Genomic DNA, 68,640 nt, shown 5'->3' on the forward strand with positions numbered 1-68,640 from the left:
AATTTAATAAATTTTATGTAGTATTTAAATCAGTGGACTAAACATGATAAAATATATATTCTCTAGATAAAGGGACACAACATACATTTCAAACCTCTTTGACCATCATCATATGTCTGTTAAGGATGCAACTATGCAATAAAAAAAATTTCTTAATTTTTGAATTTTTTTCAAAATCTGCAGGTTAACCCTTACAAAATTGAGTTTTTTCGATAAATGCTCCATATAATGAAGTTTACATTCTTTAGTGTTGTTCAAAAATTTCTAACTACTTTCTACATTTGTAATAACGTATGTTAAACTCTCTTTCATGGTACATAGACATCACTATAGTTTATAAAATTTTAATTAATAAATTTTTGTACTACTTAAATCAGTAGACAAAACATCATAAAATATATATTCTCTAGAGAAACGGACACAACATACATTTCAAACCTTTTTGACCATCATCATATGTCTTTTAAGAATGCAACTATACAATAAAAAAAGGTTGTCAATTTTTTTGAATTTTTTTCAAAATCTGAAGGTTAACCCCTACAAAATTGAGTTTTTCGATAAATGCTCTATATAATGAAGTTTATACTCTTTACTGTTGTTTAAAAATTTCTAAGCACACTAAAATTTGTATTAATGTATGCTAAACTCTCTTTCATGGTACATAGAAATCACTATAGTTCTTAAAAATTTAATTTAATAAATTTTGTATACTACTTAAATCAGTGGACTAAAACACTATAAAATATATATTCTCTAGAGAAACAGACACAACATACATTTCAAACCTCTTTGACCATCATCATTTGTCTGTTAAGGATGTAATTATGCAATAAAAAAAGATTGTATTATTTTTCATTTTTTCTCAAAATCTGAAGGTTAACCCCTACAAAATTGAGTTTTTCGGTAATTGCAATGTATATTGAAGTTTACATTCTTTAGTGTTGTTAAAAAATTTCTATCCACATTCTACGTTTGTATTAATGTATATTAAACTCTCTTTCATGGTACATAGACATCTCTATAGTTTTTAAAAATTTAATTTAATAAATTTTATATACTACTTAAATCAGTGGACTAAACACTATAAAATATATATTCTCAAGAGAAACGGACGCAACATACATTTCAAACCTATTTAACTGTCATCATATGTATGTTAAGGATGCAACTATGCAATAAAAAATGATTGTCATATTTTTTGAATTTTGTTTCAAAATCTGAAGGTTAACCCCTACAAAATTGAGTTTTTCGGTAATTGCAATATATATTGAAGTTTACATTCTTTAGTGTTGTTCAAAAATTTCTAACTACTTTCTACATTTGTAATAACGTATGTTAAACTCTCTTTCATGGTACATAGACATCACTAAAGATTTTTAAAAATTAATTTAATAAATTTTATGTAGTATTTAAATCAGTGGACTAAACATGATAAAATATATATTCTCTAGATAAAGGGACACAACATACATTTCAAACCTCTTTGACCATCATCATTTGTCTGTTAAGGATGTAATTATGCAATAAAAATAGATTGTATTATTTTTCATTTTTTCTCAAAATCTGAAGGTTAACCCCTACAAAATTGAGTTTTTCGATAAATGCTCTATATAATGAAGTTTACACTCTATAATGTTGTTTAGAAATTTCTAACCACATTAAAAATTTGTATTAATGTATGCTAAACTCTCTTTCATGGTACATAGACATCACTATAGTTCTTAAAAATTTAATTTAATAAATTTTGTATTCTACTTAAATCAGTGGACTAAAACACTATAAAATATATATTCTCTAGAGAAATAGACACAACATTCATTTCAAACATCTTTGACCATCATAATTTGTCTGTTAAGGATGCAACTATGCAATAAAAAAAGATTGTATTATTTTTCAATTTTTTCTCAAAATCTGAAGGTTAACCCCTACAAAATTGAGTTTTTCGGTAATTGCAATATATATTGAAGTTTACATTCTTTAGTGTTGTTAAAAAATTTCTATCCACATTCTAAGTTTGTATTAAATTATGTTAAACTCTCCTTCATGGTACATAGACATCACTATAGTTTTTAAAATTTTAATTTAATAAATTTTATATACTACTTAAATCAGTGGACTAAACACTATAAAATATATATTCTCAAGAGAAACGGACGCAACATACATTTCAAACCTATTTAACCGTCATCATATGTATGTTAAGGATGCAACTACGCAATAAAAAATGATTGTAAATTTTTTTGAATTTTGTTTCAAAATCTGAAGGTCCCTACAAAATTGAGTTTTTCGATAAATGCTCTATATAATGAAGTTAACACTCGTTAATGTTGTTTAAAAATTTGTAAGCACATTATAATTTGTATTAATGTATGATAAACTCTATTTCATGGTACATTGACAATACTATAGTTTTTAAAAATTTAATTTAAAAAATTTTAAATACTACTTAAATCAGTGGACTAAACACTATAAAATAAATATTCTCTAGAGAAACGGACATTACATACATTTCAAAACTCTTAGACCATCATCATATGTCTGTTAAAAATGCAACTATGGAATAAAAAAAGATTGTTGAATTTTTTTATTTTTTTTAAATCTGAAAGTTAACCCCTACAAAACTGAGTTTTTTCGATAAATGCTCTATATAATGAATGCTCTATATAATGAAATTTACATTCTTTAGTGTTGTTCAAAAATTTCTAAACACATTCTACATTTGAATTAATGTATGCTAAGCTCTATTTCATGGTACATAGACATCACTATAGTTTTTAAAAAATTATTTAATAAATTTTCATATATTCTCTAGAGAAACGAACACTACATACATTTCAAACCTCTTAGACCATCATCATAAGTCTGTTAAGAATGCAACTATGGAATAAAGAAAGATTGTCGAATTTTTTGAATTTTTTTCAAAATCTTAAGGTTAACCCCTACAAAATTGATTTTTTTGAATAAATGCTCTATAATGAAGTTTACATTCTTTAGTGTTGTTCAAAAATTTCTAACCACATTCCACATTTGTACTAATATATGCTAAATTCTCTTTCATGGTACATAGACATCACTATAAATTTTTAAAAATTAATTTAATAAAATTTTGTACTACTTAAATCAGTAGAGTAAACACTATAAAATATATATTCTCTAGAGAAACGAACACTACATACATTTCAAACCTCTTAGACCATCATCATAAGTCTGTTAAGAATGCAACTATGGAATAAAGAAAGATTGTCGAATTTTTTGAATTTTTTTCAAAATCTGAAGGTTAACCCCTACAAAATTGAGTTTTTCGATAAATGCTCTATATAATAAAATTTACATTCTTTAGTGTTGTTCAAAAATTTCTAACCACATTCCACATTTGTACTAATATATGCTAAATTCTCTTTCATGGTACATAGACATCACTATAAATTTTTAAAAATTAATTTAATAAAATTTTGTACTACTTAAATCAGTAGAGTAAACACTATAAAATATATATTCTCTAGAGAAACGGACACAACATACATTTCAAAACTCTTTGACCATCATCATAGGTCTGTTAAGGATACAACTATGCAATAAAAAAAGATTGTCAAATTTTTTGAATTTTTTTCAAAATCTTAAGGTTAACCCCTACAAAATTGATTTTTTTGAATAAATGCTCTATAATGAAGTTTACATTCTTTAGTGTTGTTCAAAAATTTCTAACTATATTCTATATTTGTATTAATGTATACTAAACACTCTTTCATGATACATAGACATCACTATATTTTTTAAAAATTTAACTTAATAAATTTTATATATATCAGTGGACTAAAGACTATAAAATATATATTCTCTAGAGAAACGGACACAACTTACATTTCAAAACTCTTTGATCATCATCATATGTATGTTAAGGATGCAACTACGCAATTAAAAAAAATTCAAATTTTTTGATTTTTTTTTCAAAATATGAAGGTTACCCCCACAAAATTGAGGTTTTCGGTAAATGTTCTATACACTGAAGTTTGCACCCTTTAATGTTGTTGAAAAATTTCTAACCACATTATACATTTGTATTAATGTATGCTAGACTCTCTTTCAGGATACATAGACATCACAATAGTTTTTAAAAATTTAATTTAATAAATTTAATTTACTACTTGAATCAGTGGACTAAGCAATATAAAATATATATTCTCAAGAGAAACGGACACAACATACATTTAAAACCTCTTCGATCATCATCATATGTCTGTTAAGGATGCAACTATGCAATAAAAAAATATTGTCATATTTTTCAAATTTTTCTCAAAATCTGAAGGTTAACCCCTACAAAATTTAGTTTTTCGATTAATTCTCTGTATAATGAGTTTACACTCTTTAATGTTGTTTAAAAATTTCTAACCACATTATAATTTGTATTAATGTATGCTAAACTCTCTTTCATGGTACATAGACAACACTATAGTTTTTAAAAATTTAATTTAAAAATTTTTATATACTAATTAAATCAGTGGACTAAACACTATAGAATATATATTCTCTAGAGAAACGGACACTACATACATTTCAAACTTCTTAGACCATCATTATATGTCTGTTAAGAATGCAACTATGAAATAAAGAAATATTGTCAAATTGTTTGAATTTTTTTCAAAATTTGAAGGTTAACCCCTACAAAATTGAGTTTTTTTCGATAAATGCTCTATATAATGAAGTCTACATTTGTATGTCTATTAAGGATGCAACCCTACAAACATACAAATTTCTAACCACATACAAATTTAATGACCATCATCGTATGTCTGTTAAGGATGCAACCCTACAAAATTGAGTTTTTCGATAAATGATCTATATAATGAAGTTTACACTCTTTAATGTTGTTTAAAAATTTGTAACCACATTATAAATTTGAATTAATGTATGCTAAACTCTCTTTCATGGTACATAGACATCACTATAGTTTTTAAAAATTTAATTTAATAAATTTTATATACTACTTAAATTAGTGGACTAAACACTATAGAATATATATTCTCTAGAGAAACGGACACAACATACATGTCAAACCTCTTTGACCATCATCATATGTCTGTTAAAGATGCAACTATGCGGTAAAAAAAGATTGTCTTATTTTTCATTTTTTTTTCAAAATCTAAAGGTGTTACCCTATAAAATTGAATTTTTCGGTAATTGCAATATTATTGAAGTTTACATTCTTTAGTGTTGTTTAAAAATTTCTAACCACATTCTAAATTTGTATTAATGTATGCTAAACTCTCTTTCATGGTACATAGACATCACTATAGTTTTTTAAAGTTTGATTTAATAAATTTTATGTACTACTTAAATCAGTAGACTACACACTATAAAATATATATTCTCTAGAGAAACGGACACAACATACAATTCAAAACTCTTTGGCCATTACCATATGTATGTTAAGGATGCAAGTATGGAATAAAAAAAGATTGTCCAATTTTTTGAATTTTTTTCAAAATCTGAAGGTTAACCCCTACAAAATTTAGTTTTTCGATAAATGCTCTATATAATGAAATTTACACTCTTTAATGTTGTTTAAAAATTTCTAACCATATTATAATTTGTATTAATGTATGCTAAACTCTCTTTCATGGTACATAGACATCACTATAGTTTTTGAAAATTTAATTTAAAAAATTTTATATACTAATTAAATCAGCGGACTAAACACTATAAAATATATATTCTCTAGAGAAACGGACACAACATACATTTCAAACCTCTTTGACCATCATCATATGTCTGTTAAGGATGCAACTATGCAATAAAAAATATTGTCAAATTTTTTGAATTTTTTTCAAAATCTGAAGGTTAACCCCTACAAAATTGAGGTTTTCGGTAATTGAAATATATATTGAAGTTTACATTCTTTAGTGTTGTTTACAAATATCTAACCACATTATACATTTGTATTAATGTATGCTAATCTCTCTTTGAGGATACAGACATCACAATAGTTTTTAAAAATTTAATTTAATAAATTTTATATACTACTTGAATCAGTGGACTAAACACTGTAAAATATATATTCTCTATAGAAACGGACACAACATACGTTTAAAACCTCTTTGACAATCATCATATGTCTGTTAAGGATGCAACTATGCAATAAAAAAAGATTGTCATATTTTTTAAATATTTTTCAAAATCAGAAGGTTAACCCCTACAAAATTTAGTTTTTCGATAAATGCTATATATAATGAAGTTTACACTCTTTAATGTTGTTTAAAAATTTCTAAACACATTATAAATTTTTATTAATGTATGGTAAACTCTCTTTCATGGTACATAGACATCAGCATAGTTTTTAAAAATTTAATTTAATAAATTCTTCATACTACTATAAAATATATATTCTCAAGAGAAACGAACACAACATACATTTCAAACCTCTTTGACCATCATCATATGTATGTTAAGGATGCAAGTATAGAATAAAAAAGATTGTCCAATTTTTTGCATTTGTTTTCAAAATCTGAAGGTTAACCCCTACAAAATTGAGTTTTTCGATAGATGCTCTATATAATGAAATTTACACTCTTTAATGTTGTTTAAAAATTTCAAACCACATTATAATTTGTATTAATGCATGCTAAACTCTCTTTCATGGTACGTAGACATCACTATAGTTTTTAAAAATTTAATTTAATAAAAAATTTATACTACTTGAATAAGTGGACTAATCAATAAAAATATATATTCTTTAGAGAAACGGACACAACATAGATTTCAAAATTCTTTGACCATCATCATATGTCTGTTAAGGATGTAACTATGCAATAAAAAAAGATTGTCAAATTTTTTGAATTTTTTTTCAAAATCTTAAGGTTAACCCCTACAAAATTAAGTTTTTCGGTAAATGCTCTATACAATGAAGTTTACACCCTTTAATGTTGTTTAAAAATTTCTAACCAGATTATACATTAATGCTAAACTCTCTTTCATGGTACATAGACATCACTATAGTTTTTAAAAAATTAATTTAATAAATTTTATATACTACTTAAATAGTGGACTAAACACTATAAAATATATATTCTCTAGAGAAACGGACACAACATACATTTCAAAACTCTTTGACCATCATCATATGTATGTTAAGGATGCAACTATGCAATAAAAAAGGATTTTTGAATTTTTTGAATTTTTTTTAAAATATGAAGGTTAACCCCCACAAAATTGAGGTTTTCGATAAATGTTCTATATAATGAAGTTTACACTCTTTAATGTTGTTTAAAAATTTCTAACCACATTATAATTTGTATTAATATATGCTAAACTCTCTTTCATGGTACATAAACATCACTATAGTTTTTAAAATTTTAATTTAATAAATTTTATATACTACTTAAATCGGTGGATTAAACACTATAAAATATATATTTTTCTAGAGAAATGGACACAACATACATTTCAAACCTCTTTGACCATCATCATATGTTTGTTAAGGATGCAACTATGCAATAAAAAAAAATTGTCAAATTTTTTGATTTTTTTTCAAAATCTGAAGGTTTACCCCTACAAAATGGATTTTTTCGGTAAATTCTCTATACAATGAAGTTTACACCCTTTAATGTTGTTTAAAATTTTTTAACCACATTTATATATTTTTATTAATGTATGCTAAACTCTCTTTCATAGTACATAGACATCACTATAGTTTTTAAAAAATTAATTTAATAAATTTTATATACTACTTAAATCAGTGGACTAAACTCTATAAAATATATATTCTCTAGAGAAACGAACACAACATCCATTTTAAACCTCTTTGACCATCATATGTCTGTTAAGGATGCAACTATGCAATAAAAAAATTGTCAAATTTTTTGAATTTTTTTCAAAATCTGAAGGTTTAACCCCCTACAAAATTGAGTTTTTCGATAAATGCTCTATATAATGAAGTTTACACTCTTTAATGTTGTTTAAAAATTTCTAACCATATTATAAATTTGTATTAATGTATGCTAAACTCTCTTTCATGATATATAGATATCACTATAGTTTTTAAAAAATTTAATTTAATAAATTTTATATACTATTTAAATCAGTGGATTAAACACTATAAAATATATATTCTCTAGAGAAACGGACACAACATACATGTCAAACCTCGTTGACTATCATCATGTGTGTTAAGAATGCAACTATGCAATAAAACCACTAATCACACCAACCGGTATGCACCACGAGAACAACACTTCACATCGGTTTGTATACATTATCTTCGGTTTAGGATACGGTTCGGTTGGTGTCTGGTAGTTACTTTACACTAACGTTGAGGCAAAAAGAAGATATTTGGGTTTTACAGGTGACGTGCTGTCTCGTGCATCATGTGGATTCATTCCACGACGTCAAGCTGATTCAACCGGCTGGGGTTGGTGGCTGACTGGTAGTTTATAATGCAAACAAAAAAACAGGATAGAAACTGGTAAATGTCATTCTCTATCACCAACTACCACAAATCTCAACCGTTGAGCTAATGCATCAAACAACTGTGATTAAAAAGAACGTGTTACTTATCCTCACAAAAATAATTAGTGTGTCTAGTATTTATATAACTTTAGGAAGAATTACATGTTCAGAGTAAAATGTAGCTGATAGAGTTCTATGTACATATATAGTTTTGTAAAATTCTAAAATTAAAACATGCCTTAAATTACTTATATTTTATTGGTTTCAAAAATTAAATTAGTAAATACAATTATTGGAATACCTTTTATTTACTACAAAAGTAAACAGAAAATAGTAAATAAACAGTAGTATATATTATCTGTAAGAGAATCCAACTTACCATTAATATCATTATTTGTATGTTTTCTTAATAGGAAATGAATAAATGCAATTTCCACAAGAAAATATCCGACCGATTGACCCAGTAACCAGTTACTGAAAGTTAAAAAGAATGAAGTGTGTATAAAAAGAACGTGCAGCGGCGTGAAGGGTTGTGTACTTGTGTCCAGTGGCTTTGGTCGGTGTCGGCTGCTTCTCTGCTTAGATTTGCTCTTCCTCTCTCTCTCTACACAGGTTTCTCTTTAATAGACAAACTCTCTACCTATTCTCTGACTCTTTTCTTGTTATAAACAAGGGTTTGATTCTCCTGTCTTCACAGATCTGTGCCAATCATTTGCTGTTTTGTTTGCTTTGGATAGGGAAAATATTACTCTTCGGTTTGACCTTTCTACTAATCACTTAATAATGATTGTGTGTTCATTGATCAATATAGACTTTAGTCTCTGTTTCCAGTTTACTGATCTTGATTTTAACCGTTACACTTAATAATAATAATCTGTATCAGGATTTATTTTTCTACTATTAATAACTAGTCTTCCAAGTCACTAATCTTTGTCTTACTGTATTTAGGCTATGGAGTCGTTTCTGTTTACATCAGAGTCAGTGAACGAGGGACACCCAGACAAACTCTGCGACCAAGTCTCCGACGCAGTCCTAGACGCTTGCCTCGAGCAAGACCCTGAAAGTAAAGTCGCATGCGAGACTTGCACCAAGACCAACATGGTCATGGTCTTTGGCGAAATCACCACCAAGGCCAAAGTTGACTACGAGAAAATCGTCCGTGACACATGTCGCGCCATCGGCTTCGTCTCAGCGGACGTCGGCCTAGACGCTGACACCTGCAAAGTCTTGGTCAACATCGAGGAGCAGAGCCCCGACATAGCTCAAGGAGTTCACGGTCATTTCACAAAACGCCCTGAGGAGATCGGAGCTGGTGACCAAGGTCACATGTTTGGGTACGCAACGGACGAGACTCCTGAGCTTATGCCGTTGAGCCATGTCTTGGCCACGAAGCTCGGTGCGCGTCTCACTGAGGTTAGGAAGAACGGGACTTGCCCATGGGTTAGACCTGACGGGAAGACTCAAGTCACCGTTGAGTACTACAACGAGAACGGTGCTATGGTCCCTGTCCGTGTGCACACCGTTCTTATCTCAACTCAACACGATGAGACTGTAACCAACGATGAGATCGCACGTGACCTCAAAGAGCACGTGATCAAGCCGGTGATCCCCGCCAAGTACCTAGACGAGAAAACCATCTTCCACCTAAACCCATCAGGGAGATTTGTCATCGGTGGTCCACACGGTGACGCTGGTCTAACCGGACGCAAGATCATCATCGACACGTACGGTGGCTGGGGAGCTCACGGTGGTGGTGCATTCTCGGGCAAAGACCCATCTAAAGTGGATAGAAGCGGGGCGTACATAGCTAGACAAGCGGCTAAGAGCGTTGTGGCTAGTGATCTAGCACGCAGGGCTCTTGTTCAGGTCTCTTACGCCATTGGTGTCCCCGAGCCGTTGTCTGTTTTTGTTGATACTTATGGAACAGGGAAGATTCCAGACAAGGAGATTCTCAAGATTGTGAAGGAGAACTTTGATTTTAGGCCGGGGATGATGACTATTAACCTTGACCTCACGAGAGGTGGGAATGGGAGGTTCTTGAAGACTGCTGCGTATGGACACTTTGGTAGGGAGGATCCTGACTTTACCTGGGAGGTTGTTAAGCCTCTCAAGGCAGAGAAGGCTTAAGAAGAGTCAGCTTATTGTTTTAACTACGTTTATGTTTGTTTGAAACTCTTTTAAATCTCTTTTGTGGCTTTCAGTCTGTCTTGTTTGTTTTTTTATTTATTTTACAAGTGTGATGTTTTGTGCTCTTTGGTTTGGTACTTTGGTATGATGTTACGTACTCCTTGATGGTTTTATTGGAGATTAGTGTTGTGGCAGAGCAAGACTTTTACTTAAGAAGACACTCAGCTTTCAAGTGCAAGTCTCCAGTATTCAAGACCAAAACCATAAGTTCACTGAAGAAAATGGATATACAGTTTTACTTGTACCATCAATACTATTAAAAGGATTATTGTTTCTACCAATGTTCAAAAAATCGGTATCGATCCTTTTTAAAGGATTATTGTTTAGGTAGTCGCTTAGACCGATTTTTATAAAACTTGCACCCATTTATTAAAAAAGTTGTTCTGAAAAATCCTATAGATTTGATTTTTAGAACACTGATCAAGGGAATCAGGGGAAGCAACAGAAGAAAATTAACTATAGTACAAACATCATCTCCATTGTTAAAATTACAAAAATATAATCATGTCAACAAAAGAAAAAATACTAATCAGAGTTACAGAAAGAGAATCCTCAGGTTCCAGAGAGAAAAGAGAGCTTTTACACACAACAACCTTCTAAACACATGTCTCTATATCTTTATATATTACAATATAGAAATCACACATTTATATAAAGTAACATTTATTTTATTTATAACTTAGAAGATTTTTCAACATAGACTTACACACTCATCTTGTTCCATAGTCCAACAACTCCCACCTGAACGGTTGAAACACATAAAGCACTTCTGGGCAACTCTTGAATAGAAGTGCCACACAGACGCAAACCGCAGCAATCGCCACCATTGACAGCATAGCTGGTCTGTATGCTACAGACCGGCGTGCTGTCCCATACACCAGCTTATGGTCACAGAGCTTGCACTGAAGCTTGTGGTTTCCATGTGTGATCTCCAACGCTGAAGAACCTGATTTTGTTTCTTTCTGCTCTCGGTCTGAGATAGAGGACGCAGGGATATTGACCACAACATGATCTTCAGTTGCTGACTTTTTATTGATCTTGCGTTGGATCAAGTGGATGTATGAGAAGTGACCGCGTAAGCGCGCGTAGTCTTCCGGTGTAAAGCCTGTGGTGTCTCTAGATGTTCTCCATGCTTCAATCCCCACCTGAACCAAATACAAAATAAGATAAGTTTTTTTTTTCGTTCTGAGAATCAAATTCAAAGTGAAAGAGATCAAATCACCATTGAGGGATCTTCTGTTAGAGCGTCCAACACATCTTCTGAACCATCTTTACCAGCTGCAATGTGAAGAGGTGTTAAACCTGCTGGACCAGCAGAGTCAGGTCTAAACAAGCTGTGTATTCTTTGCTGGTTAGGAACGACGTATCTCAAGAGCATTTCCACCATAGGCTTAGAGTTTTTCCTGACGGCTCTGTGAAGAAGGCACAGTTCTGATAGCGCGGCGGCATCAGAGGAAGTGTCACCAACAGCTCCTTCAAAGAGCATGTTCAGTAGCTTTCTGATCACAGCGCACCACTCTCGGTCCATTGAGAACTCGATGAGCCACTTGAAACGTGCTAATGAGAACACACCGAGCTTACTTCTGCGAAGAAGCCAACCGAGTTCATGAATGAACTCCATAGCTAGCTTAGCGGAATCAGTATCAGTGAACTCTAATGTGGTTTCGAGTATACGGATCTCAGAACAAACGTCATCTTCTTCAACCACTATGAAAGGGAAGAAACTGCTGCTGAGTCCTCCTTGGTCTTCAATCTGAAAATAGTTTGAGTCATATGAATAAACAAGTGACAGAGGCCATTAAATAAAAACCTCTCTCACCTCCATGAATCCTCGACCGCTTGTAATAGGCAAATCACAAGAGAAACTGACACACTCATTACTCTCCTTGAGATCATCATTCTCCTGAATCAAGTATTTTCCTTCTACAGCACAAAGTAACCTGAACAAAGACTGTTAGATATCAAAAGGAAGAAGAAGAAGATAAGGAAGGGGAAAGACTTCAAAGGGACATAGAACCTTGTGCCAGGTCGACGGAGATTGATGCCTTTTACTGTGAACTGAGCCTTTCCTGTTGCAGCAGCTACAGCGAGCGGTCTAACACTAATAATGTGGCTGTAATCATGACTTCTTAGCGGTAAAGAAGAGTCAACAACAACCTGACCTGTAAACCCCCCAAAATTCACAATTAAAATTACTTGCAAATATTATATTCAACTGATGAAAGTAATCTCGAAACTAACTAACCGTCGAATACAAATGCGTATTGGTTTTGCATCCTAACATAAATCCATCCACTTGTCCATAGAGGATCATCTGAGAGATCTAGAAGCTTGCTCAAGCTAAAGCCCATGTCATCAGAAAGCTGCAAAGCAAAAAAAAACAAAGTTGATAAGTTTGGAAATTTTAATCAAGATAAAAAGAAGAAATGTCAAAGTAAGCTTACTTCTTCCCAAGCAGTTTCAGCTTGACGAAGATAAATGGTCAATACGATGCAACCAGGTCTAATGTAGCTCTCAATGTCAGTTGGAGTATGAGATAGCCAGTCAAGAATCTGAATTATCAAAGAGAAGAGAAGATTAATATTAACACATCAGTATAAAAAACAAAGTTTCAAGTTGAGAAAATGGTACCTGTCCACGCAAGACAGGAGGAAAGTCATTTGGCTCTTTCCCAAATAGTTTGAACACAATCCTCCCTGTGCGCATCTGAAGAAGATGAAGGAGGTTATTATCAGCTATAGAGCAAATGGAATGGATGAGGTAAGAGATTCATTCATATATACCTGAGCATCTTCGCTGGAGCTTGATGGTGACTGGTCAGATGCTGAATCTGAGTTCCTACTAGTCTGATGTATCCAGGAAGGATAATCAGGAGAGCTTGTTGCTGGATTCGTAGTAGTGGTAGGAGGAGAAGATCTTTCGAGATCTGTGCCGCCATCATCAGAGTCTATGTAGATGTCATTCAGATCAAAATCATTTACTTTGGTTTGTAGTTTCTCTGATCTGTTCCCACTGGCATACAGTTCCTGCCGAGGAAGCTCAGGAGCTTGCTTCGAATCCTCTTGAGGAGCTGCAAGCAAACCCGATCCTCCTTGTAGAAGAAGTTCGACCAAGTTCTTCCCTAGCTGTTCACCAGCATGGCTGACAAGGCTCTTGAGAAGATGAGGCATCAAATCTTGATCACCTGATGATCCATTGGCTGCAACAACAGAACACAACACAAAGTTAAATAACACTAAATAAAACTAGAATGTCTGATGAGAGAGGTTTAAGTAAGTAACATACAGTGCATATTGGAGAGTATCTTCAAGAGACAAATCAACAGATAATTGCTTGATTGATTATCATCACTCAGGGGATTCCCATTGGCGGCAGGTTCAGGATTTGTCTTCCTCCTACGTTTGTTATGTCCAGCCAAACGTCTACGGCAGCTCCTCTTTCCTTCATCAAACTCCTCAAGAACATGGAACCTGGAACACAGAACAATCAAAAGTTAATTCCTTTTTTTTTTTTTTAATATTAACTTCATTCATCATCAGGCATACCTACTACATTGCTGACAAAACCGCTGCATGATTCCACCGACGAGTGCACTAGTAGCCTTAGAATGCATCTCACACACCTTATGGCGTCTATGATAGTCCTTAACTTTGCTAAGATCAGCTTCACAGCTCTCCACCTGACAAACCGAGCGATGATTTGTCCCACTTCCTCCTCCGAGTTTCGTCTTCTTCCCTTCTCTTTCACCATTAAGATCATAACCATTCTCTCCCAGCTTCAAACTAAGCCCACCACCACCACCATCTTCCCCTGTAGCAGCAGCTCTTCTTCTCTTCTCAACTTCTCTTGTATTATCATTCCCTTCATCAGAGCAAGAAGAAGAGGTATTTGACGAGTTCCCTAGTGGGAAAAACTGACGCCCCATGGTTTGGCTAACACCAGGATTCAACGGTGTTGCTATGAAGAGATCACCATCCCACTTCCAATCATTCAGATCCCACTCCACGCTCCTTTTGCCAACATCCATGGCTCTGTATCCATAGAAATGTTGACCCTCACCTTCAATTCTAGCTTCCATCACAAACAACTTCGATCCCAAATTGATCTTTGCAGATCAGAGGGAAAAGATAAAAAAAACAGAACTTTAAGGCTTCTTCTTATCAATCAATCAAGATTCTTCCCAAGAGATCTACAAATGAACAGATCCATGGTTCCAATTAGCCCCACACACACTTCTCAATACACAGATAAATCAAAAGACCTTTCAACGTATAAAACACTTTCAAACAAGACAACAACAAGAAGAGAAAACTGACCTGTCTCAATACTAAACAATCAAAGTAACAGCTGGAGAGACCTTCGAGAGGAGCCACTGGTGATGGAGAGGCGATGAAGATGCGTTTGTGGCGTGATGGAGATGAGAGTATGTGTATGGTAATGGTTAATTGGGGTAGTACAAAAGGTTTGGGGGAGAGAAAGAGTGAGAGAGAGAAAACCAAAATTAGTACATATCAAAAATATATAATTTTAATTTTAATTTTTTTTTAGGCAAAACAAAATAGTGGTGGACCACTTCTACACTGATAATATTTATATTAAAAATCTATATAAGATAAAAAGACATAAAATTAATTCTTTTGTGACTTTTGTCTACCTTTTTTATTGTCTTCTCCCATGTGGAGTAGTGTACTAATGGAGGTTAATAATCGACTGCTTCGCGGAGCATGGGGCGGTTTCGTGCACTTAGAGGTGCTATTGTCTGTGGAGCGGTGCACGTTAATGCGTTTTTTAGACTTTTAGTTAGTTGTGAGTTCGTTGAGAGGTAAAAAATCGAGTGTTTAGTAGTGAAGAACCGTAGTAATCGCTGATCGATAAAGAAAGTGTCGGTGTGTCTACTAGTAACTGAGTGAACGCGGTTTGACTTTGACTTGAGGAACCCGACTGGGCCAACTTTCTGTCTCGATGTGGTCAAAGTGGTCTGGGCTTTACTGGCCCACTTACTACTAACCCACCTAAATTAAATATTTATATTATAGATTTTGTTTTGTTGTTAATCTCGTTTTGTGTTTTGTTTTCATTCTTGTGATACATCTAATCATTTAATTAAGGTAGAATATTGGAAAAAAAATAATCGAATTTTTGTTAGTGAGAGTACAAAAAGAGACCAGTCACATGAGAAATATAAGGGAGAATCCAATGCGCTGCGTCGGATGATATATTCTTCCATGTTCCTCGTCATGATAAGCTTTAGAATCTCCAAAGGATCTCATTCCGTAATTATTATGTAATTTCATAGTCCTAAAGTATGATGTTCCTCACTTATTATAACCTAATGCTGTGATGCTGATAGTTATTGATTGTATGTGAGATTCCTTTCTAACTCGATTCATTTTCAAAAACAAAAAGAAGTAAATTGAGTTTTTTTTTTTTTTGTTAAAGAATAAGTAAATTGAGTTAGGAGCCGAATAAATGCATTATGTTATTATGATTTGAGAAAAGCACTACCAACCGCAGCGGCCAGGTTTCGGCAAATAATTCCCATAAACCTAAAAAGCAAAGAAAAACTTGAAACGGCTAATATGATCATTATATGGTTAGAGAAGGTGGAAGATTAATTAAATTGTGTTAAAATAATGGAGATGGTGGTCACACCAAAAGAAAACCATGATGATTCATCTCGAACATGCCCATATTTTGTTCACATGCAAAGATAACGACTTCATCTAGATACGACCCACAACTCACCAACCCACATTTATACATTTATTTATAAAGTTTTGTTGGCTGTTTCTTGTGGAAAGAAACGCATTATAAAAAGATAACGCGGAAACATGATACGTAACATAGGAAAGCTAACTAGTTAAGGCTGTATATATGCATACGTAGTTTTATAACTAAAATGGTCTTAGGAACGAGTATCTAAAAGAAGGCACTATAAAGGAAACTATATAGAATTTGCGGTTTTTAATAAATATTGTATAGTTGCAATGAAGATAAGCGACTCATCTCTATCAATATCAATGCATTTTGTTAACGTTAAAGAAAATAATAAAATATCTTAAGAATACAACATGGTTTAGAGGAAACCAGTAGATTTGGTCGGAAAACATAAATATTATTGTAATGAAATCAAAATTGGCATTTATATTGAATAATTCTACATAATACAGAAAACAAAAGGAAAATAATCCCAACATACCAACGGCCACACAAAAAAAACATGGTCGTTGAATGACGGCCGGCGGCGGAAGTCACGCCGTTGATATGTAACGATAATTCCGGTCATTTTTCAATTTAATTCGATAAATAAATAATCCAAATTAAAAATGAGGTGGCAATCTGGTCCGTTGGCTCTTGAGTTTCGTCAAACTAATCCAACGGCGACACCGCTGTCAAGTGACAGCGTTGAAATCCAGTCAAGGTAATTAAATTAATACACTAGTAGAAAAAACTATTATTTAAAATACAAAAATACAAAAAAAAAGGTTTGCGCGTTATGTAATTTAATCTTCAAGTCCTATAATTTTCAAAAGATCGCCACTGTTATCGAAAACTCAGATCTCCAAAAGAAGAAACTCGCTCTCACTTACCTACTACGCATCCTCTCGAGGTACAAAGTTCATCTAGATTTCGCTCTTTGTTGCTCTGATCCTCGATTCGAACCTGTAATCGATTATTTCTCGCTATTTATAGTAACGTTTCGAGTTCATTTGGTTCCGTTACGCTTCCTAGATAGTTGAATTTCATTATCAGATTCAGATCTCTCGTTTGATCTGGTTAATGTAGATTATATTATCTATTTGCAGATAGAATAAAATAAAAATGAGCTGCTTCGGGTGTTGCGAGGAAGATGATATGCACAAAGGTGCTGCTGATCACGGTGGCCACAATACAGCTAAACACTTTGGAGGTAATTTTTTTTTTTTTTGAATAAAGCAAGTTTTTGTTTTACTTATTGTTTGATTATTTGGTGTAGGGAATGATGGGAGGCACAATGCCTCTGAAGCTGCACAAAAGGGCGCTCCAGCTGTGAAGGTGCAGCCTATTGAAGTACCTACTATCCCTGTTAACGAACTCAAGGAAGCTACCGAGGATTTTGGATCGAGTTCTCTCATCGGTGAAGGCTCCTACGGAAGAGTTTATTACGGGATGCTAACTAACCAGCAGCCTGCAGCTATTAAAAAGCTTGATTCTAACAAGCAGCCTGACAATGAGTTCCTTGCCCAGGTTTGCTTCCTTTCTATAAATAGAGTTACTAGTATTAATGTTTCCTATATTAGCTAAACTTGGGAACTGTCGCTGCTTGCTCAGGTTTCCATGGTGTCGAGGCTGAAGCATGACAACTTTGTTCAACTGCTTGGCTACTGTGTTGACGGGAACTCGAGGATACTTGCCTATGAGTTTGCCAAGAATGGATCTCTTCATGACATTCTTCATGGTACAGTTTTAAATATATCTATTTTTGTGGGCATTACTTTACTTTAACATCTGTCTTTATTATTCCACAGGGAGAAAAGGAGTGAAAGGAGCTCAGCCAGGACCTGTCTTGTCGTGGTACCAACGAGTGAAAATTGCGGTTGGAGCTGCGAGAGGGCTTGAGTATTTGCATGAGAAGGCAAACCCTCACATCATTCACCGTGATATCAAATCAAGCAATGTCCTACTCTTTGAAGATGATGTTGCCAAGATTGCTGACTTTGATCTCTCTAATCAAGCTCCTGATATGGCAGCTCGCCTTCATTCGACCCGTGTTCTTGGAACTTTCGGTTACCATGCCCCTGAGTAAGTTGACACATAGCTTCTTCTTGTGAACAAAAAATGTAATAGTGTGAGCTCCTCTCAAGTCTCAAATGCTCTTGTTATTTTTTTATCTTGACAGATATGCGATGACCGGTCAGTTAAATGCCAAGAGTGATGTGTACAGCTTCGGGGTTGTCTTACTGGAGCTCCTTACAGGTCGAAAACCTGTTGATCATAGATTACCCAGAGGCCAGCAAAGTCTAGTCACATGGGTACTGATTCCTCTCAGTTTTTAACATCTTCTGTCTTCATTTATCTCAGTCTTATAAAAATCCATATTAACGGTTACCTATGCTTCAGGCTACACCTAAACTGAGTGAAGACAAGGTCAAACAGTGCGTTGATGCAAGACTTGGTGGCGATTACCCTCCAAAAGCTGTTGCCAAGGTATTTAAAACATTATATGTCTTTGGACTTTTGAAAACGTAAACGCTCAGGTGATTCTCTCTGCTTATCTCATATGTGATGTTGGTTGATGAAACGCAGTTAGCGGCGGTTGCAGCGTTGTGCGTGCAGTATGAAGCAGATTTTAGGCCGAATATGAGTATTGTTGTGAAAGCTCTACAACCTTTGTTGAACGCTCGAGCCGCTGCTCCAGGGGATGGATTACATTAGCCAACACCGGAATATTTGATATCTCCGCCGTCTTCCTGAATATTTGATTTCCACATATACAGTAATCAAAACTTATAGTGTGCATAGAAAATCTATTTTTTTTGTTACAAAATTAAATCCGTCACCGTTATTTGGATTCTTGCTTTTCTACTAAACTGCTATCTCTCCCATACAATTTCTGACTGCCTAATATTATTATTTTCATTGAAGTTGTGGTAAAAAAAACAGAATCATAGAGATACTTCTGGTTAATTTTTCTGTTATCAACTTATCAAATTTGTGTGTATATAGTACTTATAGTATACAGCTTCTCTGTTACTAGCTAATTAGCTATATGTATATTTCTTAAATATGTTTATAAGACAAATTTTATAACTGACTCATAAAATAAGGAGGAGGCTTCTGTTTGAGGACAAGAAAGGTATACGTACTTCAACTACTACAACTACTACTCAAGCTAAGTATTTGGTGACCCCAAAACAAGTGATTTTTCTACCTCTACCTCAACTACTTCCAGGAGTTACTTCTACTGCCATACTTTGAGATATTGTCCAACCTCACGCATCTTACCACGTATGATCTTGCGGGAGGGTATTGGGAGATATAGAAGATCGACCCAAATCCAAGATCAAGATAAACATGAATATATTAGAATAGGAAACTTATCATTATCTATATTGTAATATTCCATATTAGTGTAGGAATTAGGTTTAGTCATCTCATCATACGCATATTGTAATCTATTCTGGATGAGAGTCAATTATACTTCTTCCAATTCTATACTCTCATCAATCTTTTACATGGTATCAGAGCGATAAGATCCTTTGACCTAATTTACTACACCTACTACTACTATACCGATGTTGGGCCCACATCGTCCACGCTTCAGACCTAGATGTCTGAGCGTGAGGGAGGGTATTGATGAGAAACATCCCACATCGGAAATATAAGAATTAATCTACTACTATATAAAGGGTTAGGGCCAATCCACTCATCACCAATTGGTTTTAAGTTGGAAACTCACAATAAACCTGAATCTAACAACAAGATCATGGCATGTCCGATTAAAAAAGCCACAATTCACGCATTACCATCAGTTTATCTTTGAAGAAATAGTAAAAAAAAAATCTAAATATAGCAAAACCATATAAACATCTATATATACACGTAACCTTCCTTTTTCCTTACTCTAATCCTTTCCAATCCACGTTGAAGTTAACAAAAAAAAAACCAAAAAAAATGAACACTCCTATAAAACTCGCCTTTCTCATTCTATGCATCGCCCTAACCGCAACCGCAATCATAGTCCCAGCCAAACGTGACGCCGTTACACCCGAACACGAGAAAGCCGTCGCAGGAATATGCAGCGTTGTCCAAGACAAACGTCTCTGTAGCATAACCTTGAAAACCGTCCCAAGCAATGATCCAGCCGTTCTGGTCCGTCACTTAGCCACTGGTGCAGAAACCTCAGTTAAAAAGGGATTGAAGTTCCTCTCCGGAATCAAACCCAAGTACAAAGGAGACAAATTCGCCACAGCTTGCATCACCAGCTGCGAGAAACAGCTAAACAGCGCTTTGGAAGACTTTTCAGATTTCTGGAAAGCCGCGGGAAAAGACATAAAGAGCATGGCTAATAACTACTTCACGTGTAAGAAGAAGATGACCTCGATCTTTAACTACCAGTCGAGTTGTCTCGACGACATTTACGACAAACCGTTGTTGAAAGAGGTTCAAGGAGGGATAGGGCTTGGGAAAAGAATGAGCGGCGAGTCAGTGGATGTGTTCGCTGGAATGGGCAAAGTCTTTAACACTCTCAACATTAAGACCAAACTTAACCAGAAAGATACCGATTCGTTGCTCCCACCACCTTTGTCCTTTTACTACTATTGATTTATTTATATAATTAACTATATAAAAAAAAAAAAAGACAAAATGTATGTCATTGTCAATGGTGATGAATAATTTGCATCGGTTGGTTTTTTAGATATCTTTAGGAATCTTGTAAAGAAAGGTTCCTTTTGATGTATGTTTGTAACTAATATGTTTTGTAGATAATCATGTATGGACCTCGTGGTTGGAAAGGATGTGGAAAATATGATTATCTAATAATAATAAGCTTAATTGATAATGTATTTTTCTTTGGTAAAAATGTTAAGAGACTAATATTGATAAACTTAATTGATGAATTGATATTGTATTATTGGTATATAATATGTTTACGTTTTGACCTTCATGTATGTACATTTTAAATATATTGTGTTGACATGTTCTATATTCTAAAACTTTGATCTTAAGATCAATGTGATTCGTGATCATTTAGAAATCGCAAGCTTCTTTGATTTAGAACTGAGGGTTTTAGTTGGAGCTGAAAAAATATGGGATTGAAATGGTACAAGAGGCTATATTGCTCATGATTATGATATGCCACGGTAGAATTACATTACAAAGCAAAGGAAGCAAAGAACTGGTGAGTTGGCAGTTCAAGAAGAAGAACCAGCTAATTAAGCTGGCAAGTTAGTTTGTTCGATGTGTAATTTCCAATCAAAGAAGCTTGATGTGAAGACTCAAACCGCTTTCTCCTTAAAGCATACCAACATGTTTTACTTGTTCCAAGACAAAGACACCATTGTATTCCTTTGTTATTAAAAGACTAAGAAATACTCAAGGACAACGAAAATACAAACTACAAAAATAAATCAAAACACCAAACTCAAAAGTAGCTTGTCTGAATTGAATCATCGTTTCCGCATCAATGCTTCTTGCTCCACCACAAGCCTCTCTCTTTCTTTTTATGACCTATTGACCAAGTAGTAAGATAGAACAAAACTGTTTTATAAATTCTACGGTGCTACAAGATAACATAAACACACATTTCCCAAGTTCCAAAAAACAAGAGATATAACTTCAATATAAACGTACTCTCCTAAACCAAAAGTCAAGAAAATTAGAAATGCAAGATCATTCCATACGGAACACCAAAAAGATAGAGTTCATAGGTATGGAATATAGTAATCTTCCAGTTAGCCAGTACACATCTAATGAATCATGCAAGGACTGGTCGTTGAAATGATAAGAACATTATAATGTAATCATATTTACATGTTCTATGCGTGTTGGTTGAGTTCATAGGTATGGAATATAGTAATCTTCTACTGCTGGATCATCCAAATCTTCTTCTGCTCCATTATTGTTAAGATCACATGAACCATGATAGAAATGGAGCTCTCCTTCAACATTTATTTCATGCTCAGTTTGTCTATTGTTTCTTCTTTGCCTTTTTATAGTTTTTTATCAACATTTTTGTTTTGTTTCTTTGTAATTTATTCTTCTACGAGGTCTTAAAACTCGATATGTGGATGCGGTAATAGCTCCAACATCATTTGCAACAGGTACAAGTGGATTTTTTCTCCATTTTCAGATATCGCCAATGGGTTGGGAAAATTTGGATCATCTCCATTTTCAAATATATGCAAAAGATACTTAAATCGTTAGCGAGTTATTGGATGTGAAAAATCCAATCACCACGAGACAAAGAGCTAAATCTTCACCGAATATATAACTAATTCATCAGTTGTTGATTGTACAGTGATTGTTCAGGTTTTCTCTTTTGTTTCTCGAGATTATGACATTTTGCATATCTCGGGATTAATTTATCCCCAGCCTGCAATACAGCTCCAAACATGCATAGACACTTTCTCATAGATACATTTTAGTGATTCTCATTAACACATTAGCATGGTCAAATGAAACATTTACAGTGAAGCATAGACAGTGAAATGAATCATGGACAGTGAATCGTGGACAGTGTATCGTAGACATTGAGCCTTACTAGCAGTCTGCCTTGATGCCATGAGTAGCTGAAACCAGCTTGTGGATGCTATTGTGCTGCTCACTTGGCTTCGCATTTTAGGCACTTAGTGAAGAATATGATGCGGCTTAGGCTAAACATACTGTGAAGTAGCTTAGGTATATACATAAATTAAGTAGGTGTGTAACTATCACTCTATGAAACTTAACTAACAAATTTAACATAAGATTAACTACCATTAATAAAACACCATAAGAATTGTAACGGCGATAAAAGCTTGAGATATATATAGACACTATACTAATAAGAGATCAATATATCAACATCTTGATTTACATAACCATTCTTAAGTAAATCAATATTTTCTGATTATTTTACGTATGACAATAGTTTGTCTTCTCATATAAACATAGTATGTGAACCAAATAATGTCTAAGCAAGTATAAAGTTGTTATGCATATTGCCACAGACAATATATGCGTTCTGCCGAGCTAGTTGCTGTGCATTCTTTTGCAACTCCTTATGCATGTTAACTTGAGTGTAGTCAGGATGATATTGTTGCAACTTCATGACGAAAGCGTGGACATTAGTGTAATCCTCCATCTTGATGTATGTGGGGATCTCAGGTTTCACTGGTTTGTAAGGAGGTGAAGAAAAGGTTCTCTTGTAGATCTTGTATGCAGAGTCCTTGAAATAAATAAGGAAACACAAATGCCGAATTTGTAAATTCTTAAGTGAAATCTAGATGAAAATAAATAAGGAAACACAAATGCCGAATGTGTAAACATAAATAAGGAAACACAAATGCCGAATGTATTCCCTGAGGTGAACTCCCTTGAGGTGACTTCTGATTTCTCACGGCTCGGCAGGTCCTCTAGAATGTATTCCATTTCAATGAGTGAGTCGTGATCATCTCCTTTGTCATCTCCTTGTTTCTTACTTTATTAACTGCTTTTTGGCTAGTGTTTCTTCCTTCATCATAATCTCGAAAAACAAAAGAAAAAACTGCACAATATCTGCATAGCCAACATATAATAAATTAATTATTCGGCGAAATTTTACTTTTAGTTTTTTCTTTTTGTTTTAATCTGTAAAGAGAGTTTTTTTTTTGGTGGACTGTAGTGGTAGTTGCTGGTGAATTATTCGGTGTCTAATAAATGGTTCTTCAACCGGGTCAAGATTTAACTGTGATTAGTGTGAATTGATAGTTTGAATCTGGTTAGCCAAGTTCAAGGATTTAGGTCACTTTGACACATGTCATGCATAATTCTCCAAAATTTTAGTGAGAATCGAATGCTTTTTTTGCACTCTTCTTTTGGTCTTATAGGAAAAAGGTGGCTTACACAAAATATATGTCAATTTCTAGTTGAACTACGACATCGATAACCAAACGAATCAGTGAATATGATTTACTTTTATAAGTATTATAAGTCTATAATAGTCTCTTTTCGTTTCATATAGAAATAATAAATATTCACTTCAAAATATGTTTTGATGAAAGACTAAAAAATATTTAAAATAATTATATTCAAATAGTTTAATTATAAACAAAATAATAGTTTATTTTCATGATTGTTTTTTTTAAAATAATAATCTGTTAATCGTCCATTCTCAAACTGAAATTCAACTATATGTCCTATTTAGAGGCTCGCATGATTTAGAAGAAATGGCATGTATTTGATTGTAGCATTAGCATCAATGTTTGGAATAATATAGCAAGGAGTAGTAATTTTCTTCTTTTATAAGAAATTGAAGAGTAGTATATATGTGGGAAAGAGAGAAATATAGTAAGAACCTTTATGTCAGGAATGCGTCGGGCTCGTTGATTAGTTAGATAGAAAAGTTTAACAGTTAAGATTCATTGATTCCAAAACATAGTCTAAGGCTTCTGATATTACAGGAACAACCGTAAGTATCACTTAATTACTGTTGATTATTGTTAAATCAAGCCGCATGCAGAATTTTAAACATCTCATATAAGCAACTGCATAGTCTCCAAAGTTATTACTTACTTCATTTTACAGGTATATGATTACTTACTTCATTTTACAGGTATATGATTATATCTATATATATATGTTATTGTCAATCAAGCCACCACACCTTCTAATTTAGGAGAGTACGCCATATTTATCCTGCGTTGACCAATTTTAAACCTCACAACTAAGCTATTTTCATAGTTTCAGAAGTTAAATTAACCGAGCTTTTTTTAACCAAATATTCTCAGCCATTCATCCACCATAACTCTCTCCCTCCATGCAAAATCCATGCAACGTCCCTAATTTTAGAAACCAAAAGGCTTCTATAAAAACCTCCTCATCCCTCACAATATACACTGGCCCAAGTCATTAAACAACTTGGCTTTTCTCTAATAAAGCCCCTCCCTCTCCGATTAACCTCTAAACAAAACCGGAGGGAGCAAAAAAAACAAAAAAAATCTGAAATACACAAAAATAGAAATTAAAAAATGATTGGAAAAGTTGTTGTCTCCGTGGCCTCCGTCCTTCTATTGGTCGGAGTAGCCATTGGAGTCGTTGCCATCGTTAATAAAAGCGGCAACACTAATTTGTCTCCACAGATGAAAGCTGTTCAAGGCATTTGCCAAGCCACTGCTGACAAAGCCTCGTGTGTCAAAACTCTCGAACCGGTTAAAAGCGATGACCCAAACAAACTGATCAAGGCCTTTATGCTCGCTACACAAGATGCACTAACCAAATCATCAAACTTCACCGATAAAACCGAAGGCAACATGGGTTCGAGCATCTCCCCAAACAACAAAGCCGTTCTTGATTACTGCAGGAAAGTTTTCATGTACGCGCTTGAGGATCTCGGTACCATTCTTGAGGAAATGGGTGAAGATCTTAACCAGATCGGTAACAAATTCGACCAGCTTAAGCAATGGTTAACCGGTGTTTACAATTACCAAACCGATTGTCTTGACGATATTCAAGAAGATGATTTGAGAAAGACTATTGCTGAAGGCATTTCTAGCTCCAAGATTCTTACTGGTAATGCTATCGACATCTTCCACACAGTTGTTAGCGCCATGGCCAAGATTGACGCTAAAGTCGATGATTTCAAGAACATGACAAGTGGAATCTTCACTCCTTCAGCTCCGGCCAACAAAGAAGCCGCTCCTGTCGTTGACACTCCCGTAGCCGACCCTGACGGTCCTTCTCGTCGTCTTCTTGAAGACCTTGACGACCTTGGAGTCCCAACATGGGTTTCAGGTGCAGACAGGAAGCTCATGGCTAACGCTGGACGTGGCCGAAGAGGAGGCGGTGGAGCTCCTAGAATCAGAGCAACCTATGTGGTGGCTAAGGATGGAAGCGGACAGTTTAAGTCAATTCAACAAGCAGTTAACGCTTGTCCCGACAAAAACGCTGGAAGATGCATCATCCACATCAAGGCTGGTATCTACAGAGAGCAAGTTATCATCCCTAAGAAGAAGAACAACATCTTCATGTTCGGAGATGGTGCAAGAAAGACCGTTATTACTTACAACAGAAGTGTTGGTCTCAGTTCTGGAACCACCACTTCTACTAGTGGCACAGTCCGTAAGTCTCACCAAACCCTAAACTACTAGTTTATTAGTCAAATATAATTTCTAAGCGGTAATTAAATGTTTTATAAATGATTAGTGCCTAGATACCGTCTATACAAATTTTTAGAATTCTATAAAAATCATTTCGTTAATAATTGACTAGGAGGTATTTAGGCGTGGCCTAAACCAATTTTTAGAATCCTACAAATATCTATATATCTCTACATAGAAGTGATATATATTATGTGTGTTATGTATTCGTATAGAGGTTGAATCTGAAGGATTCATGGCTAAATGGATCGGATTCAAGAACACAGCCGGTCCAAATGGGCACCAAGCTGTTGCTATCAGAGTCAACGGAGACCGTGCCGTGATCTTCAACTGCAGGTTCGACGGTTACCAAGACACACTATACGTCAACAACGGTCGTCAGTTCTACAGAAACTGCGTCGTTTCAGGAACAGTCGACTTCATCTTCGGCAAATCGGCCACCGTTATCCAAAACTCACTCATCGTCATCCGCAAAGGAAACAAGGGACAATACAACACCGTCACAGCCGACGGTAACGAAAAGGGTCTATCCATGAAAATCGGTATCGTCATCCAAAACTGCCGCATCGTTCCCGACAAGAAGCTAGCGCCGGAGAGGCTGACCGTTGAGTCATACTTGGGAAGGCCGTGGAAGCAGTACTCGACCACCGTGGTGATTAACACCGAGATCGGAGATGTGATTAGACCAGAAGGTTGGAGACTGTGGGATGGAGAGAGCTTCCACAAGACATGTAGGTACGTTGAGTACAACAACCGTGGACCAGGAGCTAACACTAACAGGAGAGTTAACTGGGCTAAGATGGCTAGGTCTGCTGGTGAGATTAATCAGTTCACTGTGGCTAACTGGTTAGCTCCGGTTAACTGGATCCAAGAAGCTAACGTGCCTGTCACGCTTGGATTATAAAGCGTATAAAAATCATTTAAATAAAAGAAAAAGACTAGTACGTGTGCATGCATGTAAAAGGTGAAAAATGCAACGTTTATTTTCTATAGAGGCTGTAAGATTTGCTCTCACGTATGAAAAAAACTGAAAATTTATGTTTGTTTGTTTTTTTATTTGTATATTTTTTTTTCAAAATATGAAATTTATCTACTGTGTTGTATGTATCTATGTGTATAATACTTAACTAAAAATAAATAATTTATTTGCTGTTGTAAATTTAGTTTTATCAAATTTTATGGACCAATTAGAGAGAAAGCCCAATTAATGTATTAAAAAGGCCCAATAGATGTAACATGAAAGCCCAATAGATTTACCAAAAACCCTCTCGTTGTTCCATTTCATTTCATCTCTTCCCGACGGCGACGACGAACGCCGTCACGAGCTCCGGCCAAAATTCTCTCACTAATCAGACCGATCCAGATAAAATCCGAAGCATGAGGAGGATGTTTCGGCCAATGATTCTGAGTAATCTGATTCGATCTTGCTCGAGAGCTACGCGTTCAATTAATCGATCGTCTCTCTCGTCGATGATGTTTCGTCTGTACTCCACCGGTAAGTTTCAGTTTTCAGTTTTAGTTTTTTTTTTTTTTTGCTATTGATTGAAACGGTGTCGTATGATGGCAGAAGTGGAACCTCAGTTATCTCCAGATCTTATTAAGATTATGGATCAGAGACTATCAGCAATAGAACACAGGAACGCTATTCTCCAGAGGCTTATTAACCAGGTGATCTAGAGATTTTGTTATATATTTCAAAAATCAAAATCAACCTATTGTTGTTATTAAGCTTCTTTTTTATTAATCTATGTTGATTGAAGACAGCCTGAGTACTCACAAGAAGAGTTCTCACGAGCTAACAAGGAGCTTCGGAAGCTGAGAGACTCTATGGAGCTCATCAGTTCTTTGAGGGCTATTCAAAAGGTAATGACTTTCCTCCTTGTTACAGTCTCTAGTAAGCATCATCATTCATTCGTTTTGGCAGGAGATTGATGGGCTGAAGACTCTGGTCTCAGAGAGCGCTGATGATAAGGACATGCTTGAGATGGCTGTTAGTGAGTTAGATGAAGCGGTGGAGGAGGAAAAAAGGCTTCAGACTTTGCTGCTTAAGTCTTTGCTTCCTAAAGATGAAGCTGATGAGAGGGATTGCATTTTGGAGGTCAGAGCAGGTAGGGCTTATCAGAACTACCCATGAATGTTGAAAAGCTGACTCTGTAGTTGATAACTGAATGTATTGGTTAGGTACTGGTGGAGAAGAGGCTTCTTTGTTTGCCATGGACATTTTCAGAATGTAAGTTCTTCCCTATTACTGCTGGCAGAAACTAGTTAGTATCTTTCTTCCTTACTTGAACTTTAGTTTGGTATGTTGATAGGTACGAAAGGTATTCTCAGAAGAAAGGTTGGCAGTTTGATATTGTAGACATCACCGAGTCTGATATGAAAGGATATAAAGTATGTATTATTTTTCTTGTGTGGGGGTATTATTAGTATTCCACTACTATTGCTCTGCTTTAGTGCAGCTAAGATTTTTACATGCTATTGACAGGAAGCAAGTGCTGCAATTTGTGGAGCCAGTGTGTATGGAAAACTTAAGTTCGAGAGTGGAATTCACAGGGTTCAGGTATGTTAACATTCTGATATATTTGTTTGCTCTCCATGGCATAGATGTTCATAGCTATTAACTCTCGTAAACATCTTTTCACAGCGTATTCCTATCACAGAGAAATCTGGACGTATTCACACCAGCGCTGTTTCTGTTGCCATCCTTCCCCAGGCTGATGAGGTTCTCCAATCTTACAAACATCACCATTTTTCTTTTTTCTTATCTATTAGTATTACAACAACCTTCACGTACTCTGTAATAATGTTGGCTACGTATAGGTAGATGTTCAGCTAAGGAATGAAGATTTGAGGATTGATACTTACAGGTCTGGTGGCTGCGGTGGTCAACATGCCAACACAACCAACAGCGCAGTCCGAATAATCCACCATCCAACTGGGATCATGGTCTCCATCCAAGACGAAAGATCACAACATATGGTATAGTCAAATCCCTCCTCAAACTTGTACGTCCTTATTAATAAGTAAAATTTCCACTATAACAGAACAAAGCCAAAGCTCTTAAAGTACTCTGCGCAAAGCTCTATGAGATTGAAAGGTTGAGATTACAGAGCAGCCGGTCAAAGCTACGATCAGAACAGGTACCTCCTATGTGGATTAATAGTCTTTTTGTCAATCTTACATCATTTTCTTTATTAGCTGATCGATGTATAATCCCGTTAACAGATTGGCAGTGGAGACCGATCTGGACGCATACGTACGTACAATTTTCCACAAGGGAGAGTGACGGATCATCGTGTGGGAATCACTCACCACGCTATTGAAGATATGATGGAAGGAGAGAATCTGGACACCTTCATCGACGCCCTTCTCTTGCGCCAAGAAATGGATGACATTGCTTCTTTCAGCTCCACTTCATGAACAGAGGTAGACCAGAACTCTGAGCTCGTCTTAAGTTCATCATCAGCTGTCAAAAGTCGTTAGCAGTAGTAATAAAATATTTGATTAGAAGAAAGCTAGCAAAAAAAGAGAAGGGAGGAGAAACAGGGAGCCAGGGAAGAGGCAGTGCATGGGAAGAGACCAAACATAGTCATTTGATGTTTTGGTAAAAACTCGATCCATGCTCTGCTTGTTCCCTGTCTCTCTCTCGTTACCACTTTTGTCCTCTTCATTTCTTTGTAAAACAGATTAAAGAAAAGCTTGCTTGTTTTACCTTTGAACTTGGCAAGTTCTTTGAGTTTATTTGATGATGTTGTTTTAATGACATAGGTTTAAATAGATATCGAAACCGTGAGATATTTGTACTCCTTGTTATGGAAACTCTTGTACTGCGATCTAGCTTAGCTAATAAAGAGTACACACAATTTATTAATTTTATGTTTGTATTGCAAAATCTCTAAGGTGGTTTGTACTTTATACGACCTTTTGTGCGTTTGGACATTGGCTAAATCGGAAGGTAGAATTATTAAGCTGCCACGTGGTAGGTCCTAATCACATCGCAAGTACACTTTTTAAAAATTAGTACATTGCTCTCTTTCTGGTACTACTACAAGAATAATCTCTCAAGTACATCATAATTTATTCTGATACAAATGAATAATTAACTTTTAATATGGTTAGCTTGGATTTAGTATTGTTTATGTTCGTTTTGCTGTAGATGTTTTAGTTTGATACTATTGTATAAAAAAAGAAAATCTCTTCTGTATTAATTTAGGAAACACTCAAATATAACTTCAAGAACATAAAATAAAGGGAATTAAATCAAGTAATAAGAACATTGAAATCAGAAAGATGCCATTCTGCAACTGATTTTTCGTCTTTATAAATCTCTGTACCAACATCCACCGATGTCCATATTCTCCTCGCTGGAGTCGTACCGGTATCCTACAACATTACCAAATCAAAACCCAAACCGGGAAAATAGGGGAACAAACCGGTTTAGTCATTCACCTGGTAGAAGTAAAGCCTACTAGACAAAGCACCAACATCAAGCTCCCAAGTTCTCGGGTCACCCACCCAACCATCTCCTCTCCGGGTCGGATAACCATATTCACCCCAAACCGGGTGAGGCAAAAGCTGAAGAATCTCTTGAGCCTGTGGGTTGCTAAAAGGATCGCAAGTCCCCACCGGAAGCTCGAGATGCTCGGCGTTTCCCGGCGCACAGTAAACGTGGTAAGCCTCGTAAGGGAACCTCTGGCTGTCCGTACGGTGGACTCTGGTGCCGTTTCGAAACGTGTGGTACGGTGGACAGTTGTGCAGAGTCTTGGGGTTGCACCAAAGCTCTGTTTCAGGGTTTATGATCATCTCCGAGTAACGAGTGACGTCGGTTGTTACGTCACCGTCGCATGGCTCGCCGTTGTTTTTCCAGCAGCTTCCGATGTCGAGAAGGTAGAACTGACTCTTGGCTCCTCCTCCTTGCTTGATGTCTACGGTTAGTCTCACCTTAAAGTTTGGTGACTCCGGAAGCTGAAAAAAACACAACACTTCATCATATCGAAACACAAGAGATCAACTCGGAACAGTGTTTTTAAAATTGGCTTGACCCCATTGTAGGACTTAGTTCGACCATGAACCAGTCATGCAGCTATATTGGATCTCAAAATTATTAAATTAGATAAAATCCATCAAAACTATAAAAAAAATTCATGAACCGACCATATAACAAAAATCTAGTTTATATTTATAACCTTTTTATTTGATATTTATTTATATTTTATTTATGTATCATAATTACTAATATTAATTTAAAAATTTTATATTAAAAATATATTGAACCAAGTTATTAAACCAATATATTGAACCAAGTTATTAAACCCTGTTTGATTCTCTCGAATTATATTAAACCGTGATCCAAATAATTATCCGGTTTTGATCGGTTTAAAAACTTACTGTTTTGAGCATTCCTCTAGTGTCATAATGGTATCCACCAGAGAACCCTTTAGTTGCATCGGCTCTAAGGTAAAGCATAAGCCAAGGATACTTTGATGATGTCTTAAGCTTATGTTTAAACACCCAACCACCAACACCAACTCTCTTCTCCCACACAACCTCGTAATAACTCACTCCATCAAACCCTTTTCCCAAATCCGCATCAAGATCGTACGTTCCATTGAACCAACCCCTCATTGTGTAACCATCACTCAGAAGCTGAGTCTTCCCATGGTTCAACACCGGTTGGTTCATGCAACCGGTTCCGAAACAGGGGAACTTTCCTGGCTGGTCGAAAGGTGGGATCTTACGGCCGTTTTGAGGGCAGAGACCTGACTTTGTGTCGTAGTTACCGTTCTTGAGCATGACCATCCAGAAACTCCATGGGTTTGGTTCGTCCGAGACTTGACAGAGAGAGCCTAGGTAGAGCTCTTTTTCGACGGCGTAAAGATCAGGGTTGTGTAATGCTGCTTCTGATATGATTCCTGGTTTACTCTTACCGATCCCGAGGTTGTTATCCGAGTCTGATACCTTGTGATCTAAGGAATAGCCACCTACTCGTAATTTTAGGTTTAAGAAACAGAGGAGGCATGAGAAACAGAGGACGTAGTGTAAAAAGAAAGCTTACTTGTAGAGACATCGAAGCAATCTGCGGCTCGAGGACTACCCATGTGAGGAGCTTCGAGACCAACCTCATTGCAGAAGTTCCAAGCTTCAAACGCCACTCTGAGACCGTCTCTCTTCATCCCTGGATCTCCAACAGCTGATGATGAGGAAGACACGTCTCCATGAACCATGAGAAGCAAGTTTATCACGGTGTGGATTAGAGCCATTTGCTTCATTATTGTGCTTTTGTTTGTTTCCTCTGTTTACTTGGTTTAGTTTCCCTTTGTTTTAATCTGTAAAGAAGAGCATTTTTTTTTTTTGTGGTGGACTGTAGTGGTGGTTGTTGGTGAATGATTCAGTGTGTTGTAATAAATGGTTGTTAAAAGTCAGATAAGTTGTTAGTCTTCTTTGTTATCTTAGTGGCTATGAATGAGGAGCAATCTATGACTTGCTCTTCCTGTTCCTAGACCAAAGTAATGGTATATAAAATGTTTCTGAATTATCCAATTCATAAATACATTATTCTAAACTGTATTATGTTCATGACTTCTTAAGACCATATTAAACCGAATCCTGATTTGGTTTATACTTTAACCACACATGTGTGGTGCTACTATAATCATGAGTGTAATAGGAGGGTTAAACCAAGGTTAGAATTCAGTAGAACTGGAAATAACCGATGTACTAAAAACTCTTAGAAACACTGAAACTGGATAAGAAAATGCTGATATTTGTTTTAAGCCCATCAAAGACCAATAAATTCAACAAAAACATACTTAAAAGGGGAATTAGAACAAGTTTTGATAAAGCCCACAAACAAACGCATAATAGAAAAGATAAATTTTGATTGACTCTGTAGCTTATTTGTGTCAATGCTTTCTAAATTCCTAGAAAAGATTTAGAAAGTGGATCTCTCTTGAATCGGTCCGTGTAATCATTCCTTGGAATTGATCTCTTGTCGTTTGGATCACCACCTTCCCAAAGTCCAGACAAGGTCTTCTTCGCAAATAGTTCCATGCGGAAGACATCAATTGTTGCGGCCTTCCCATTCAATTGCGAAGTCCTTATGCATGTTAACTTGAGTGTAGTCAGGATGATATTGTTGCAACTTCATGACGAAAGCGTGGACATTATTGTAATCTTCCATCTTGATGTGTGTGGGGATCTTAGGGATTCGCATTTGTTAACACACTATTTTAAAGTTAAAGTTTAAACAATACAAAATGCATTTTATACGAGAGAGCGTGACAACACCCGTTGTGGTTTTATCCTCACGTGACAAGAGAGCGTGACAACACCCCGATGATGTTTCTTCCTTCATCATAATCTCGAAAAACAAAAGAAAAAACTGCACAATATCTGCATAGCCAACATATGATAAATTAATTATTCGGCGAAAATTTACGTTTAGTTTTTTCTTTTTGTTTTAATCTGTAAAGAGAGTTTTTTTTTGGGTGGACTGTTGTGGTGGTTGTTGGTGAATTATTCAGTGTCTAATAAATAGTTTTCAAAAGTCAGATAAGTTGTTAGTCTTCTTTGTTATCTTTGTGGCTATAAATAAGGAACAATCCATGACTTGCTCTTCCTGATCCCAGATCAAAAGCAATGCTAATAATAATATAAAATATTCCTGAATCATTCAATTTCCTATATACATTCTAAAATGTATTATGTTAGGGGACTTTCTTAAGACCATAACCGAATCCTGATTCAAATCCATCAAGATCTATGCTCGTTCGATTTATTATAATCAAAGAAAATGTTAGAGATTTATTCATAACGGAAAATGTTAAGAGATTTATAACTATACTTAGCCATATGCATTGCTATAATCATAAGATAGATAGGAGGGTTACCAAGTTGGATTTTTGATTTAAAAAAAAAACCAAAGTTGGATACAGTTGGAGTAGAAACGGCCCATGAGTTAATTAATGAGTTCATAAGTGGGCTGGAACATGTAAAAGTTTCCAAATTCAGGATCCATTGATTGGAGGGTCCTTCAACCGGGTCAATATTTAGTTGTGATTAGTGTGAATTGATAGTTTGAATCTGGTTAGCCAAGTTCAAGGATTTAGGTCACTTTGACACATGTCATGCATAATTCGCCAAAATTTCAGTGGGAATCGAATGCCTTTTTTGCACTCTTTTTTGATCTTTTAGGAAAAAGGCCTACACAAAATACATGTCAATTTTTAGTTGAATTACGACAACGACAACCAAACGAATCAGTGAATATGATTTACTTTTATAAGTCTATAATAGTCTCTTTTCGTTTCATATAGAAATAATAAATATTCACTTCAAAATATGTTTTGATGAAAGACTAAAAAATATTTAAAATAATTATATTCAAATAGTTTAATTATAAACAAAATAATAGTTTATTTTCATGATTTTTTTTTTAAGAATAATAATCTGTTAATCCTCCATTCTCAAACTGAAATTCAACTATATATCCTATTTAGAGGCTCGCATGATTTAGAAGAAATGTCATGTATTTCTTCAATCGGGTCAAGATTTAGCTGTGATTAGTGTGAATTGATAGTTTGAATCTGGTTAGCCAAGTTCAAGGATTTATGTCACTTTGACACATGTCATGCTTAATTCGCCAAAATTTTAGTAGGAATCAAATGTCTTTTTGCACTCTTTTTTTTGGTCTTATAGGAAAAAGGCTTACACAAAATACATGTCAATTTCTAGTTGAATTACGACAATGATAACCAAACGAATTAGTGAATATGATTTACTTTTATAGGTCTATAATAGTCTCTTTTCGTTTCATATAGAAATAATAAATATTCACTTCAAAATATGTTTTGATGAAAAACTAAAAAATATTTAAAATAATTATATTCAAATAGTTTAATTATAAACAAAATAATAGTTTATTTTCATGATTGTTTTTTTAAGAATAATAATCTATTAATCGTCCATTCTCAAACTGAAATTCAACTATATGTCCTATTTAGAGGCTCGCATGATTTAGAAGAAATGGCATGTATTTGATTGTAGCATTAGCATCAATGTTTGGAATAATATAGCAAGCAGTAGTAATTTTCTTCTTTTATAAAAAATTGAAAAGTAGTATATATGTGGGAAAGAGAGAAATATAGTAAGAACCTTTATGTCAGGAATGACGTCGGGCTCGTTGATTAGTTAGATAGAAAAGTTTAACAGTTAAGATTCATTGATTCTAAAAAAAGTTGCGCAAGAGAAATAATGGCAGACAATTCCACCCTCCCTGGCTCCAAGAAAGTAACAACTAAGAAAGGTCTCTCTTTTTTTCTTTCTGTATTTTTGACTTTGAAAGTTCTTAGAACAACCCTTAATGAGTTTCTTATTTTTATTATTATTTTTTTTGTCTGATTAAATTTTTTTTTTAAAAAAAATCAATCGCGGTTCGCTACGTGTCAATGGGGTCCACAAACAGTTGAAAAAATCTACCGAAAACGTCTCTTATTTGGCGACTTGGACATACGGTTTTTGTTATTTTGTGAGGTTCCGTGTACTTATTGCTTAATAAACCTTTCTTTTTTAGGGATAAAGAGGCTCTTATACTTCTTCCTTTTCTGTATTTATGAAATATGCACAAAAGTAGTAATGGGAGACAATTCAACCTTCATTCGCTCCCTTTCTATAGTTTTGACTTTTGCTATGATCATTTTGACTTGTTTCTTGCTCAGAAAGCAAACCAGCTTCACGTGGTTCCCCCAGCTAACATGTCAATGCAACGATTTTATACTAATATTTTTAGCTTAACTGCATAAATAATCTATGCCATCTTGATTTTGGGGATTTGATATCTTTTGTAACACTAGCTAATGCTACCATATATTATTAATGCATCCCTAATAGTTATGTACACATGCTTTACATCCGTTGTCAAATCGAAGTTGTGATTACATAACGTTTTTTGTTAAATTTAAGAAATGGGTTTTTTGCACGTGTTACAACTTGCAACTCACAAATGCGAACAAGAAATTCGACTAAACCGATGGAGGAAAATTCTAATCATCCTGGTGTTTTTTGGTTTTGATTTATTTTGTGGTACACGTACGGTACCTACTACTATTATTATTTTTAAAAATATATTAATTCATAGCTGGTGAGAGATTAAAACAAAAATGTTCTCAGAGCATCTCTCTTATTGAGATTCTTTTTAAAAGTGTTTCACTAATATGTTATTAATGTTTAAATTATATATTATTATATTTAAGTTACAAAACGTATACTCACTCATATTAGTGTAATGTGTATCAAAAATATGTAATGTGCTTCAAGAAAAAAAATCAAATGAAAAATATTCATTTCACTTTTACTTTTTTTTTCTTCTGTTTTTTGATAAAATATTTATTGAAAACAAGCAAGTGGATGTGTTTTTTGTGAAACTTATGATTTTCACTTTGGTCACTGCTAGTAGTAGTCCATATATGTACAGACAAACACATATGTATCATATACGAATTTAAAAATAAATTAGGAGGACACATACAGGCTGCTAAAACATAGCTAATTGGCTATTACAGATCAGTTTTATAGAGTAATAATAGAGCTGTAGTGGAACAAAACAGCTAGGTTATTACTAGCTATGATCAATCTGTTTTTTTCTTTATTTCAAATGTTTTCGGTAAGTAATAATTTGGTCAGCGTTACCAGAAAAGAATGACTTGTTTATGTCACATCAATTTTCATGAACTTTGATTATTATATGTTCACATATGTTTTCTCTCTCTTGAGATAGTCACGGCTTGTTCGTCAAGAAATGACCAGAGCTTATAAAGTAAATAAACTTACATGAGTCTTTGACAAACTTCATTTACAATTTTTATATATATATATATATAAGCATAGAGATATCTGCTCATTCTTCAACAGCTTACACTGCAGACGCCAAGATAGTAGTAACCCCCTTTTCACTTTTCAGCTTCTTCTTGATCCTGTTACAGGTACATATAACATATGTATATATTGTCTCTAACATATGTATATATTGTCTCTACTTTTAATATATACATACATGTATATATTCAATATTATCTACTTTATCTGTGAAGCCTTGTTTGTAATTGATGGATCTTGCTTCATGTTTTATCATCTTCTCAGATGTTCTTGAAAAATCAAAAGGATTTGAAAAAAAAAAAAAAGATATTGATTAAGAAACGAAACCTTTGATTGTGAAAGCCTTTGTCTTGTTTCCTTTATGTTTTTCCCTTCTTGGTCTGACTTTTTATGTTCCTCATTCATATACTCTCTCTTAAAGACCTCAACTCAAAGATTTGGAAACTTATTACGTTTCTCCTCTGTTCTTTAAGATCCTAAGGACTCTGTACGTTAAACCTAATGGCTTCAGAGAGCGGTTTAAACGGAGATTCAAATATAGTAGAAGAGGTTTCCGAGACCAAAAGAAGCAGAGATGTAGAAGAAGACGAAGAAGTGAAGAAAACAGAGAAGAACAACAACACCGAAGAACATGAGAAAACGAAAACGGTGCCGTTTTACAAGCTTTTTGCTTTTGCGGATTCCTTTGACTTCCTCTTGATGACCCTGGGGACGCTTGGATCTATCGGAAACGGACTCGGCTTCCCTATAATGACCATACTGTTCGGAGATCTAGTAGATGCTTTTGGAGAGAACCAGACTGACTCAAACGTTGCCGACAAAGTTTCCAAAGTAAAAACCACATGATGTTTTCCTGTCTTAACGATTTTCAAGAGTTGACTTTTTTGGTAATAACGGTTTCTTAACTCACTCACAGGTAGCTCTGAAGTTCGTATGGCTTGGAATCGGTACTTTAGCGGCTGCTTTTCTACGTAAGTTCTTGGATATGTCAAATATTTAGCTAATTAACACATCTTTAAGTAAAATAGAGTTCTTAACGTTCTTGATGTCTATGAATGTTCAGAGTTGTCTGGTTGGATGATCTCTGGAGAAAGACAAGCAGCGAGAATAAGAAGTATGTATCTAAAGACAATATTAAGACAAGACATAGCCTTTTTTGACGTTGATACAAACACTGGCGAAGTCGTTGGACGAATGTCTGGTGACACTGTGCTAATCCAAGATGCCATGGGAGAGAAGGTACACACTCTCACAGTCAAACAAAAAATCATATTTATAAAGAAAGATTTCAGAGTATTTACTAAAAATAATAATTATTTAAATTAAATATATTACTTTATTTTATTACACACTTTCTAATAATTATCAAATCAATTCAGATATTCTTAACTAATATTTTTAAAAAAATTATAAACTATTAAAATCAATTATTAAAATATTTAAAAATTTTAGAAAATTTCTTCTTGTAGAACAAAAAAATAAATGTTGAAAATACATTCTGGCAGGTGGGGAAAGCTATACAGCTTCTAGCAACATTTGTTGGAGGCTTTGTGATAGCGTTTATAAGAGGATGGCTGTTAACTCTAGTCATGTTATCTTCAATACCACTTCTTGTGATGGCTGGTGCGGGTCTGGCTATCGTCATCGCTAGAACCGCTTCTCGTGGACAAACCGCTTATGCTAAAGCTGCGGTTGTAGTTGAGCAAACAATCGGTTCCATAAGAACGGTAACTAGGCTTACTTACTCTATACACAAATTTATACAAATTTTCTGAGACATTTTCTTGTAACTTTCTAGGTTGCTTCGTTTACTGGAGAGAAACAAGCGATAAGCAATTACAATAAACATCTTGTCACTGCTTATAAAGCAGGAGTCATAGAAGGTGGTTCAACAGGATTAGGACTTGGCACACTCTTTCTTGTAGTCTTTTGTAGCTACGCTTTAGCTGTTTGGTATGGAGGAAAGTTGATTCTTGATAAAGGGTACACAGGAGGACAAGTTCTCAACATCATCATCTCTGTTTTAACTGGATCCATGTAAGTACCTTTCGTGCACAACACGTCTTTTTGTGTGTTTAACTTTCTTGCAACCCAATCTAAGACTTGTTTTTGTTTTGTTTTTATTAGGTCTTTAGGTCAAGCATCTCCTTGTTTAACAGCATTTGCAGCTGGACAAGCTGCAGCCTACAAGATGTTTGAGACAATAGAGAGAAGACCTGACATTGATTCTTATAGTACAGATGGTAAAGTCCTGGATGACATCAAAGGAGACATTGAGCTTAAAGATGTCTACTTCACTTACCCTGCGAGGCCAGATGAGCAGATTTTTCGCGGTTTTTCGCTGTTTATCTCGAGTGGAACAACCGTGGCATTAGTTGGACAGAGTGGGAGTGGGAAGTCTACTGTTGTGAGTCTGATAGAGAGGTTTTACGATCCGCAAGCCGGTGAAGTTCTCATAGATGGTGTTAACCTAAAAGAGTTCCAGCTCAAATGGATCAGAAGCAAGATTGGACTTGTGAGTCAAGAACCGGTTCTCTTCACTTCAAGCATCAAGGACAACATAGCTTACGGTAAAGAAGACGCTACACTCGAAGAGATCAAAGCAGCTGCTGAGCTTGCAAACGCTTCCAAGTTTGTGGATAAGCTTCCTCAGGGTTTGGATACAATGGTTGGAGAGCACGGCACCCAGCTTTCGGGTGGGCAGAAACAGAGGATCGCTGTAGCCAGAGCCATACTAAAAGATCCGAGAATCTTGCTTTTAGATGAAGCTACAAGCGCGCTTGATGCAGAGTCAGAGAGAGTGGTTCAAGAAGCCCTTGATAGGATAATGGTTAACCGGACTACTGTTGTGGTTGCTCACCGGTTAAGCACGGTGCGAAACGCTGATACAATCGCTGTGATTCACCAGGGAAAGATTGTGGAGAAAGGCTCTCACACTGAGCTACTAAAGGACCCTGAAGGAGCTTATTCTCAGCTCATACGTCTTCAAGAAGAGAAGAAACCTGAAGAGACTCAAGCTGGTGAGCGTAAGATGTCATCAATAGAATCATTCAAGCAATCTAGTTTCAGAAAATCGTCTCTAGGCCGGTCACTAAGCAAAGGAGGATCATCCAGAGGAAACAGCAGCAGACATTCTTTCAACATGTTTGGTTTCCCATCAGGTATTGAAGGAAACGACGTCGTTCAAGATCAAGAAGAGGATGATACTACAGAGCCCAAGACCAAACCAAAGAAAGTATCTATCCGTAGAATCGCAGCTCTAAACAAACCAGAGATCCCCGTTCTCATACTCGGAACAATCTCAGCGGCAGCAAACGGTGTTATACTTCCTATCTTCGGTATACTAATCGCAAGCGTCATCAAAGCCTTCTTCAAACCGCCTAAGGAGCTTAAAGAGGACACGAGCTTCTGGGCCATTATCTTCATGGTTCTTGGTTTCGCTTCCGTCATCGCCTACCCGGCGCAAACCTTCTTCTTTTCTATAGCTGGTTGTAAGCTAGTGCAGAGGATAAGGAGCATGTGTTTTGAGAAAGTGGTTCACATGGAAGTTGGATGGTTTGATGAATCAGAGCATTCTAGTGGAACCATTGGTGCAAGGCTATCGGCAGATGCTGCGGCGATACGTGGACTAGTGGGAGATGCTTTGGCTCAGATGGTTCAGAATCTTTCTTCTATATTGGCTGGTTTGATTATTGCGTTCTTGGCGTGTTGGCAGTTGGCTTTTGTCGTTCTTGCCATGCTTCCTCTTATTGCACTCAATGGGTTTCTTTACATGAAGTTCATGAAAGGTTTCAGCGCAGATGCAAAGGTAAGGAAGTTACTTATTCATTTATATACATCTTCGAACATATAAACTCAGGGTCGATCCTGAAATTTTCGGGGTTATAAATAATTAAATAAAAATTTATAATATAAATTGAAGTTTTCTATATATGTAACTTTAAAAAAAAATTAGGGGTTATAAAAAATTATATAAAATTTATAATATAAATTGAGGTTCTCTATATATGTAATTTTTTTTTTTAAAAAGTTGGGGCTATAGACCAATGCTTCATTAGGTTATGTTTAGAACCGGCCCTGTATAAACTCTGTTTCTCTGGTGCAGAAAATGTATGGGGAAGCGAGTCAGGTGGCTAATGATGCGGTTGGGAGCATAAGAACAGTAGCTTCGTTCTGTGCAGAAGATAAAGTGATGAACATGTACACAAAGAAGTGTGAAGGTCCTATGAAGACAGGGATACGTCAAGGCATTGTCAGTGGAATAGGTTTCGGTGTTTCTTTCTTCGTACTCTTCGCTTCTTACGCCACCAGCTTCTATGTGGGGGCAAAACTTGTCGATGACGGCAAGACAACCTTCGACTCTGTTTTCAGGGTATTATTATATTAAGAAATATAATAAAACTGATTTTTTTTGTCTCTTTCTTGTTACTCACGGTTCTCTTGATTTTTCTAGGTTTTCTTTGCTTTGACAATGGCGGCTGTTGCGATATCTCAGTCGAGTTCGTTGTCTCCTGATTCAAGCAAAGCTGATATCGCTGCTGCTTCGATTTTCGGGATTATCGACAGAGAATCGAAGATTGATCCAAGTGTGGAATCTGGAAGAGTGTTGGATACTGTTAAAGGAGACATTGAGCTTCGTCATGTTAGTTTCCGATACCCATCAAGGCCTGATGTTCAAATCTTCCAAGATCTTTGTCTAAGTATTCGAGCTGGAAAGGTTAGTCACTAATGCATTATTTGATAATCGTCAACGTCAACGAAAAGACAGAACCTTTAAGACAAACTCTGTTCTGTTTTTTCATTTTTCAGACCGTTGCTTTGGTTGGAGAAAGCGGGAGCGGGAAGTCAACGGTGATCGCCTTGCTACAGAGGTTTTACGATCCAGACTCAGGCGAGATCACTCTCGACGGTGTAGAGATCAAGACCCTGCGACTAAAATGGCTCAGACAACAAACGGGACTCGTGAGCCAAGAACCGATCTTGTTCAACGAAACGATCAGAGCCAACATTGCTTATGGAAAAGGCGGAGACGCGAGTGAATCCGAAATAGTATCAGCAGCTGAACTATCAAACGCCCATGGATTCATCAGTGGTCTACAACAGGTAATAATTACTAAAGCTTTAAAGGTTTCTTGTATTCCAAGGCATTAGGTTTCAAAATAACCTAATATTGGTTTATTGATTTAGGGTTACGATACGATGGTGGGAGAAAGAGGAATACAGTTATCAGGCGGGCAAAAACAACGAGTGGCCATAGCGCGAGCCATCGTCAAGGATCCTAAGGTATTGCTACTTGATGAAGCTACTAGCGCTCTAGACGCGGAGTCTGAACGTGTGGTTCAAGATGCGCTTGACCGGGTTATGGTGAACCGGACTACGATTGTGGTGGCTCACCGGTTATCCACGATTAAGAACGCAGATGTAATTGCAGTCGTTAAGAACGGAGTTATTGTAGAGAAAGGGAAGCACGAGAGTTTGATCAATATCAAAGACGGAGTTTATGCTTCGTTGGTGCAGCTTCATCTCACTGCTGCTTCTTAAAACATATCTTTTATGTTCATTCGTTTTTTTTGGTTAATTATGCTATGTATTGATGAACATTATTGTTATTCAATGATTGATTTTAAATATTATTGAAATCTAATGTTATTGGTTATTGTATTTAAAATGTATTTATTTAAAGATCTTAAAATCTAGTGTTGTTGGTTCTTATTATATTTATAATCTATTCATTAGAAAGTTTTGAAATCCAATGTTATTCTATAAAAGATTTGCATACAATATTTGAAATCTCGTGTTATACGTATTTGATAAATTTAAACAATCCATTTAACGTGAAATATATTGAATCTAATACCATGTATAAATTTTATCAATCAAAATCCAACCTTTTACTTTATATTTTATCATCATTTTTATTAGCAATTGTCATCACATTATTGAAAAAGTCACTCTGCAAATATTATCACTACGCATTGATTTTCTCAAACATAAAACCCTTTTTTTTTTGAGAGAATGTTTTTTTTACCCTTAACCAAAACCAAATTATTCTTATTCACATGATGTGTAGAATAATTTGGTTTTGGTCAAGGGATAAGCAAAAAATTCTCTCAAAATGGGATGCAATAATAGCTAAAGAGGCATTGAACAAAATTCTAAAGGAAGAAGCAGCAAAAGTACATGTTGGAGATATATTACATCATCCTTTCATCGCTGTATAAAAGTTTATTTTCTCTCTCTCAAACATAATCTTATACTAGGTGCTTATTTATTCTAATAATATACTTATGTTTTGCTCATATGAGTCCACACACATTGAATGCTATATTATCTTCGGTTGGTCCTAAATCAATTTATCAGTTGTTGATTGTACATCATTTCGTCACTCTTGTTTCTCGAGATTATAACATTTTGCTTCCTTGGAAACCTGGTAGAAAATAAGAGTTGAATGCAAATGTTCATTTCATCAATTCCACAACTAATTTTACCATTTGCTTTAAAAGGAATAGAATTCTAATTCCATCAATTCCATACAAAATTAAACAAAATTCAAAGAAAAGTATTAGCGTTCTATAGTTACATCTAAGTGGAATGGTAAAAAAAAATTTTGTGATCCCTTGTGTTTTTTTTTTTCCTTTTTGCCTTTGGTTTAATTAAACAATTTCATTCTGGTTTATCTTATATGTTAACTAGTCTTTTGGTTTGTTGGTTATGTTGTTGGTATGATAAACAATATTTGTGCAGTTTGATGAACGACCGTTGAAATATGTCTTGCTGTTTATTATTCGTTAGATGTTAATGTTATCAATCCAAAGTTATGTAATCCCACATTATGACATCAATGGTACTTTTGATGAGAAAGTTTCTTATTTGGCTTTGGAATACACAAGATCTAAGCTACTAATGTTAGAACAAGTATTATAGATTTTTCAATAATATCTAAGAGTTTATAATATTAGAAACTCTTCTCATTCTTTTCAGTTTGTTTACTTATATTAATATTTAGTTAAAAATCATTAAGATATTTTTATTGTGATTGAGAATTCTCTTAATTAACCTAACCTTTATTAATCTAATCTATTAATTTAGAGTCCAATATTTTCTACAGATAAAATATTGTCATTTAAGTTTTGAACCTATTCATTATTCATTAAATTCAACATGTTCTTCGTTCTTCCTCTAGTTCTTCTTCTTCTTGTTCTTCTCATTCTTCTCATTCTTCGCATTCTCCTCACGCTTCTCAAACAAAACTGCCTGATCTTGCCAAAATTTTTTGAACACAGCCCTATCATTGCACTCCTCTTCTAATTGCTTTCTTTTCTTCTTAGATTCTCTTGCTAACATGGCAAAGGGAAACGCCACCTCGGTGCCCTCTTTCTTTAGTGCCTCTCGTGCGACCTCTATGTACCAATTCTTGTTTTTTAGTTCCTCCTGAAGCTCTTTCTTTTTCTTTTCATCGTCAACCTCCCTATAAGTCGGCTGGTGGTTTTTGATGGCGGTGATGAAGTCGTGGGAATTCTTGTACTTTTCCATGGGGATCTCGGGGAAGGGGAGCAAGGGTTTGACCGGTTTATAGGAGAAACTCCTCCTCTGCATCGATGGAGGAGCCATCATCTTCAGCATCCCTGCTCAGTTTCCAACAAAAAAAATGATATAAACAGCTAGTAAAATACAGAGAGATACGAATGCTTATTATATATACAGAGAGATACGAGTGTTTATTATATATACAGAGAGATACAAGTGTTTATTATATATAAAGAGATACGAATGTTTATTATACAGAGAGATACGAATGTTTGTTATATATACCTTGGGACAAATACAAAGACGAGGTAAGACTCGACACGACACGTCCATTGCCCTCAAGGTGGTTCCCGATAAAAGAACCTAAATAAGAGGTATATATATCATCGATCACTGAACATGGTTGTTGTATCAAATTATGGTTGTTGTAATCGTCTATTTACCTTCAAGAGTGCTGGTCATTCTCCTAATCTCTGAGACAGCCCTGAGACATGGCAAGAGTAATCAAATTATGGTTGTTGTAATCGTTTATGTTCATTAAAGGTAGAAAGAAAGGTTATGTTATGTCCAAACAAGAGACCACCTTCCTCTTCTGTTATGGTTGCTGTAACCGTTTATTATGTTCATCAACGCCAGCTCAGAGTCCCACGCCTGAGTAAAAACCATAACAGTTAGAACTTGAAAAAACCATAAAAAAAATTCTGAAATCGAAAAGGTAAATAGAGAAAAATAATCATATGCTGCGTTACTTACATTCTCCACCAGGAAACCATGGTCGGTGAGAAACTCCTCCGGCGGAAGGGAGAACTCAGCGTCGTCTTGAACCGTTACAGAGCATCCCCTTAAACAATATGAATGATTTATTAATCTAAAAAAAAAAAGTAGAAACGTAATATTATCTCCCCATCAGGAGACCGACCGACCTTTAATCCACCACTGAAATCGGCTGGAAGAAACGAGATCTGATGACTTCAAGCTTCTGGTAGTGGAGGAGAACAGCACCACGTGCTTCACTAACACTGGAACGAGCAGATCTACTCGTCACTTCCCTAAGTCCTGAAGACAACAATCTTCTGCAGCATCTTCCCTGAAAACAGAAAGAGAAAAAAAAAAGTTAGAAGAAGAAGAAGCTTCAGATGCTGTATGGCCTTTGGGAAAGTGGTTATGCAGACGACAAGAGATCGACACCGAGGGAGGATTACATGGAGCGGTTCAAGAGAGATAGAGGCTTTCAAGGAATTTAGGGATCGAACTTGATTACTTTTTTATAAATCACGTCCTTAGTTGAAATTTATTACCATTAGAACACATATTTTATCATTAACTGCAGTTTAAAGCATGGAATCAAATCATGGTTTGCCTTTGGTCTAATTAAACAATTTCATTCTGGTTTATCTTATATGTTAACTAGTCTTTTAGTTTGTTGGTTATGATGTTTGTATGATAAACAATATTTGTGCAGTTTGATGAACGACCGTTGAAATATGTCTTGCTGTTTATTATTCGTTAGATGTTAATGTTATCAATCCAAAGTTATGTAATCTCACATTATGACATAAAGAGTACCTTTGATGAGAAAGTTTCTTATTTGGCTTTGGAATACACAAGATCTAAGCTACTAATGTTAGAACAAGTATAATAGATTTTTCAATAATATCTAAGAGTTTATAATATTAGAAACTCTTCTCATTCTTTTCAGTTTGTTTACTTATATTAATATTTAGTTAAAAACCATTAAGATACTTTTATTGTGATTGAGAATGCTCTTAATTAACCTAACCTTTATTAATCTAATCTATTAATTTAGAGTCTAATATTTTCTACTAATAAAATATTGTCATTTAAGTTTTGGACCTATTCATTATTCATTATACAACATATTTTTTTGTCAGCTTATACACATACTTGGTAATGACTTATTTGATAATGTAAGATAACATCATCCTTTCATCGCTGCATAAAAAATTATTTTCTCTCTCTCAAACATAATCTTATACTAGGTGCTTATTTATTCTAACAATATGCTTATGTTTTGCTCATATGAGTCCACACACATTGAATGCTATATGACCTTTGGGTTGGTCCTAAATCAATTTATCAGTTGTTGATTGTACATCATTTGGAGACTCTTTTGTTTCTCGAGATTATGACATTTTGCTTCTTTAGAAACCTGATAGAAAAGAAGAGTTGAATGCAAATGTTCATTTCATCAATTCTACAATTAATTTTACCATTTGCTTTAAATGGAATAGAATTCTAATTCCATCAATTCCATACAAAATTAAACAAAATTCAAAGAAAAGTATTAGCGCTTTATAGTTACATCTAAGTGGAATGGTAAAGTTTTTTTTTTGTGATCCCTTGTGTTTTTTATCCTTTATAGGAGACCGATACGAGGAAGGTGATATTACACCCAGGCCAATGATGAAGTTCAAGGCTGCTGGCGCTGATGTTTGGGATCCCAAATGGGATGCACATCCTATTGGCGGAGGTGCCAAAAAGATGTTGACAAGAGAAGAGCTCTTCGAAAGAGCCAATCCAGTAGATGATCCCCCCGCCCACTCCTCACAATGAAGGACATTCTCGATGATCTTCTGGAGCTCCGTAAGAAGTCTGAAGTCGCCTCAGGTGACTTCGCAAGACAGCTGCATGGGAGGGCAGCCACAATCGACTTCTTCAGCATCAAGGGTCCTATCTGCTAAGAGGTTGTGGAGAAGCTTCAGATGCTGTATGACCTCTGGGAAAGTGGTGATGCAGACGACAAGAGATCGACACCGAAGGAGGATTACAGGGAGTGGTTCAAGAGAGATAGACGCTTTCAAGGAATTTAGGGATCGAGCTTGATTACTTTTTTTTATAAATCACGTTCTTAGTTGAAATTTATTACCATTAGAACACATATTTTATCATTAACTGCAGTTTAAAGCATGGAATCAAATTATGGTTTGCCTTTGGTTTAATTAAACAATTTCATTCTGGTTTATCTTATATGTTAACTAGTCTTTTGGTTTGTTGGTTATGTTGTTGGTACGATAAACAATATTTGTGCAGTTTGATGAACGAGGCCGTTGAAATATGTCTTGCTGTTTATTATTCGTTAGATGTTAATATTATCAATCCAAAGTTATGTAATCCCACATTATGACATCAATGGTACTTTTGATGAGAAAGTTTCTTATTTGGCTTTGGAATACACAAGATCTAAGCTACTAATGTTAGAACAAGTATAATAGATTTTTCAATAATATCTAAGAGTTTATAATATTAGAAACTCTTCTCATTCTTTTCAGTTTGTTTACTTATATTAATATTTAGTTAAAAACCATTAAGATACTTTTATTGTGATTGAGAATGCTCTTAATTAACCTAACCTTTATTAATCTAATCTATTAATTTAGAGTCCAATATTTTCTATTGATAAAATATTGTCATTTAAGTTTTGGACCTATTCATTATTCATTATACAACATACTTGATAATGACTTATTTGATAATGTAAGATATTAATTGGCTTATAAATCTGTATTGTTACCATATTTTTTGGGGATTTTTTTTAAGTATTTAAATGTAAAGACTTAAAAACAATTAAATCTTATTGAAATAATTTGTTACAGAGGCAGTTACAAAAAAAAAAAATTTGTTACAGATATTTTAAATATGCATATTTAATTATCAAATAGTAAAAGAATGTTGTTGTTTTTTTTTGTCAACTCGTTTATAATATTGATGCCCAGTGGACTAAACGTTTACAAGCAATTTCAAGCCCAAAAAATATTACAATCAACCCATAAGCCCAAATGAAAGGATAATGATGTTTGCATGTGTGACACGTACTCCCTTTCGTGGGTCTGATCAGATGCATCGGGAATCGGAAGACGAAGCTGTAGCCGGAAACCTACCGGAACAAAGATCTCCCCCGCCGACTCGCTTGATACTGCTTGTTCACTCTACTATCCTTCAAATCGCCATCGATCTTCAAGCACTCATCTCAAATCGCTAGTAAAGGAATGCTGGTTATTTGATTCACCATAATAAATCTGAAAATAAATTTAAATATAATCAATTAAATCAGCTAAGAATTTAAAATATTGTTCCCCAAGTCAAAAGACGATATGACCGTTCAATGATGACTCTTTACAATCTCTTTACCATAAAGTGTGAATGATCTCAAGAGACCATACACGCAATATGAGATTCAAGTGGGTTTCTACCCCCTAAAACTTATAAAAATAAATTAATTTTAACGATAAGAAAACTTACGTGAAATTTTTTCATGTTGTATGCTAATTTAACCTCAATCACTTGCTTTCAGAAGCAAATTTAAAAGTGATTATTGAACAAATTATAAATTTAAGATAAACAAAATGAATAACCAACTAATTTACTGTCATATATTTTTATTTTTTTTACGACCAAAGGCTATGAAACACTGTCATATATTTATATACATAATTTTATCGGTTTACTAAAAAAAATTAAAATAATCCACGTTTCAACACAGATGTAATTAAGTTTAAGATCGAGTGGTTTAATTTTCAACCTAATATTCTTCGTTAGAAAGGATTGTATCATGGGCTCGGTTGTAATGGCAACCAGGCTTGCCTCAAGTCTAATTTGGGCTGTGTGCTGAGTTCATTCTTTTTTTTCAAAGCTTACTGGTAAGCCTTGGCGTTCGGTGGACCGTTCGGTTCCGGTCCGAATAATTCGGATTTTCGGTGTTATGTTCAGAAGTACCATTCGAGTTTTACTAATTATCGGATCGGTCTCGGTTCGGTTCCTTCCGGGTTCTAATTAAAAACTAGTTAAACTATCTAAATTAACTAAAAAGTATTCAAAATAACAATTAAAATAAACTAAAAAAATATTTTGAATATCCTAAAATATCTAAATCATTTTAAATATATAAAAACTTTAACATATTTAACTAATTTCAGATATCTTCGGATCCTAATTCGAATGTCGGTTCGGTTCGGATTATAACCAAACACCAAAGTACTAAGCTCATAAGTCCCGTTCAGATATTTTTGTATAACAGTTTGGATTCGGTTTTAGTTTTTCCGGTTCGGGTCTAGGTAAGTACTTCCGGTTGAGTTAAAAACGTCCAGGCCTACTTACTGGTATAGTAAATTATACATTGTGCTAATAATCCAATGGTTGGAAGAAAAATGTGATTAAGAAGAAATAATAGGGTCAAAAGCGTCAATTTGTCTGCGGCGTACACACGCAAAATTTAGCTGAAGGCGGTTTTGTTTAACCATTTGCGAAAATCAAAAAGTTTCAATCGGCCCGCCTCTCTCTCTCTTCTCTCTGTCACTGAGAGCAGATTCAAATTCCAGTTACTTTTCCGGCGATCAAGGAGTTAGGGATCTCGCATTTCAACCTGCGAGAGCTCTGGTTCGAGTAAGCACCTCTTCCTTGTTAACACAGTCGCTTGATTTTCTCTAATTTCGTTTCCGATTCGTCGCTTGTTTCTCTCGGAATCTGTGAAAACTCTGCTGCGATCTGTGCCTACGTCGTCTCGATTTCTGAATCCGATACCTGTATGATAGTGTTGTCCTTCAAAATCAGATAATCGTTTTGTTGCTGGAGATAAAGTGTAGTCGCTACGATTAGGGTTTGCTAATCTCGTCTCTAACGATGTTTAGCTTCAATTTGTATTCACTGGTTCGAATTTGTTTTCTGTAGTCTGTGTTCTCCGCTTGCTTTGATCATTTTACCAAGATCTAACACCGTCTGTGGTTGCAGAGCTTCGATCGATCTATTTTTCAAATAGGTTATACCAAGATCGTTGTGTTGTTTCTCTGGGTTGTGAAATTTGACATTCTCATTGATTCTCATCGATTGTGTTGTTCTGTTGATATTATGCATTCCTTATGTCTCAGAAGAATGCTTAACCTTCTGTGGTAATAAATTTTCAGGGAAAGATGAGCGAATACAGAAGCTTCGGCAGTAACTTTCACCCATCAAGTCAACCTCGAAAGATGTCTATTGGAGTTATGGCCGATTCACAACCCAAGAGACACCCTGATGGAGCTGCTGCTATTGGCAGAGCTGAGAAGTTGAAATCAGCCGCAGCAACCGATTTACAGCTGAACAAGAAGGTCACAGGTGATGATGTAGCTGCCAAGCAGAGGAGTTCAGCTAAGGGCACTGATCATGTGACCTCACCTTGGAGGTCTCCCAGATCTTCTTATCGGAAATTGGGCACTTTGGAGAATGTTCTTTGCAAGCAAACGTCTAGCTTGTCTGGTAGCAAAGGGTTAAACAAGGGACCAAATGGAGCACATCAGGCACCAGCTCGTGACTCATTTCAAGACATTCCTGTCTCTAGTCCTCGGCACAGTGATGATGAGCCGATCAGTGGCAGGAAGGGTAACGAGATGGATAAGAGTCCTGAGAGGATGCAAGAACCTCCATCTGCAGTCTTGCAGCAAAAGGTTGCGTCACAGAGAGAAGAGAAGCGTGGACCAGAGACGGCTAAAGATGGAAGTACTGATGTTTTGAGATCGAAACTGTGGGAAATATTGGGGAAAGCTTCGCCGGAATATAATGAAGATGTCAACTCTGAAACCCCAGAAGTGGTTAAGACAAACTCCAAGCTGAATCAAGACAAGACTTCAAACGATGATCCTCTTACTAAGCCTAGACACCACTCAGATACTATTGAAACTGATTCTGAAAGCCCTGAAGTTGCAACCAGAAGGCCGGTGACTAGATCTTTGTTGCAGAGGAGGGTGGGAGCCAGAGGTATTCAGAAGAGAACCAAAACTGGTGCCAACTTAGGTGGCAAAAGCACAGAAGAAGTGAACAACGTATTCACCTTTGAAGAAGGTCTACGCGGGAGAAATGGCACCACTGTTATGCCGAAGAAACAAAGGGGTAGGAAGAAAAATACTGCTGTAAAATGCCGCAAGGTTCAGTCCCGTGAAAAGGAAGAAGCTGATGGGATTCTGAAGGAGACGAGCAAGAGTAAAACTCCAGCACGTTCCGAGAGCACAAGAACTGGCAAAAGGTCTTCACTATCAGACAAAAAAGGAAGTTCCCTTGAGTTCAATCAACACACCAAAGCCCAAAAACAGAAACAAGATGTTAGCACAAGGGAAGAAGATTTTCAGCCATCACCAGAGGCTGAAACAGCAGCTACTCCCGAGATGTTCCGTGGATTATTTAAAAATGGCGATGAACAGAAAGGGCCGTGTGAAGTTCTCAGGGAAAAGTCTGTTGAGCCAGAAAATGACTTCCAGAGTCCAACCTTCGGCTATAAAGCACCAATCTCAAGTCCTTCCCCCTGTTTTTCTCCTGAAGCATCTCCTTTGCATCCTCGGAATATTAGTCCCGCTTTTGATGAGACTGAAACAGCAATATTTAGCTTCGGTACAAAGAGAACTCCCCAAGAGACAAAAGGCCAAGTGTCAGATAAGAGATTGCCTGTAACATTCCTGAACTCAAGCTGCTTTATTTCACTTAAAAATTATGCATGTTTGATTTTACATGTGTGTCCTCATTTATTTTCAGGACTTCTTGGAGAAGAAAGGAGACTATTCTTTCGGCAGAGAGAGTTCTGCCGAGCCAGATGAAGATTTAGTTCTCTCAGATCCGTCGTCTGATGAGAAAGATTCAGATGGATCAATAGAAGACTCCCATTACAACAGTATGCTAATTATTTTACACTTTCCCCTATACATTCTTAACATAATCCATGTTTACCTACTTAACTGATCTTCTGGTTGAGATCCCCAAGTAAGAGAAACTGCTAACGGGAGTAATAAGAAATCTAAGCAAGGCTTTGGCTCAGCTAAACGGAACTCGAACCTTAAGGGCAATGGACGTGTTACCTCGTCTTTGTCCGAAGGTACAATAAACATTTGTATGTCACTGTTGTAGCTGTTTATACTACACACTCATTTTGTTTTGTCATGGAAACTGAGCAGGGATGCATAAAACTGATTCCTTCCAGCGGTTTTCAGAGGTGGATGAAGATGAAGGCTTGGGAAGGTCTCTTGTTGGACATAATATTAAGTTTCTAGCTTATTAGTTCTTCTTTCCTTGAGTCTTAATTTAATTACTTATATGCCATGTCTCAGGGCTGTTGCATTGTTTGCTGTGGCTCTTCAAAACTTTGAGAAAAAGCTGAAATCTGCAGCCAAAAAGAAGTCTTCAGAAATTATAGCATCAGTCTCGGAGGAGATACATTTGGAGTTGGAGAATGTGAAGTCTCACATCATAACAGAAGCGTATGTTCCTTCAATTGATTCAGCATTGTTCCTTTTTAGTATTAACTCAATCATATTGTTAAACTACGCTACAGGGAAAAGACGAGTAACGTAGCCAAAACTAAGAGAAAGCATGCTGAAACAAGATTACAAGGTACATTATTGCATCATATCTTGATCACTGTAGTTTATTTTACAGTCATGAACGTTAGAAGAGCTTATAACTTTTCTATTTACCCAAAACATACTGTCTTAGTAGTCTACTTCTGATTCAGTGATAGATGATATATATACATTTGATTTAGGTTCTCATTAAAATTGTTCCTCAAGCCAATGCTATATGCTCAATACTTATATGGGGAGTAGAATTATACACTTGCGTGTCTGGCTTGTCTTAAGAGTTTAGAGTAGTCTTCATAAGTCCACATGCTGAATGAGAATATGCAAGATATGTCGTGATCGTTCACTTAACTAATCTGACCGTATTACAGAGCAACAAGAGAAAATGAGAATGATCCATGAAAAGTTTAAGGATGATGTCGGGAACCATCTTGAAGATTTCAAGAGTACTATTGAAGGGCTTGAAGCAAACCACTCAGAGTTGAAAGGAAGCATAAAGAAACAAAGTATGTTCACTTCTGTAATCCTTTCTTGCTTTTCACTATAAAGAATCATAACGTTGAAGAACTGCTGTGAAACATAATCATTTACGATAGAGCACTTGTGTAGACTAGATTCTTTCTGGCAAGAGAGCTTTTGAGAAAAAGTCTTTGCCTAAACTAACTTGAGGCTATATCTCTTGTTGACAGGAACATCGCACCAAAAGCTCATTGCGCATTTTGAAGGAGGCATCGAAACAAAACTGGACAATGCGACCAAAAGAATCAACTCTGTCAACGAGGCAAGCCCTTGTTCTAGCGCTTAAGAATCAATTATAAATATTAGATCGTCATGCTTCAAGTCGAATATCTTATAAATTGGTGTCTTTGATTTAACAGTCTGCGAGAGGAAAGATGCTGCAGCTGAAGATGATTGTGGCAGAATGTTTGAAGGATGATGTGTGTTAGGTTGACCCACCCCGAGCGTGTCTCTCAGAATCTATCACACACGTCTTAAGCCTTATATTCTCCACTTATGGTCTCGTGAATAAAAGATTTGTAGAGATTCATTTGCCTCCTCGTTCAGTATTGTTATACTTGTCTTAGTTATGTGAACCACTTGCAAACAAACTTTATTAAATGTTAATGGTTTGTTTTCTCAGCCAAAATAATTAGACCAGTAGTTTTGTATATATCTGTAAACTGAAACAAAACCAAACTAATTGAGGTTGCACCAACTCAACACGAAATGCTATGAACATGTATTTCATTTCAATATGGGTATGAAACTCAAAACCCAAATTTAACGGGTAAACCATTGGTTGTAGTTTCAGTAAGCATCGGATCAAATTGTATTGATATCTTATCTAGCTATTAAGATCTTTCATGTCACAAAGAATTCAAAACTTTTCATAGTTTATATTTTTGAATGAGTAAAAGGATGTTGAATAATAATGCGAGCATCAAGGTTATCTTTATTTTTTTTTTAACACTGATTAGATTAACTTTAAAAGAAACCATGGAGGTTCAGACAACTACCAGCCATAACGGCCAAGGAGATGTGATCCCAACAAAGAGTAGAATAGCCAAAAGAAAGAAACACAAAGCTCCAATTTGAAAAGATGTCAGTAGACACCTTCAGAGCACAATTAAAATCATGCGACATCGAGAGATTATATGCGAGCTTCCTTAGTAATCACTCCATTCTCGTATTTGTCCCCTAGAAAGAAAAGAACAAGAATCAGAATAGTTTTATGTAGAGAACTTGTGTGTGTTCTTGTAAATGAGATGATGCAAAAGACAAAATGTCACCTCCATACTCTTTCTTCACGTCATCAATGTAGGAATCATGCAATGTAAAGACTACTCCGGGTAATCCTGTTCACAGGCGAGAGAACTAATTGTCAAACAAGTTTATTTTCTTCAAAAAATTCAAGGAAAATAAAACAAAGTTACCCTTGAACTTCTCTGATTGTTCTTCAGTCATAATCGCTTGGAAGCCTTTGTAGGTAGTTGTACTTCAAGCATATGAGTCCACACACATTGAATGCTATATGAGCTCTGGGTTGGTCTTAAATCAATTTATCAGTTGTTGATTGTACAGCATTTGGGTACTCTTTTGTTTCTCGAGATTATGACATTTTGCTCCCTTAGAAACCTGATAGAAGTTGTTCAAAAAAAAAAAAAGAAACCTGATAGAAAAGAAGAGTTGAATGTAATAGAATATTCATTTCATCAATTCCACAACTAATTTTACCATTTGCTTTAAATGAAATAGAATTCTAATTCCATCAATTCCATACAAAATTAAACAAAATTCAAAGAAAATCATTTCATTATAATTTTGATCATGAATGAATGAAGTAAGATGTATTCCATTTTCTCATATTCCATTCATTTCTCTTCTAGTAATTCCATTATATGTTTACCATTTACAACATTAATTTAAACAATAGTTAAGGGTGTCAAAAATGAGCATGAGCTTATAAGTTTACTCAACTCAAATTAAGTTTTTTTTCATGAGCACGGGCTATGTTTTCTAGGTTCATTTAACAAACGAATTTAATGAACGAACTTAATTTATCTCGCAAATTATATGAGTGCACTTTAATAAGAAGAGTGATAGGCATACATGGATTAGCTCATGAGCTTGATTTTTTAAAAGTTCAAATTATATAGGTTGTGGTGCATTTAGTCCCACTAGTTCTTTGCTGGTTAAGTCTGCAAGCTATGGTTTGGATTTGTCTACAAAGCTCCTCAAGGTACTAAACCGGATATGGAGTCTCGCAGAGCAGAATGCTGCTAATATTTCTCTAAATATGGAGTTGGACAAATGTAGAACCGAGATCAAAGAGGTGATAAGAAGAGTGATAGGCGTATATGGAAGAAGAAGAAGAAGAGCTAAAGGATGTGTTTCGAAGGAGTTGGATGATGAGAGGAAAGTTGGAAGCAAAACGTTGTTTAACAAAACCTTTGAAAGATCTTACAACGACCCGATGATTCTTGAGCTAATTAGATCTGTTTCCCTCATAAGTATTCAAATTCTTCTTCTCCAGAAGAAGAGTGAACTGAAACGAGAGCTAAAAAAAAACAGTTTTAACGAGAAACTAGTTTTCACTTAGTAGGGAATTAAAATATCCACATTCCAAGAAATGATCAATGCTTATCTAAAGGCTGGGAGACTCGATGATGCTTTGGAAACTGCTAACAAGATGGTCGACGCAAATCTAAGACTTGTCGCTAGGTTAATGAAGAGCTGATGATCAATCTGTTCAGATATATTTTTTTGCTAATGATCAATTTGTTTAGATTAAAAGACTTTTCAATGTTTTACAGGTTTTGAAAACCGGACCGGCAGGTTCGACCGCGACTCGTTTAGTAAGCCGAGTCCGGTTCGATTCAAAACCCGGATTTCATAAAAATCGGGCAACTCGGCTCAAAACCGGTGAAACCGGTGACCCGAGTTGACGTTAAAACCCGGTTTGTTCTTCTTGACACATTTTAAATTGTAATTAGGGTTTTATTTTTTTTTTTCATTTTTTTTGTCAGAAAAAAAAACAGTTTAGGGTTTTATATCAGGCTATTCCTGGATAATAACTTATAAGTTAATAATAGTAATACTTAAGAGCCGTCGTTTTTTAATAATTTCTCGAGAAAAAAGAAACCTAAACGTCTTCTCGTCATCTTTCACTGTCTTTCACTGTCGTACACCATTCTCCATCTGAATTTTCCTTTGCCACAAAATTTGGACTTGCACTTGTAAGAAAAAGTAAGTAACGTGATTCTCTTTAACGGTTTAATTATAAGATTTGATATAACATATAAATATATTATTCTTTTGCTATTTTTACTAGTTAATGGAGGGGAATCATTCAGAACCAGATTTAGGCGTACCTTCTTCTTAACGTTCAGTTCGTCATAAAGATGACACAGCTTGGCGATGTATAACAGAACGGACTGAGCAAAATGGGAAGAAATATTTGATTTGTGACTGTTCTCAGAAAGAGAGCGATGGTGGAGGCATTAACATAATGAAACAACATTTAGCTGGGGTATGAGGAAACATAGATTCATGTACCAAAGTTTATCAATGGACTCATAATCAATCAGATCATATGACCTCTTTCTTTTTGAGAACCTGAACATATGAACATTTAATAGTTATATGCTATAATTTCATAGCTCTGTATTTGAACTTATTAATATAATTTGTATATGTTATACTATCATTGTTTTTTGTTTGGATAATCATCGGAATCGGGATAAACCACAAGAAAATGTGTTGTTTCCTGCTCTGACATGGGGACCCACAGACTAAATTTGACCTGGTGATATTAAAATAAAAATCAGTGGAAACCAAAAATAATAAAAATAAAGTTTGACTGCCGCTCGATTGTCAAGAAAGGTAAAATCCTTAAAGACACTAATATTATTTGCGCCGCCTAAAGGATTCTCTCTTTGGTGACATCACCATGAAAAGTGTCAAAATAGAAGTGACACTGTTGATTCTATTTAGGAACAAAAATTTAGTATGATTGTTTATTTGGTATTCTTTATATTAAATTTTAAAAAATTATTTGAGAAATTTTTTTGGATGATCATAATTTTTTGTATCACAAATATAATCTATAAGGGTTAAACTAACCAAAATGTTTAAGATAGATAAATATGTAGATTCAGGGCCAGTCATGGGCTAAAACCCGTAAAACTCAAACTTTGGACGCCACAGATGTTAAATATTTTAGGGGCGCCATTTATGTCTAGATGTACTTTAGTACAGTGGTTGTAAGCTACTGCTAATGTCTTCCTTTTTTTTTTTTGTCAACTCTCCATCTGCGCTAGATCAAGTAGTGGTCAGACGAGCCGATTCTTCGAAGAACACCTCCGTCTGACCGGGTCTGATATATATGGGAAAAAATATAGCCTCTAGTCCTAGTTTCTTTTGCAAATGCGTCTGTCCGATCATTCCTACTTCGAGGAATATGAGACAGACTCACATCCTCGAAATCATCATGTAATCTCTGGAACACTTCGATCTCTGTCGCGAATGTTGGCCAATCCACCGGATTTGTAGTCATGTCTACTAGGTCTGAGCAGTCCGTCTCAAATCGTATCGATGTTATTCTCATGTCTCTCTTTCTTCTTCTTGAGTGTTCTAAACCCACATTCTCATTTCTCTCTTTCTTCCTTCTTTCTCATCTTTTTGGTGATAATAATACTTTTCCCTTATATGAGAAAACAGATTTATACGTGAGACTTCTGCTTATATATATTCTAACAACTTAACTCTTTTGTTATGTATATTACATTAAATAATATGTTATAAGATAAATAATTTAATCAAACAAAACTTAAAACTATTCTACTGTTTCAATATCTTTCTAAATTTCTGTGAAAACAATTAAACTATCATATCTATAAATTACACATCGTTGTTTTATTCTTAATTTGGATTTAAAAAAAAAGTTATTACCAAATTTAGTTTTAAAAAGTTATTAAAATAGTTTTAGAAAATCAACCAAGTAAACTCTAACTAGGAAGGAAAAAATGCAGACAATGTGATCTGCAAAATGTTTTGGTGTTATTTTCTTTTGAAAACAACTTTAGTTTTATATAATATTTGATTAAAAATACAGTAAATTTTAGTTATTGGAAAATGGTAACATTTTTCTCGATTGCTTTAGGCGCGAGACAAGTCCGGACCGGTATTGTGTATATTCATAAGGTTAATTAATCCAAACTTAGTGTTTATATTTGAGGAGTGAAGTTTTGGAAGAGATTAAGATTTAAAAAGTAAATAAATACTTAAAATTTAAAATAGAAATTTTAAAATAGTTTCAAAAATAAATTTTCGAAACTCAAAATAAAATTTGAAAACATTAATTTTGGAAAAATAAATCAAAATCAAAAATAATTTATAAAAACCTATAATTCAAAAAAAAAATCTTTAAGAAATATTTTCATTGTGAGAGTTTTTTGGTGAAAAAAGTCTATTTTAAGGTCATTTAGGAGAATTGTCCAGTATATATTGAGACTAAAACTTATAGCATATTTTTATTATATTAAATATGATAGGTCCGTATATAGAATCTTTCTCTTCGGAAACTGGTCTCGTTATAGTTAGTTACAAAGATTCTATTTCTCCATATTCTTACGTTCTTCGTGACTCTCTCTCTCTCTCTCTCTCACTTCATCATCTTCTCGATCCTCCGAAACAGAAAGAGAGATGATGATCAGGATGATACTCCGCAGCGGCTGGATGACGAAGGTGAGAAAGTGATCCATTTTCTTGTTCTTCTTTCTTCTTCTTCTTCTCCTTCTTCTTCTTCTTCTTCTTCTTCTTCTTCTTCGATCGTCTTCTTCTTCTTCTAACTATTTTCTCTCTCTGTTTTCAACAGGGGAGACAAGGAAGATCTCTACTTTCTGGACTAAGGGAGGTGACACTGAGGCGGTTTGCCCATGCCAGTGCGGAGAGTAAGGTATAGTAACGATCGCTTTTTCTTCTCTTCTTTGTCTTCGATCATCTTCTTCTTCTTAAAGACTCTCTTCTTCCTTGTTCAGTTTCTCATAGTTCATAGATCTGTTGTTTGATTTTATCTTGATCGGTTTGTTTCTGATTCTGCCTCTACGTTCATGAATTAGAGTTTAATCAGTAGTTTAGAAAATGGTTACTCAGATCAGTGAACTCTATTGCTTGCGATTTAATTTATTGCTGCAAAAACTATCGCCTTTGTGCCATGAAGGTATCTGTATCTTCAAGCAGCTAGTAGTAGTACAGGGACCTCATACTTGATTGTTTTCCTTCTAATTGTTATGCAGATAATAAGAGATTGTGTTAATGTTTGTAAATCAAACTCTTCTTCACAGCTGTCTTATGCCTCTCTAGCAGTCTAGGCTGATGCCTATATAGTGATTGATGTTCTCCACGCTTCTTCTCATACTTTTATTTCTTGCTGGACTTGTTCTCAGCGCTGCTGCTAACGCCTATGCCAGATACTACAAGGTAACAACACCGGTGCAGATTTTGTTTTTCTCTGTAAATGGTTCCTCTGTGCTGTTATAGCTCTGGACACTGATTCAATCGTTTTTTTTAGGCTCAGCACATGGATCTTCGCATCAACTTGCAGAGGACCTCCCTTCTTCCCCAAAGGCTCTTCACATCCACTAGGGTACTCAGCAAAAAGAGAGGTGATCCACGCAACAAATACCACAACCCTGCTACAGTGGCGAGGAAAGCTGAAATAGCTAAAGAGATGTGGAAGAGAAAGGAAGAAGCAGCGAAAGAAGTCAACGAAGACACATTTCCTATAGCTGGGATTAGGCGCCGTCTAAAAGATCTTCTTGCTCGTGAACAGTGCGACGGAGACATGGCCAGACAGATCCATGCATTAACGCTCACCTCAGGGATTCTGCAGGTACCTGGTGATGCTTCCCTTGAGATAAGGAACTCTCTCACGAAGCTGTATCGACTTTGCTGTGAAGGGAAGCCCATGGACCCTACTTACTTTGAGAAACAGTTGAAGACTACGGACCCAACAAAATATTAAGAAAATGTATTTTCTTCTATGTTCAACTTGGTTTCATTGATATCATGTAAACCGTTTGAAGCATTTTATGGATCAAAATTTTATCATAAGTAAATGCATCAGAAAAAAATTGTTAAATAATGCACTTGAAATTATTATTATTACTGATTTATGTATTTTTTTTTTATATCGATTTTTTTAATATTTTTAGAACTGAAACCATTTGAATTTGTCCGGTAGTGCAGTGAATTATTAGGTAGTGAAAATATTAATCTATAAATAAAATGAATTAGATGCGTGTTAAACGTAGTATTATATATTAATGTTTAATATTTTTAAATGTAGAAAAAAAATTAGTCGTACTTTGATTTTTTTCGAATGCGTGGATGTTATCTTTATAAATTTGTACTTTGATTTTTTTCTAATGTGTGGATGTGTCTTTATAAATTTGTTTTCACATACTACTTCAGAAAATATATGGAAGGAAAATGAATTAGATGCGGCAAATAGACACCAACATTGTTTCATAGAAATTTTGGAGAAATAAATGTATTTATTATGGTTTTTTTACAAAGTCAGAACTTACATTTATATGTACCTTAACTTAATAGACTTACTTATAATTTTAAAAGTCAACCTAACTGAGATACCAAGACAACATAAAACAAAAATAGGAAAAAACATATGAATAACTCATAAAACTATCTCTTAAGCTATGTCAAGTCCAAACAAAAGTCCCAACGACATATGTAACAGCCACATTGCTGGAAACTAACTCCTCTGTTGTTTCTGGGGCTAGACGACGGCCATCGTTTTTGTTGATTTGCTTATGGCAGAAGAGACACAGCCAAGACATGGCAGGAAGATCAGATCCATTTACTTATCTCATCATCACCTTCTTTTCTCGGATCAGACTTCTCTTCTTTCTACTGAGATATGAATTTCCTCCTCTGTTGAAGGTTTTTACTTCAGTTGCACTCGCTTGCTCCTCTCCATATAGCTCAAGCTGTTGAAGCCCGATTCCAAAATCACCAGTTGGAGTTGCATATGGATTTGGTTTTTCAACTCCTGAAGACACACCAGCTAAGGAATATAATGACTTTTTACTCAGCATAAATAACCAGATAATGCACAGCACATACGTATACAATTCGCGAGAATTACCTTGCTTGCACGGTCACAACCCATATCCGTGAAACGATTAGCAGCCTAACAAAGAAAATAAAAGAGCATTCGTTTGTCAGTATGAAGAAGATCTATGTCACAAATATCATGATTCGTATATTGTTACAAATGAGATAAAGCGTAACAACATCAACACAAACTAAAAAATAATGTGTTAAAGGTCAAATTAAATAAGTTGTAGTGTGATCAATCAAATATACTACTCTCCTTCTTCAGTTAATTTTATCTTTTCCTTCACTTCTTGAGAATCTGAGATCAAATTTAACAATATATCAAGATTTTCAGTCACCTCGTGATCATCTTCCTACACATGATCCACGTTCAAATCAATCCCTTCACCTCTATCACCTGCACCTCCCAGAGCACTACCACTAGTGGCAACAAAAGCACCGAAGATTTCTCCTCCGACAACAAAGAAAACAAAACAGAGCTGTTATAGGTCATATCCTTATGACATCTACTCAGGTGACTTGCCTCGTGGAGTATAACCCGGAGGAAAGCCATGATTCTTGTAACACCTCTCTGCAATGTGACCGACTTTCTTACAGAATGAGCAAATAGGTTTCCCTTTGTGAGCTCCAGTTTGAACATAGCACACACTCGAAGGCAAAGTTGAAGTCTCAGACACCTGAAATGAAGCAGGTGAAACGGCAGTCGCGAAACTCTTCTGACTGTAATCTTGATGGAGGATGTTATAGACCTCAGTGAGAGAAGGCAGAGTCTTCTTCATTATGATCTGACGACGAATCACAGATATGATTCATTGAGGCCTACCAAGAACTTCACAATCTTAGCACGCTCAGCCTTCTGATGAAGCCGAGCTGCTTTCCCACACGTACATGGATCATCAGCTTCTTCACAACTCTTCAAACTACTCCACAGAGTCTTCAGATTGTTGAAATAATCAGAGAGGGATAGAGAGCCTTGACACAGATCATGTATCTCCTGCGTGAGGTTGTAAGTTCGTGGCAAGTTCGTCATGTGAAATCTACTATGCAAATCACGCCAAACGTCAGTAGCATCATTCAAACGCAAAATGCTATAGATCTGAGTTGATACCGAGTTAAGTATCCATGACTTAACAAGGCTGTTACAACGAGACCAAACGCGAAAGTTTAGATCGGATTCAAGAGGACGTGGAATCGATCCATCTACAAAATCGATTTTATTCTTCGCATCCAAAGCAATCTTCATCGCAGCTTCCCAATCATCAAAGTGAGATCCATCAAGTTTGATAGAGATCAGAAGCAAACCAGGATGATCAGAAGTGTGCATGAAAAACAGAGAGTGGATCGAATCGCCATGATCAACACCAACAAGAGCTCGCGACGCCTGAGAATCCGGACCAGAGATCGCCGGAGAAGCTATCGGAGCTGTACAGGCTGAGATACGGACCTATCGACGCAGATCTTCTTCACAGACACCATCGGAGCTTGAATATGTATGGAAACGAGCTCGAGCAAGCAAAATCAAAGAGAAATCGAGCTCAATGTTAGCTCTGATACCATATTACGTTCAAGCTTTCTTGGGAGAGAAGAAGGAAAGTAATATCAAAATATCTCTTATTTATTAAAATGAGCATTTACATGTATGTATAGTCAGCTGTACAATTGAGATTAAACCAACTAATCTAACCAAACCATTAAACCGGTATACATAAACCAATAATGTCCAAGCACAGCGTTCCCCAAACCAAATGCTCTTCCACATATGGTCCACCACCTCTGCCGCAGCTACAACCAACTCCGCCGACAGATTATTAAAAAGAAAGAAAAAACTATCTCTCTGCAAATATGAATCTATACAAAAAAATACTTCTGACATGAACACAGCCAACAAACAAATCACACCTACATTGCATTTCAAAAATCAACCTTAGAAGATTATTCATAGGAAAAATGCTAGTGGGAAGACCAAATCGGTGAACATTTGATCAAAGTCGTAACATTTCCACACATAGACGATCAAACATAGAAATAAAAACTCGACTTACGAGAAAAGAAATTGCACCCTTTACCTCAAAAAAAAAGTCTTAAAGAGCATTAATTTAGATGACACCTGATTGAAGCTCTCGGTTCCCTCACCAGTGGCCAATGCTCTAGCTACAGTGGTTGTTTGTGCCATCTCTCTAATCAGGAGCATTACCCGAGCTGGTCAATATTAGATCAAATATGATTTGATATTATTATATATGTTGAGAATTATTGATCGTTTGATTGCTTAACTAAACTAAAGAACACATAGAATTTGATCACCGAGTTCCAGGCCTCAAACCGGTACATTTCGGGTGGGAACCGTCTCCCACAACTTCCACTATTAATCAAAGGGGTTTACACAAACGCTCTAAACGTTCTCCTTGTATAAAACATGACACCAACAAAGAATAAGAAAGATCAAAGAAACTTTATCCCTTAGAGACATGACTCGAACAATGTCTCTTCTCCTTAGTTTCTTCTACTATTGATCTCTCTTAACTTCTCTTAATTCTTGTGTTTAGGGTTTCTCTCGGATTATCCCTTAAAGTTACGACGTCTTATATTTATACTCACGATCTCACTTGGGCTCAGTTTCCTTTTCCCAGCTGTTTAGTGCCTTCACGTCTTGTAACGTAATAATGGAAACAATCCCACCGACTAATCCACCTCCTTTGTTGGCTGGACAGATTTGATTGGGCCAGGATGAAGAGAATTAAGGCCCATTAAGCGGATACCCTGTAGCCTTTTCAAGCAGTCGGTCATGTTCATCAATCATTTGATAAGATTTTGACAAGAAAATGTTCTCAAAATAGGACCCGAGTCAAAGAAAAACTCACTTTTAGGCTCTTCAGCCTTGCACCATTTAATATCTTTAAGATTTTTGAGAGCCTCTTCATCACGCTCTGTGACCTAACACGAAGGAGAAGGACATAAAGGTAGTGTTACATTTCCATAGTTATAATTGGAGTTTCATACGAAATGAATACCAAAACTGCATATAGTCTACCTCCTCTGTTGATGAATACCAAAACTGCATCATTGTTGATCAAGGCCATCAAGCCAGAAACGTGGAACTCCTTCCTCTGTGATGTAACACATGGAACATGCTAAAATATTTTTTTTTCTTCCAAAACACTAAAACAAAACAACACAAGAAAAGACACAGCGTTCCTCAAGTTACCTTATGCAGTTTCTTCCTCTCCTTGGTCCTCTGGAGTTGGTTTGACTTCAGTAGTTCCATTCACAATCTCATGGTGATGTGCATTACAAAATACAAGGAAGTTTTAAGATAAGAAAAAGAAAAAAGTATACACAGATGCCAATCGTTTTTCATTGCTTGGTTTTGATTTAAAAAAGATGATAGAAAGACAATCCCACATGAAAATCTGTCACTAACAATTAACTTGGTATATAAAGGCTGATACAAATTTCCATGCTTGGCTTCAAGAACAACAGGGTCTGTCTTCATCATGCTTGCCTTGAGTTGAAAGAAGACATTAGAGAAAATTTAGAACCATTAATTCGTTTGTCAAAGTCTAGAGCTTTGAATCTGTCGTTGAAAGAGATTAATCAGTGGAACTGAGGTAAATTATCAGATATCAAAGTTGTTTCCATACCTCCGCATCGACCAGAAGGAGCTCTATTCCAATTAGGAGGAGGCCTCAGTGTTACCGGATTTCCAGAAATGTCAGGGGATACGCCGGCAAACAAATCGAGCCGGTGGAGACTTAACGGTTAAATATTTTTAGTGACGTGCAAAGTTAGATATGAGCAGGGTATTTCCCTTTAGAGCATCATCAGTGGTGCATCCCTACACTATATTTGCGAAGTGATTTTGCCACATGTACTTTTTACATTCAATTTCACAAAACAAATATGACATGACTACTGAAATTGATGACATGGTTTCCAGAAAAATATGATATAAATAATTTCATTTAATATTCATTTATATTTTTGGCAAACTTGTTAGAATATGCTAATAATTCATATGTTACATTCAATATTGATATTTCTTTTTGGTAAACTTTTTTTAAATATGGCAATAACTCATACATCATCTATAAAATAAATATATTCATATATAACATTTCAAATTTCGAATTATTATTATTTTTGTATAATTATACAATTTGTATTACTAAAACTTTCAAAAATTTCTACAATTTTTTAAAAATTTAAATATGTTCTAACCGTAAGATCATTAGTTTCTTATATATCTACAAATTTTATAAATATTGTTTAGGCTAAATTTTTTATAATTATACAATTTTATATCATTTTTATTAGTTTTATATAAATTAATTTAATATATATCAAATCTATATTAAATATTAGTAAGAAATTAGTAAAATCTATAATATTTAATAAAATTTATTTTTAAATATATGTTAGATTTAAAAAATTAATTCTCTTATTAGTCTCTCACCAATTTTATACTGATATTTGCATTTGATTTTGTTAATGATTTAACATTAATAAAAAGAAACAATGAAAAAGTGTAATTTGTGTTTTTTACAAAAAAAAAAAAGTGTAACATGTCTACGTAAGTTTCTTGCAAACCAAAAGAAGTCTCTTCTCCACGAATCGATTCTCATGTTTTTTCTTGCTTTTGCCTTTCTCTTTCCTCATTTCAGCATTTTCTGGCAGAACTCCAACACATTATCTTCTTCCATTGTGGATTTTCACCGGTTTATTGTCTTGACTCATGTATCTTGCCAATTATACTCGTTGTCTTGTGTTGTATTTACCCGTTTATGTATTGCTCTGTGTTTTCACTAAAGTTATTCTAATTTGTCATGCATTTGTAGAAAGGGCTTTTGTAAACAAAATAAGAACTCAGTCTAAAGGGATAAAAGCTTTTCTTGATAAAAAAAAATATAATAAACGAGCGGATTGGATTAAACATCATTATTTTGAAGCAGAGGTTGGAATAAAACAGAGTAAAACATCATTTAAGTTTTCTTTTAAAAAATCAGCTCTTCATTAAGATAGAGACAAGCCTTAGATTTGCATCGACCATCATGTTTGCAGTTTCCAAAGCATCATCGAGTCTCCCAGCCTTTAGATAGGCATTGATCATTTCTTCGAATGTGGATAGTTTGTAAGCCCATGGATCACAGACGTTCAACGATTCAGCCAATATCCACTTCGCGTGTGGCAAAGTATTCTCATCTTCGCAACACTTAGCGATGACGTTGGAGTAAGGTGCATGATTGAATTTGAACGTAACGAAATCTTGCATCTGTCTGGCTTTTTCGAATTTTTCGATGGATTCCTTTGTCATCCGGAGATCGCAACAAAAAAGTTCATGCATGGTTAAATTTTGCTTCATAATATGTAGTGGCCGGTCTTCAATCAAATGATGATTTTCTACCAACGACCAAGCTTCGGTTTCCTTACCGTACTTAAACAAGACATCCAAGAGTGGTCTCTTGGAAGCATCTTCAATCTTACCACTGGTTTCTGCTACCAAACAAGTGTAAATCTCCATTGCTTTATCCTCTTTACCTTTACTGAAATGATACTCAATGAGAGAAACCGTTACTGCGGTTTTGGTTACCGTTGGATAACCAACGTTGTTGTTGTTGCCATCTTTACTACTTATAAACTCCTCACAACAAAGTGCCCAGGCTTTGTCAAAATCTTTCTGATCCAAGAATTCAGAGTCGTACTCGTCAGGATTTTTTAAAAGAAAGATATCTTTAACCAGATCTAAAGCTTCATCATACTTCCCGGAAAGGTACAAAGCTTTGGTCAAGATACGGTACGTTTGGTAATCAAGAAGAGCATGATCATCATAGCCACCGCGGATGTGGTGATGGAGTTGAAGAGCTACGTGGGCATGACCATCGTCGCAGAGAGCTTTGACGATGTGGTTGCAACAATCAACGCTGAGACTGATGTTGGATTGGTTGAAAAAGTAATGGAAGAGATGATAGGCGTCCATGTAACGCTTGGCCTCGCACAAGGCTGCGATTATAAGGTCACAAGTAGCGGTTGTTGTTTCGGTGCGAGAAGTGGCGAAAGCGGTGAAGCGTGCGTACTCCACGGCGGTGTCGAGATCAGAGAGATTCTGGATCAAGAATCTAACCTTCGAGTATAGATGCTTCTCACAGTAATATTGATTCTTCGGGGGCTCCTCCTCCGGTGAGATGATGACATCTCCTCCGAGGATGATAGGGTAAGGAGGAGGGTTTGAGACAAGACACTTGTTTAGTTCGTGACGTTTTGCTTCCGCTTCCTCTTTCGCATCGGAACTGAGTCTCTCTTTCTCAAAAGCTTTACGGATCAGATAGCGGCAATAGAGGCTATTATTATAGAGTCTGGAATCAAGGATGAGGCTTAAGACGTCTTTGTAACGTTTGGCATCATCCAAGGCTGGGGCTACAAGCTCACATATAGCAACTCTGGTGGCCATGCGACTTTTTTCAGCAACTGGCGAGCGTGCGTACTCCACAGCCTTGTTTAGTTCTGAGCTACGGATCAAGGATCTCACCGTCGTGTATAGGTCCTTCTCATCCTCATAATGATTCCACGTGGCGGTGGCAGACCTGGAGGAGATGTGACGGTTTAAAAAAGAGGACTTTAGGAGAGTGCGACGGCGGAGTAACATCATCATCATCATCTTGGCTTCGATAGGAGTAGGCCTCTTAAAATAAAATAAAAAACTGTTACGTAATATACTCTGTTTTTAACCCTAGTTATTTATGAAGTTGGACAGTATTAAGATAACTCCTAGTTTTTTTTTGTAACTAAAAAAAAAAAAGATAACTCCTAGTTATGTTTAAATAATG

General features: G+C 35.4%; 10 protein-coding genes across 17 annotated transcripts; 7 read left to right on the forward strand and 3 right to left on the reverse strand.

The window, feature by feature from the left end:
* Nucleotides 1-8,768: 8,768 nt before the first annotated feature.
* LOC106342828 (S-adenosylmethionine synthase 2-like) lies at nt 8,769-10,765 on the forward strand. Of its 2 annotated transcripts, none has more exons than XM_013781866.1 (2): nt 8,769-9,054; nt 9,391-10,765. In XM_013781866.1, the coding sequence occupies exon 2, from the start codon at nt 9,394-9,396 to the stop codon at nt 10,567-10,569; it is 1,176 nt and encodes a 391-aa protein (XP_013637320.1). In that variant the 5' UTR covers nt 8,769-9,054; nt 9,391-9,393; the 3' UTR covers nt 10,570-10,765. The 2 variants fall into 2 exon arrangements, with proteins under 2 accessions (XP_013637320.1, XP_013637321.1); XM_013781867.1 differs by lacking the exon at nt 8,769-9,054 and adding an exon at nt 9,086-9,197.
* Nucleotides 10,766-11,088: 323 nt separating this feature from the next.
* Nucleotides 11,089-15,123, reverse strand: LOC106341801 (squamosa promoter-binding-like protein 1). Of its 4 annotated transcripts, none has more exons than XM_013780524.1 (11): nt 14,946-15,123; nt 14,175-14,818; nt 13,915-14,099; nt 13,413-13,828; nt 13,261-13,335; nt 13,074-13,181; nt 12,875-12,992; nt 12,647-12,791; nt 12,449-12,569; nt 11,852-12,382; nt 11,089-11,774 (listed from the first exon to the last, which is right to left on the reverse strand). In XM_013780524.1, the coding sequence occupies exons 2-11, from the start codon at nt 14,705-14,707 to the stop codon at nt 11,340-11,342; spliced, it is 2,667 nt and encodes an 888-aa protein (XP_013635978.1). In that variant the 5' UTR covers nt 14,708-14,818; nt 14,946-15,123; the 3' UTR covers nt 11,089-11,339. The 4 variants fall into 4 exon arrangements, with proteins under 4 accessions (XP_013635978.1, XP_013635977.1, XP_013635980.1 ...); XM_013780523.1 differs by having other exon boundaries at nt 13,413-13,831; XM_013780526.1 differs by having other exon boundaries at nt 14,175-14,660; nt 14,946-15,116.
* Nucleotides 15,124-17,110: 1,987 nt separating this feature from the next.
* LOC106341802 (probable receptor-like protein kinase At2g47060) lies at nt 17,111-19,253 on the forward strand. Its single transcript, XM_013780527.1, has 8 exons — nt 17,111-17,239; nt 17,436-17,539; nt 17,606-17,856; nt 17,941-18,067; nt 18,138-18,411; nt 18,509-18,641; nt 18,730-18,816; nt 18,916-19,253. Exons 2-8 carry the CDS (start codon nt 17,452-17,454, stop codon nt 19,042-19,044), a joined length of 1,089 nt encoding a protein of 362 aa, XP_013635981.1. The 5' UTR covers nt 17,111-17,239; nt 17,436-17,451; the 3' UTR covers nt 19,045-19,253.
* Nucleotides 19,254-20,219: 966 nt separating this feature from the next.
* On the forward strand, nt 20,220-21,176 carry LOC106340373 (pectinesterase/pectinesterase inhibitor-like). The gene has a single exon (XM_013779254.1). It carries the CDS (start codon nt 20,284-20,286, stop codon nt 20,932-20,934), a length of 651 nt encoding a protein of 216 aa, XP_013634708.1. The 5' UTR covers nt 20,220-20,283; the 3' UTR covers nt 20,935-21,176.
* A 4,016-nt stretch (nt 21,177-25,192) lies between these two features.
* Nucleotides 25,193-27,490, forward strand: LOC106341562 (pectinesterase 5-like). The gene is made up of 2 exons (XM_013780298.1): nt 25,193-26,409; nt 26,663-27,490. The coding sequence occupies exons 1-2, from the start codon at nt 25,320-25,322 to the stop codon at nt 27,349-27,351; spliced, it is 1,779 nt and encodes a 592-aa protein (XP_013635752.1). The 5' UTR covers nt 25,193-25,319; the 3' UTR covers nt 27,352-27,490.
* A 250-nt stretch (nt 27,491-27,740) lies between these two features.
* On the forward strand, nt 27,741-30,323 carry LOC106337445 (peptide chain release factor 1). 2 transcript variants are annotated; one of them, XM_013776551.1, is made up of 11 exons: nt 27,741-27,942; nt 28,018-28,115; nt 28,212-28,310; nt 28,372-28,555; nt 28,629-28,677; nt 28,760-28,838; nt 28,933-29,007; nt 29,092-29,169; nt 29,268-29,426; nt 29,492-29,587; nt 29,673-30,323. In XM_013776551.1, exons 1-11 carry the CDS (start codon nt 27,825-27,827, stop codon nt 29,865-29,867), a joined length of 1,230 nt encoding a protein of 409 aa, XP_013632005.1. In that variant the 5' UTR covers nt 27,741-27,824; the 3' UTR covers nt 29,868-30,323. The 2 variants fall into 2 exon arrangements, with proteins under 2 accessions (XP_013632005.1, XP_013632004.1); XM_013776550.1 differs by having other exon boundaries at nt 28,015-28,115; nt 29,673-30,321.
* A 351-nt stretch (nt 30,324-30,674) lies between these two features.
* Nucleotides 30,675-32,833, reverse strand: LOC106340202. Of its 2 annotated transcripts, none has more exons than XM_013779079.1 (4): nt 32,503-32,833; nt 31,836-32,413; nt 30,897-31,412; nt 30,675-30,830 (listed from the first exon to the last, which is right to left on the reverse strand). In XM_013779079.1, the coding sequence occupies exons 1-4, from the start codon at nt 32,714-32,716 to the stop codon at nt 30,708-30,710; spliced, it is 1,431 nt and encodes a 476-aa protein (XP_013634533.1). In that variant the 5' UTR covers nt 32,717-32,833; the 3' UTR covers nt 30,675-30,707. The 2 variants fall into 2 exon arrangements, with proteins under 2 accessions (XP_013634533.1, XP_013634532.1); XM_013779078.1 differs by having other exon boundaries at nt 31,836-32,428.
* A 4,413-nt stretch (nt 32,834-37,246) lies between these two features.
* On the forward strand, nt 37,247-42,910 carry LOC106337189 (ABC transporter B family member 4). Its single transcript, XM_013776251.1, has 11 exons — nt 37,247-37,426; nt 37,792-38,150; nt 38,236-38,290; nt 38,383-38,558; nt 38,825-39,046; nt 39,118-39,356; nt 39,447-41,127; nt 41,425-41,691; nt 41,773-42,036; nt 42,129-42,422; nt 42,507-42,910. The coding sequence occupies exons 2-11, from the start codon at nt 37,821-37,823 to the stop codon at nt 42,858-42,860; spliced, it is 3,882 nt and encodes a 1,293-aa protein (XP_013631705.1). The 5' UTR covers nt 37,247-37,426; nt 37,792-37,820; the 3' UTR covers nt 42,861-42,910.
* A 7,210-nt stretch (nt 42,911-50,120) lies between these two features.
* LOC106342910 lies at nt 50,121-54,319 on the forward strand. Of its 2 annotated transcripts, none has more exons than XM_013781974.1 (10): nt 50,121-50,246; nt 50,765-52,276; nt 52,362-52,497; nt 52,579-52,698; nt 52,778-52,841; nt 52,931-53,080; nt 53,155-53,213; nt 53,551-53,685; nt 53,869-53,960; nt 54,058-54,319. In XM_013781974.1, exons 2-10 carry the CDS (start codon nt 50,771-50,773, stop codon nt 54,124-54,126), a joined length of 2,331 nt encoding a protein of 776 aa, XP_013637428.1. In that variant the 5' UTR covers nt 50,121-50,246; nt 50,765-50,770; the 3' UTR covers nt 54,127-54,319. The 2 variants fall into 2 exon arrangements, with proteins under 2 accessions (XP_013637428.1, XP_013637429.1); XM_013781975.1 differs by having other exon boundaries at nt 52,588-52,698.
* A 12,499-nt stretch (nt 54,320-66,818) lies between these two features.
* Nucleotides 66,819-68,471, reverse strand: LOC106337790 (pentatricopeptide repeat-containing protein At3g60980, mitochondrial-like). The gene has a single exon (XM_013776909.1). It carries the CDS (start codon nt 68,469-68,471, stop codon nt 66,819-66,821), a length of 1,653 nt encoding a protein of 550 aa, XP_013632363.1.
* Between the last annotated feature and the right edge of the window lie 169 nt (nt 68,472-68,640).

The sequence above is a fragment of the Brassica oleracea genome, chromosome C4 (genome assembly GCF_000695525.1).
Source record: "Brassica oleracea var. oleracea cultivar TO1000 chromosome C4, BOL, whole genome shotgun sequence".
Lineage (NCBI taxonomy): Eukaryota > Viridiplantae > Streptophyta > Magnoliopsida > Brassicales > Brassicaceae > Brassica > Brassica oleracea.

What these genes read in the sequence shown, in the direction of transcription:
- LOC106340373 (XM_013779254.1), top strand. Translation starts at nt 20,284, where the DNA reads ATGAACACTCCTATAAAACTCGCCTTTCTCATTCTATGCATCGCCCTA.
- LOC106341562 (XM_013780298.1), top strand. Translation starts at nt 25,320, where the DNA reads ATGATTGGAAAAGTTGTTGTCTCCGTGGCCTCCGTCCTTCTATTGGTC. An exon ending in TTCTACTAGTGGCACAGTCC is followed by an intron (nt 26,410 to 26,662) that starts GTAAGTCTCACC and finishes GTATTCGTATAG; the next exon opens with AGGTTGAATCTGAAGGATTC.
- LOC106342910 (XM_013781974.1), top strand. Translation starts at nt 50,771, where the DNA reads ATGAGCGAATACAGAAGCTTCGGCAGTAACTTTCACCCATCAAGTCAA. An exon ending in TGTCAGATAAGAGATTGCCT is followed by an intron (nt 52,277 to 52,361) that starts GTAACATTCCTG and finishes ATTTATTTTCAG; the next exon opens with GACTTCTTGGAGAAGAAAGG. An exon ending in AGAAGACTCCCATTACAACA is followed by an intron (nt 52,498 to 52,578) that starts GTATGCTAATTA and finishes CTTCTGGTTGAG; the next exon opens with ATCCCCAAGTAAGAGAAACT.
- LOC106342828 (XM_013781866.1), top strand. Translation starts at nt 9,394, where the DNA reads ATGGAGTCGTTTCTGTTTACATCAGAGTCAGTGAACGAGGGACACCCA.
- LOC106341801 (XM_013780523.1), bottom strand. Translation starts at nt 14,707, where the DNA reads ATGGAAGCTAGAATTGAAGGTGAGGGTCAACATTTCTATGGATACAGA. An exon ending in TTTTGTCAGCAATGTAGTAG is followed by an intron (nt 14,100 to 14,174) that starts GTATGCCTGATG and finishes TCTGTGTTCCAG; the next exon opens with GTTCCATGTTCTTGAGGAGT. An exon ending in TAACAGAAGATCCCTCAATG is followed by an intron (nt 11,775 to 11,851) that starts GTGATTTGATCT and finishes TATTTGGTTCAG; the next exon opens with GTGGGGATTGAAGCATGGAG.
- LOC106337790 (XM_013776909.1), bottom strand. Translation starts at nt 68,471, where the DNA reads ATGATGATGATGATGTTACTCCGCCGTCGCACTCTCCTAAAGTCCTCT.
- LOC106340202 (XM_013779078.1), bottom strand. Translation starts at nt 32,716, where the DNA reads ATGAAGCAAATGGCTCTAATCCACACCGTGATAAACTTGCTTCTCATG. An exon ending in TTGCTTCGATGTCTCTACAA is followed by an intron (nt 32,429 to 32,502) that starts GTAAGCTTTCTT and finishes AATTACGAGTAG; the next exon opens with GTGGCTATTCCTTAGATCAC. An exon ending in GTAGGCTTTACTTCTACCAG is followed by an intron (nt 30,831 to 30,896) that starts GTGAATGACTAA and finishes GTAATGTTGTAG; the next exon opens with GATACCGGTACGACTCCAGC.
- LOC106341802 (XM_013780527.1), top strand. Translation starts at nt 17,452, where the DNA reads ATGAGCTGCTTCGGGTGTTGCGAGGAAGATGATATGCACAAAGGTGCT. An exon ending in TTCGGTTACCATGCCCCTGA is followed by an intron (nt 18,412 to 18,508) that starts GTAAGTTGACAC and finishes TTATCTTGACAG; the next exon opens with ATATGCGATGACCGGTCAGT. An exon ending in CTCCAAAAGCTGTTGCCAAG is followed by an intron (nt 18,817 to 18,915) that starts GTATTTAAAACA and finishes GATGAAACGCAG; the next exon opens with TTAGCGGCGGTTGCAGCGTT.
- LOC106337445 (XM_013776550.1), top strand. Translation starts at nt 27,825, where the DNA reads ATGAGGAGGATGTTTCGGCCAATGATTCTGAGTAATCTGATTCGATCT. An exon ending in CTTTGAGGGCTATTCAAAAG is followed by an intron (nt 28,311 to 28,371) that starts GTAATGACTTTC and finishes TCGTTTTGGCAG; the next exon opens with GAGATTGATGGGCTGAAGAC. An exon ending in GTGGAATTCACAGGGTTCAG is followed by an intron (nt 29,008 to 29,091) that starts GTATGTTAACAT and finishes ATCTTTTCACAG; the next exon opens with CGTATTCCTATCACAGAGAA.
- LOC106337189 (XM_013776251.1), top strand. Translation starts at nt 37,821, where the DNA reads ATGGCTTCAGAGAGCGGTTTAAACGGAGATTCAAATATAGTAGAAGAG. An exon ending in GTTTCAGCGCAGATGCAAAG is followed by an intron (nt 41,128 to 41,424) that starts GTAAGGAAGTTA and finishes TCTCTGGTGCAG; the next exon opens with AAAATGTATGGGGAAGCGAG. An exon ending in CCTTCGACTCTGTTTTCAGG is followed by an intron (nt 41,692 to 41,772) that starts GTATTATTATAT and finishes TGATTTTTCTAG; the next exon opens with GTTTTCTTTGCTTTGACAAT.